Source organism: Ictidomys tridecemlineatus, chromosome 8, assembly GCF_052094955.1.
Source record: "Ictidomys tridecemlineatus isolate mIctTri1 chromosome 8, mIctTri1.hap1, whole genome shotgun sequence".
NCBI classification, from domain to species: Eukaryota; Metazoa; Chordata; class Mammalia; order Rodentia; family Sciuridae; genus Ictidomys; species Ictidomys tridecemlineatus.
The window spans coordinates 29126738-29198826 of NC_135484.1; the positions used below are offsets into that span (position 1 = coordinate 29126738).

The 72089-nt window shown below is 40.9% G+C and overlaps 1 protein-coding gene and 2 long non-coding RNA genes across 4 annotated transcripts in view; 2 read left to right on the forward strand and 1 right to left on the reverse strand.

The window, feature by feature from the left end:
- Positions 1-6855: 6855 nt before the first annotated feature.
- On the forward strand, positions 6856-24789 carry Aldh8a1 (aldehyde dehydrogenase 8 family member A1). Its single transcript, XM_013360511.4, has 7 exons — positions 6856-7075; positions 10515-10662; positions 11948-12103; positions 13696-13845; positions 19098-19354; positions 22165-22326; positions 23659-24789. Exons 1-7 carry the CDS (start codon positions 6950-6952, stop codon positions 24109-24111), a joined length of 1452 nt encoding a protein of 483 aa, XP_013215965.1. The 5' UTR covers positions 6856-6949; the 3' UTR covers positions 24112-24789.
- Positions 24790-44672: 19883 nt separating this feature from the next.
- On the forward strand, positions 44673-45958 carry LOC144365848 (uncharacterized). Its single transcript, XR_013424579.1, has 2 exons — positions 44673-44781; positions 45832-45958. It is a non-coding gene; the product is annotated as an uncharacterized LOC144365848 (long non-coding RNA).
- Positions 45959-69153: 23195 nt separating this feature from the next.
- The window catches only part of LOC120889326 (uncharacterized), a 6367-nt gene continuing 3431 nt past the window's right edge, over positions 69154-72089 (reverse strand). The window contains exon 2 of one of the 2 annotated variants that reach the window (XR_013424827.1): positions 69154-70488. This is a non-coding gene — a long non-coding RNA (uncharacterized LOC120889326). Of the gene's footprint in view, positions 70526-72089 lie in introns of both variants that reach the window. The other variant, XR_013424826.1, reaches the window with a different exon arrangement.

The following is a 72089-nucleotide window of genomic DNA, read 5'->3' on the forward strand; positions in this document are numbered from 1 at the left end:
AGTAAACCTATTCCAAACATGGTAAATAAAAAGAAATCCACATCTAAACACATTGTAGTGAAACCACAGAATACCAAAGACAAGGATCCTAAAACTCATCAGAGAGCAAAGTCAGATCTACATAGAGACAGGGAATTAACCAAACCAGAAAATGGAAATAGCAAACTATCTCCAAAAGATTAAAGAAAGTCTGTGCTAACCTATAAGAGAGTTTGGTTAATTATGGAATCTTGAAAAAACAAAAAGCAACACCTTCCACCCATTTGAATCCCTGGAACTAATGTACATACTATATATATATACACACACACACACACACACTCACACACACAATATAATGTGTCTGAAATGTACATGTTTTATATATACATGTATGTCATATGTGTGTGTGTGTGTGTGTGTGTGTATAAAGTAGGTAGTTGGTTACATGAGAAATTTATTATTCTGGAGACTCTAGAGTCCAAGATTGGGGTGCAGGCAGATTCAGTGTCTGGAGGGCTCCCATCCTCCCATGGCTAAAGGTGCCATAGAAGAAGGGTCCAAGAGACACCATTGCTTTCTCAAGTTCTTTATAAAAAGACCATTAATTCCATGCATGAGGGAAGAACTTTTATGGCCTAATCACCCAAGGGCCCCACTTCTAATACTATTAAATTGAGGATTAAATTTCAACATAAATTTTGAAGGGACACAAAAATCCAAACCATAGCACCCTGTCTGGAAAAGAAGGCTTCCTGACTCCCAAGGCCAGGCCACCCAATGAGGAGGTTACATTATGCTGAGATTTTAAATACTGTTAAATTTAGATTTATCTAATTTCCCTTCTTATTCCTCATTTGTTCATAGCTTTCTATATCTGAGCTTCCTAAGTTACTCTGCTTAAGATGAAAATAAATGTGCTGATGTGTGAACTTTGGATATTACATTTACAAGTCTGATTATTTGGCAATTTAAATACTTTGATCAAAGGAAGAGAATATGCCAGGAATGGCTCAAGAAGCTGGGTTTTCTGATAGTTACTTCTCATAGTATGTAAATAAATTGGATTTTTTTTTGTTAAATATCATTAGTCTCATGAGTTTTGCTAAGGACCTATTAATGCATTGACAAAATCAGGCCACAAAGCCCATAAGCCAGATGTCAAACCAAAGTAATTTTAACAAAATATATTCATGCTATGGAATCTCTATGGCATCCTATGGGTGAATGAATGTACACTGACATTTTCATCTAAGAAATTTTACCTGTTCTTACAACATGTATTTCCTTAACACCTTATAAAATTTTCATTTTAAATATGGAAACATTCTTAGTGATGAATAAAACCTTATTATCAACAGCATGATGTTCACAGTACCAGTGTAATAAAAGTAGAATAAAAGAACAATTGTGGTGTTTAAAAGACACTTAAATAACTGCTAATAGGAGAAAAAAATTAAGATATTTAGAACAAGATGGAAATGAGACTACTACAATACTTGTAGACCTTCAGAAAGCTGTATACTGATGAAAATTCCCTCTGTTTTGGCAGCTCGGAAGCTTATATCCAATTGCCTCTGCTCAAAACTGTTCAGTGTCTTAGGCATTTTAGAAACTGTCTTTATCCCCATTTCTGATTTGCAAGCCCTTATTTTCCATTCTTTCCAAAATATATTTTCCCACCACCTCAACCTATTGTAATTTGTATATTTTTTATTTATGTGTATTCTCAAATAATTTGTGGAAAGCACAGAATACAAGTCTGCAGAGTAAAAAAATAAAAATAGATGTATGTGTAATGCATATTCATGTCATTATATGTAACATGTATTATGTGTATATATAAGTATATAATGTATTGCATGTGTATAGGTGTATGTTTGTATAATATTTATATATCAAAGGATAATCTTAAATATTTTTATTATCCACATACTGAAAAATTAGCTAACTAATCATTTCATTGTAAAAACCTAGAAAAGAAACAAAACCACTCACCTCAGGAAAATATATCCATGGTTCCATACTAATATAAAAAAATAAAGACAGGGGAGAAGAGGCAGGTGTCCCTTGGAAAAGCATTCCAAATAGTTCTTGGTAGACATTCTGCCCTTATGGAAGTGGAACTTTACCCCTCTCTCTGAAGTGTGGCCTTAGCATGGTGATTTCTTTCCCAAGAGTGCAGTATGGGAAAGGATTGAAAAGGCAAAATAATTTTATAGTGGAGAAACCTAACTACTACCTCAGCCAATGATCAAAGTTAACATCAACAGCAATAAGACATGTTGCTTTTAGGGACTGGTGTATGTAATTATATGGGGTGGAAATGACACTTTACCTCTGTGGTCTTCCTCTCAAGAACTCGTAGCAGCATCTAACCATGAGAAAAACCTCAAGCAAATTCCAGAAGGTCTTCCTACAAAATTTTCAACTAATACTTGTCAAACCTGTGATGGTCATCAAACCAGGGAAGTCTGAGAAACTCATTGCCGAGAGGAGCCAATGTAACATGGCATCATGAATGAGATCCTGCAACAGAAAGATATTAGGATAAGACTAAGGAAACAGGAGTTACGAATGTTGGTTAAAGTAATGTATTACTACTGGTTCATCAATTGTGGCAAACTAACTACATTAATTTAAGACACTAATAATGAGAAATGAGGTGCAGGGTTTCTGTAAATACAAACTTTTTAAAGGTCTATACATATGCATTCTTTAATTTTTATTATGTAATACTTGATATAAGTGAAATAAATATATAATTCATATGTAGATTAAGAATAGTAAAAAAAAAAATCCATGAATTCATTTCTCTACTAATGAATTAGAACATTATTAACAAGTACCATTGAAGTTACCCAAATCCATCACTCTGCCTTTCCCCACCCATGACCATGGTTCTTAATTAGAGTTTAACATTTCCTTTTATTTTTTTAAAAATTTACATATATATATATATTTGTGGTATGAGTATGTGCATATGATATGATTCCACTTTTTCTATTAAAGATTTTTGGAAAATATTAAGCAAATGGTTGGGAAAGTTTCAATGCCTAGGCCCAGATACAGGGTTTCATTACTCTTTAGGGGAAACAGAAAAGAGCTTAGGGAGAAGGCCTAGAGGGCTCCAAGCAGGTCAGAGGTCAGGAATGAGGACTGGGGTCAGAGGACATGGCCAGGCTCTCCCTGGGGCCTGATGTTGCATCCTGCACATCTGATTTTTTCTCCCACCATTGGCTGAGTCCTGACTGCAGAGTAAGGCCTGTGATTGACCTGAAGGTGGGATCAAATAGTTTTGTTACGGTCAGAAAAATGCTGAAAGGACAGAGGGACATATAAGGTAAATATAGAAAACAAAAGAGCAGATGCCACTAGTATGTTTCTGCCCAGATCCAGGCCTGCTCCTGGCGAGGCATTCCAAGAAGCATCAAACAATTTTCAAAAGCCCTGTGTCTGATTTCTGACCCTCTTCTGCAGTGAAGTGGCGGAAGACAGCCAGGAAAAGCTCCTTTCTGCAAAGAGTTGTCCCTTAAGCCCCTGATTAGAATTTTGTGGCTCATTAAGAAATACATAAAAAGATAAACACTCTGCTTAATCAACATTATTCTGAGTTTCTCCAGTCATATAATATGATTTTTTTCTCCTTAATAGCTTGGGTGAGATGAAGCTAAGTTGAATGGTTTGGGGAAGGGGACTCTGATGCTCTATTTTTGAGCATGAAGTGCTTGAGATAAACTTCTAAGAGACTCTGAAGGAGCCAAGAGGGCATCAGGAGCTGGCAGTGGGAGACTCAGGAGGGGGGCTACAGAATCTGTAATGTCACTGACCATCTCATCTCCAGGCCCTCTTCTCGGTCATTTGTAGTGGAGATCCAGGCCTGGCACCTGCAAACCATATTTCTCACATCCATCAATGGTGGCTTATGCCAATGGGAGGCCCTAGAAAGAGCCTGAGGGAAGAAGAGGATGGAGAGACCACCTCTGGCTCAAGCCCCCGTGGGTGTCCCTCTAGCCACAGCTGATGTTCCTATTCCAGCCTCCAGCTACAGCCACAAGTAGGCCTTCAGGAGGCAGCACCAGCTGAGGGCAGGGACAGGTGCTTTCCTTCAAGCTTCTGTGTTCTGGCAGCTGTTTCTTCCTTTTTGTCTCCAGTCTAGAGAATGGCAACTGTTTTTTGTAGCTGCTAATAGCTGGGTGACCTCAACAGCCCTTCCAGCCCCCTTACATCTGCGCAAACACTTCCTTGTATTCAACACTGAAAAACCTACTGAAGTTTCTGGGTTCTGAAGGGCCCCTGATGATTTATTTATCCCTCATCTTGTATATTTATTTAGATATGACTAAGAGTCAGAAAAGGGTTTCCAAAAAAGTAAAGCACTATGATAAAAAATCATTAACAAGAGATATAAGAAAAGAAAGAGTAACCCAGAAAAGGAACTATTCAGAACTTTAAGCTGAGAAAAAAATAATGTTCATCTTTATACTGCTTTCCTTTTTTCTACTGTGAAAGGGGAGCCCTTCCCAAGAATATAATTATATAAAATAAAATGAGCTATATTTCCAAAGTTTCTGCAGGGGTTTTGCGCTGCAACAAGAAAAGTTCAAGAAGTGAATCTTTTGTTCAGCAAAGAAAGCATCATAGATAGTTTTTAGAGACCCAGAGAAGCCTGCAGCTTAGCTGCATAGGGATAGGTTGCCTATTGCTTTGTATCAATGATTAGCAAGAATTTTATAGGATATCTAGAAAGACAAATAAAGATGGAAGTAGATTTTACTCGTTTCAGCTCCTATGATATTATGACTTTAATTCCTCCCCCTATACTCATGTTAATGACCCTGTATGATTAATTATCTATGATTGAGCATGTCTTAACTCTTCAAGTAAAATCTAAGTTTCCTAGGGGCACATTTAGGCCCCATAATTTTGGGGTTATTTTGCCCAGGAAAAATGTCCTGAACATCCCAAGAACTCAATAAACATCTTGTGGATAATGAGAGAGAGAGAGAGAGAGAGAGAGAGAGAGAGAGAGAGAGAGAGAGAGAGAGAGAGAGAGAGATTGAAGATATTGAAGCAGGCGGGGCCTGAGGAGGTACACAGCCAGCCAATGTCTTCTTCTGATAATGAACCTTAGAATATTGACTAGGGTTCACAGAACACGCTATGGGGACACTCTATGGGGACTTGCCAGGGTCAATATTCCACTAAATTATAACTATAAAAGTAACATGTTAACATGAGTTCATCATAAATATTCAAGCAATTAAAAATATTTAGAGTAAAAAGCCTCCTTAATCTCCTCAACTATATAGGCATCTAAAGAGACTGTACCATTCATGTTATTCACTACTTGTCTTTTTCTCACATACATAAAATATATTTATTTTCATACACATATTACATTGCTCTGTTGTACAAGCTGGCCTCAAACTCCTGGGCTCAAGGGAGTCTCTTCCTCAGATTCCCAAGTAGCTGAAATTTCAAGGGTGCACCAGTGTGTCCAACAACAACACACCCTTCTAATGGCTAAGTAACATTCCTTATTATGGATCAAACAATTATAATATTCTACTACTGATAGATAGATTTCAATTTTTTAATTACCATAAGAAATAATGTCTAACAATTTATCTACTTGTCCATGAGCAAGTTATTCCATAGCGCATTTCCATGAAGGGAAATGGCTAGACTAAAAGCAGACACAGCTCTGGGGTTGTGGTTCAGTGGTAGAGTGGTTTTCCCGTGCGTGTGTGAGGCACTGGGTTCAATCCTCAGCACCACATAAAAATAAATAAATAAAATAAAGGTATTGTGTCCACCTACAACTAATATTAAAAAAAGAAAAAAGCAGACACATTTGCACGTTGACACTGGCAATGTGCCCCACGCTCCTTGCGGTGTTCTGTGAACCCCAATCAAAGGCAATGCCTGTGCTTCTCCACACACAACACACAATGGATGTCAACCTTTAAAAACCCTCAAGTCTTATGATCCAGCAGGACACCTCTTTGTAGTTCACCTTCCTTGATTATCAATGAGGCTGAGCATCCACTGATACACTGGTTAGCCAATCACATTCCCTTTGCTGTGAATTGTTTGTTTATATGTTACGCTCACCTTTTCTGGTGAGCTGGTCATTTCTCTTAATCAGTTTGTAGAATTGGACACGAATTTTTGCTATGTGTCTCATACACTTTGGGGCTTGCATATTCATTTCCATGGCACATCTGGTGTTGCTGCAGCCCTGGTTTTGGGGTGGAGAGAGAGCTTTTCAGAGAGAAAGGCAGCCAAAAATGGAAAACACAAAGTAAAACAAAAACAAAACAACAACAGCAAAAAAACCCAGACCTGATGAGCAATGGAAAGAGGGTGTGTGTCTTTACTCACCTCCGTGGGGATGAGAGCAGTGAGTTAAGAGCGCATGATTTGAAGATCAGCATTCCATGGTTCACTCCTTGCTAACTATGTGACCTATCATCTCTTCCTCTCTGAAGAAACTCCGTTTCCTTGTCTAAAAGAGGGGAAATAATGATATTAATTCATGTCATGGAGGATTATTGTGTGGAATAAGTGAGGAAAATCATGAAAAGGACTTGCTTTATGTTTTGGCACTTAATGAGCAACAAACCATTTACCCTGTGAAACTAATAAAATCATACACACAGATGCCTTTGAGTGATTTTAAGGGCAATGATCATGGAAGTTGATGTTAGTATGTTAGCTTTAGTTGGTGTGTAATCCATTTCTCATCTCGGACTGGAGGTCTGAGGGGTATTTGAGAGTTGTCTTAGTTTGGAGGCTGGAATGTTCTCTGAGGGTGTCAGGTCTCCTCCCACTTTCCTGATTGGCCAATGTGGATATTGGGACTGGAAAAGGAGAGAACAGCTCAGCACTGGGGGCAAAGTTGGGGACAACTCAGGGAACAATTGTGAAGGGAAAGGCAGCAGCACTTCTTCTCTGTTCTGGAACAATGGAACTTTTGATGCTGGAAAACTTCATAGATGGGAAATTTTTACCTTGTCACTCCTATATAGATTCTTATGATCCATCCACAGGAGAAGTGTACTGCAAAGTGCCAGATAGTGGGAAAGAAGAGGTGAGTCTGTTCCCTTAGAGAAAATGGAAATGTATTTAATGAATTGGCAAATTATGAATTACTTCATTTGCTAAAAGAGAAGGAGGTTGGAGGAAAGTATAGAATTGTGAGGCAGAAGGAAGACACTAAGGTTTCTCTTGTAACAGGACATGTCTGAGACTCAAGCAAATTTCAGGTTACTACATTCAGAATAAAGTGATTTTTCTAGCCAACCTAATAACTCTATGTTCAGTTGTTACTTATTTTATTTTATTTTTTTGTAATTTTCAGACATCTCCTTACGGGCATATGGTATGAAGTGTACTGTAGCAACTGTTATTAAAATTCATCCTTTCTCTACCAAGTGTTACCTAAATTTATGAGTAAATCTGAGGATTTCTAAAAAAAAAGTGTCAGTTCACTAAAATAGAGCAGCAACATTAATTATTCCTCATATCTTCAAATAACTAGGATAATTCAATAATTGAATAATGAAACTCAAAATCAAATTCTCATATACTTTTGGAGTTAGATTTAGCATTTTAAAAGTATTTGACTTTTTATTTAAAAAAAAAACTTTTAAACTCTGAACTTAGTGGCATAGACTGACTTTCTTTCCCTTCACTCCCCCTTTTTTCCTTCCTCCCTTCCTTTACTCTGTCTTTCTTTTCTTTGGCTGATGAATTTATTTTACTTTGGGAAATTTATAAAATATTTGAGACATGTTAGAGTAGTTTTCAGTTACTGCACTGAGAATGTAAATATGTCTGCGGTGGTAAACATGACTGGTGTATGTTTAGTCTTTTAATGCATAATATATTATAATTTCTTTTTAAGACACAAAACCTAGATTATTTAAAATATAATTATGACCTTCATCTATAAAAATAGGTTGTATGCAGATTTCTTTGAAGAACTCAGTTATTTTTTTCTGTGAAAATTTCAAGTCTGTCTTGCATTAACAAAACCTTTAGACTTGTGGATTAATGTTGGCAAATATTGGCTAATTTGTTGGTTAAACTATAATCTGCAATTTTGTTTGTTTTAAAGGACCCAAGATAGCTGTGGGAAATCTGGTCTTGACTTTTCCACTCCTTCTTGTTTCACAGTGTTTTCCAAAGTGAAGTTAAAAATGACAAATATGCCAAATTCAGGTTGAATATTTTCTGCAGTTTACGGTTCGTACCTTTTCAGAAAATAGATCAAAACTGAAAATAGTAGCTGCTACTACAGTAATAAATATTTTTTTATTTCCATGAATGCAACTCACAAGTATTCTATCTGATCCCATAAATCCCATTTTATTTTCCTGGCTTAAAAGAAAAAAAAAAGAAAAAGGTCACTGTATAAATTACATGATAAATTTCTCCAAATAGTTGCTCACAGCAAATCCTGCCAGTGCCCAGGGGTTCCTCAATCAGCTTTAGTTACGTGCTTTGCCTTCACCAAGCTGCCTTACCAGGATTGTCCCAAGGGTCGAGTTGTAACAACCTAGAAATTAGTTATCTGTTATTGTCCTTATGTTCTGAGGACAGAGTGCTGACACTTTGGTGTCTGGTGCCTAGGTCAATGGGTGTGTGCTGGTGTGCATGCTCAGACACACACATACATATACTTATTGTTGCTCATTTGTGTTATGGCATTGCAGCCGGAAGCACAGACCAGAGTCAAACTGCCTAGGTGCAAACACCCGTTCCATGGCTTGCTGCCTGTGACCTTGACTTACAGCTGAGCCTCTTTGTGCCTCATTCTTCCCATTCATGAAATGGGGATAGTAATGATTCGTAGTGTTGTTCTGAGGATGAGATGGACTAATCAATGTAAAGCCCTCAGTGCTTGGCCCTTTCTAAGTATTAGCTTACAGTAATATTATTGTATATGGTAGATTAATATGCCGTCTATATTGTACAAACATAAATCAAGTGACATAAGACAGTTTGGAAAACATGAATAGACTTGAATTTTCTAAATGTTACATATCAGAATTGTACATGATCTACTGTAGGAATGGAGCCCCTCTGGTTGGCTGGCAGTAGATTCTCCATGACTGCAGATTGAGGTGAAGGTCACCAAAAAGTCCACCTCCCTTCCTTCATCCTGCCTGCAGGTCCACATTAGAGATTCAGTTTTGGGGGTGAGGCTGCCATCCTCAGACAAATTTCTGCTGACGATGAGAATCTTAATCTTCAATGATTGTGGTTGCTGTGCTGGGTATGGAACCCAGGGCCGCACACATGCTAGATGGACACTCAACCACTGAGCTAAACCCCCTTAATAATCTCATGCCTTACTTCAGCTCAGCTGAAAGTAACTTTTTTCCATGAGGGAACATTGGTGGGGTTCTTCATGAGAGGGCTAGATCAGGAGTCTGGATGGTCAGATCACATGGCCCAAGAAAGGCGCTCCTGACAGTCTGAAGCCTGTGAAGAAGGATTCTGAGGCTGAGCTGGGCCCAGTGGTGGGAGAAAGGTGTAAGTGACTGTTTATCATGCACAAGCAGAGGAGAGCCGTGACACATGGACTACAGATTTGCCATGTCTGGAAGAGGCATTGATTAGACATTCCCTGAATGGGAAGAAAGGCAGAAGCAGGAAAGCACTCCAGATTCATTTTGCCTGAGTCACATTTTGGTCATGAGTTGGCCCTGCCCATACCTCCTCATGTTGCTTCTTTGGGGATGTAGCTTCAAAACTAGAGATCTAAGATTTCTGTTCAACCCTAGATCCCCTCCTTTCCAACAGATACCCACCCCTTCCATTGCACACTGGGCTTTGGGCAGGGCCAGTGGTTATGCCATAACAAGTCAGTTTCTGGTTTGGGGAACCAAAAAGATCTGTATTTGTATCCTGATATGCATTTATTAGCTGTGTCACTTCTGGCAAGTTAAATGAGCTTTCTGTGCCTCACTTCCTCATCTGTAAAATGGGCATAAAATACTCAAGATAAAGAGGCTAACTGAAATAATTGGTATATTTAGTCATAATCCTTTAGTTATAAAATCATTCAATAAATGACTAACATAGGATTAGCCATTCCAAGGGCCAATGACATTCCAAGGATAGGATTTCATACAAAACTTTAGATTTTATACAATGTTAGAACTGGATTAAGAGCTTTAGAGATTCCATACATCTAAAGTAAGTTTCCTCTCCTATTCAATATTCATAAAGGTCTGTTCTTTGGAAAATGATTGACATTGCATATCTGTTGAGATTTGAACAGCTTCTTTCTGATTAGCTGACTGCCACATTCTAGCTCCTTTGGTTGAGATGGAGGGGGTTTTGCTTTGTTTTTGTGGTTTCTATTTGCTGGTGGCATAAACAGCTGTGTCGCCTACATGTGGTAGCCCAGCACTGGCACATTTTGGATAAAAGGGAGCTGTGGGTTCTGGATTCCTCCAGTCCCTCAGGAGCAACAGCTTTAGGCTGACCTTCCTCCCTCTTCTGTTTGCTCCTCAAAGATCGAGGTCGCAGTGGAGGCGGCCAGAAAGGCCTTTCCCAGCTGGTCATCCCGCAGCCCCCAGGAGCGCTCCCAGGTCCTGAACCGACTGGCAGACTTGCTGGAGCAGTCCCTTGAGGAGTTGGCCCAGGCAGAATCTAAAGACCAAGGTGAGAGCCATTTCTTTCTAACAGAGCTGTGGTTTGAGTGTAGAGGTCTTGTACTAAATGCTTAGAAGAACAGCAATATGTTACCCAATATTGACCATTAGTACCCTTCTTCCAGTGTGTGAGGTGGTCTCTTGACACTTAAATGTAATTGATGGAATTCAGGACTCTTTGTCATTATTCATATTGACCCTCCTGCGGTGCCAGGCAGGTGCTTTCTTACAGCAATGGCAGAGGTGGAGGCAAAACCATCCAAGGCTGTGGAAAGTCATGGCTTCCCAGCTGGCTGCTCCTGCCCCATTCACAGCAGTCATGAGACTGAACCCAAGGTCAAGGTGCAAAGAATTATACTCTGTTCCTTTGGTGGAACAAAATGCAAAGGTCCATAGCAAAGGGCATGGATATGGGGACAGATGAGGAACTAGGGCTGATCACTCAATCTTCCTCCCATTCTGAGAGTTTCAAAGCAAAGATCATTTGAAGAGCAGTGGCACGGTCAAGTTATGTAGAAAGTGCTCTGATCTTATAACACAATCTCCCAATTTTTCTCCTTCCTTGAATAAATGTTTGTAAATTTCTGCAACACTGTCTATTAGGAAGAGCCAAAAACTTTTAAAAAATGTATGCATGCCATAAATTAGCATAGAGTTAGGAAGCAGCCTGGGGGCAAGCCCTTGGAAAGAAAATGTTTGCTCTCCACCTTTCTTGGTGGCAGAGTTTCTTTGCCTCACTGGAGGGCACTCAGGGGCAATCCAGGCAAGATCATGCTTCTCCTTCCACTCCATCCAGGAATGGGGACATGTGACAGGTGAGCAAGCGTCACACAGCATCTATGGCTGGGATGTTCCTGCTAATCCTTCAGATTAGGGGGACATTTAATAGAACTCACGTGTTTGTATGTGATGTGCAAACACAGCTATCTCAATACCCATTATTTCAACCCCTTCACAGCACTTACAAAGCCTGGTGATTTTGGACTGGCAAGAGCTTGTGTGGGTGAAGTGTTTGCATCTGACAAATTCACAATGAGAGCTACAAAATGTTCAGTCCACAAAGCAAAGATGATCTGAGTCAACTCTGCCCCCGCCCCTGCTGATATTATAACCTCATACCTAATAATTTCATAGTTTTACCCATCCATGGTCAAGGAATGCCTCCCCAGGGCTGGAAGGAACTGTGACTAGTCCAGTGTGAATTGGGATATGGTGTGGTGACGGTTGATGGACACCTCTGTCCATGTCTACTCACTCCACTTAGAACACACTTGGAAGTGCTTTCTTCCCTACAGGGAAAACCCTGACGATGGCAAGAACTATAGACATTCCCCGGTCTGTGCAGAACTTCCGGTTCTTCGCTTCCTCCATCCTGCACCACACGACAGAGAGCACACAGATGGATCACCTGGGCTGTCTGCACTACACAGTGCGGACTCCGGTGGGAATCGGTAGGTGCTGGTGGGAAAAGCAAATGTCATGATCATGCACAGAGGTGCTCAGAAAATTCTGTAGAATTAATCTCAAGGAATGGACTAAGGAAAAGGAAGGAGCCAATTTCTCCCTTTTTACTGAAAATTTGTTGACCTCAAAAATCTATTTCTAATTTATTCTCTTTGTGTCAAATTCCCTACAAATTCCTGGAACATTATTTTTGAAAATTGCACATTTGAACATTATTTTTGAAAAAAAAAAATATATATATATATATATATATTTTTTTTTTTTTTTTGCCACCAATAATTAAACAACAACAACCAACCAAACAACCCAAAGAGTGCACCCGGGATAGTAGTTTATCCTTACATATGTTTTAATAACATATATGAATTAAATAAATCATAGGTATAGGATACTTAGAATAATGACTACACCTATGAACTTGTTTAATTAATAATCATTGGCTGAGAATGCTCTACTTCCTCCACTCAGTTCTTTGCCTCCTGTCCTTTGAAGAAACATCTAAATGTCTGCAATGACTAGACATATCCAGTAGATGGCAATGTTTCCCCTGAAAAGAAACCATATTTTATTAGTTAACATGAATATAAAAGAAAAGAAAATGAGACATTTTATTGTTTTGATTCTTCGAACTTTTTGGAAATAACATTTTTAAGGCATTATGGAGAGCCATAACTGCTTTCTAAGAAGAATGATAAAGTATTTTGCTGAAACAATATTTTGTTATACCCTGAAGAACAGATTTTTTTTCTCCCGCTGGGAAATTTAATACTGTAAAATATACATTTACTTTCATAACACAGGTTTTAGGGCAGAGTTTAAAATGAAGTGAATCCATTTCCTTAGTCATGTTAGAGGCTTTATATTTGTTGAGTGTTGTGGTTAAGAACCTGGATAGTTTCAGAATACCGCATGGAGATACACTCTAGAAGTTGGTATATTACTTATTCAGGAAATCTATTGGGTCAGGATACAGGTGAGAATCTAGAGAGAATTTTTATTTAAGAATATTCTAAACAGCTTAGATGGTTTTCATGATCTATGCATGAAAGTTGATTGGCTTTACTGACAGGAGGGCCCCTACCAGGACCATCTAGAACCGTTTTGATCCTACTTTACAAATAATTCTAAGAAAACTTGAGGTATTATGTGTCAATCCACAACATATTGGAAATAGAGGTGAATAAACTTGTTAAAATAAATAGCAGCTGAACAGCTTAGTAATGAGAAGGGAGAAATTTTTTAAAAAAGTAAAGCCCAGTTTATAAATCTCAAAATGCATTACATTCTGAAACTGTTAAGCAGTAGATTGATTACAGCCTTGTGGCCTTGGGGCTTACACTGTTGTTCATAATTATAATTGTGAGCCATCAAGAAATGGGAAAACTGTTTTGAAAGGCACAATTGCGTGTAATAAATTTTAGATTGATTTACTTGAATTTACCTATAAATAAGCCAAGTCTAGGGTTTTTAAGAGTAAATAAGTTTCATGCAGCATGAAGGAGTTCTCAGTAACCTTATCCGGCCAACCTGCCACTGAAGGGCATGTCAGCATAGAAGTGCTTCTGCTCTTGTCCTTTAGCGGGTCTGATTAGTCCTTGGAATTTGCCCCTCTACTTGCTGACCTGGAAGATAGCTCCGGCCATCGCTGCTGGGAACACTGTGATAGCAAAGCCCAGTGAGCTAACTTCAGTGACTGCGTGGATGTTATGCAAGTTCCTGAATAAAGCAGGTAAATAGGTGTTGGGGGGAAAATTTAGGGGAGGTGCAGAGTTATATTACATACAGATCTCCCACTTGGCAACAATATCCAGTCCAAAGACATCTATGGGATTTGTCTCCCTGATCCTTTTCTGAGAAATCCTCTTTATCCACAGCAGGGCATTCTCACACTGTTCCCTCTATTCAACTGCTACTGCAGAATAGACCCACCTCACAGGGTGGTGTCTTGCAGTGCAAGAGCATAAAACAGTAAACAGTATTGCAAACTTAAAGAGTCCTGATCTAATCAAATACATCAGCTCAATGCAGAGTATCTTCAATGGTCAATTTAAATCTTAGGTTTAAGCCACAAGTTAATCTTGGTGAAAAGGAGAAGATTGCAAGGTATTCCTATAAGTTGTACACAATACCTCATAGACACAGCCATTCTCAAAGGATTTGAATATAAATCCTTTGGCTTTCCTTGATTTGGGATCAATAATCAGAAGGTGAGAGGCCACAGCCTATCAGGCTCGCACATTTGCTCCTTGTGTTAGTCAGTTTTTCATTAGTGTGATTCAAATACCTGTCAGGAACAATTTAGAGAAAGAAAGAATTGGGCTCACAGTTTCAGAGACTGACTCCATTGCTCTAGGCCAGAGGTGAGACAGAACATCATGGTGGAAGGGTTTGGTGAAGGAAAGCTGCGCAGTTTATGGCAGCCTGGAAGGAGAGAGGGAGGGACAGTGTGCATGTGTGAGAGGCCAGGGACAAGTTATAATTCCTCAGAGTTTACCCGCTGTGACCTACTCTTCCAGCCATGCTCCACCTGCCTAGAGTTACTACCCAGGAATCTATTCAAATTCTTCATCCATTTGGTGGATTATTATCAAATGGATGAATCCTTTGATGAGATTATAACTCTTACAACCATTTACTTCTCAACGTTCATGCGTTGCCTAATATATGAAGTTTTAGGAGCCATTAATGATCCAACCATAATATTTTACCCCTGACCCTCCGAATCTTATGCTCATCTCACAGTGCAAACTGTATTCACCCCTTGCCTTCTTTCTTCTGATAGTTTAATGGCCACATTCAGAGTGCAGTCCTGGATTTGTTCTAGGTGCAACTCCACACAGACAGTCTGATACTGAACTGGGGTTTGGAGGTCACGGGCAGGAAGCCCTGCAGGTAACCTGTGAGAAGGCCCCTTGCTATTAGGTCTCTGGGCTCATGTCCACCACAGTCAGGGTGGAATGATGTCTGGGAGCTGGGGACAGACTGCCATCCTTCTGGGTATGTCAGCTTCTGCGGTGTCACTGACTTACAGCACACAGAAAAGGTACCGCTGGGCTCTCCCATATTTATAGAATGGGCAGTGGGTACAAGCCTGTCCTCTCTTCCTTCTGGATATCTTTTCTCTTGCAACAAAGACATACACATTAGGATCCAGTGAAATTTAGTCATTTCTCTAGGATTCTAATGATAGGTTAATACTGAACCTGTTTAGATCAGGGCACTGGGCCAAAAGACCCTAGTATTGCTACAGAGGAATGAGGTCTCCCAACCCAAGTCTTTGGGGGTAATGTCCATGGAAGCCCTGGTCCTCTGGGGGGAGTATATGACTCTAATGTACCTACCTCTCCAATGTCCCAGAATGTATCAGTCTTTCCTTACAAAAGTGACCACCGTTCTAATCCCATCCTTTGCAAAACTGAGTCTTTGGTAAATGCAAACTTATGGGATATTTCTTCTCAGCTCGGTGACTGCAGCTTCCTAGAAGGGTTCAGGATCAGCTTTCTGTTGCTATAACAAATACCTGAGATGAATCATCCTAAAAAGAAGAAAGGTTTATTTTGGCTCACAGTTTTGGAGCTTCATAGTCAGCTGGCTCCATTGCTTTTGGGCCTGTGATGAGACGGTACATTATGGTGGGAGCACATGGTGGAAGAAACAGCTCACCTCATGGTAAGCAGGAGGTCCCCATATTCCCTTCTAGGGCACCCCTGTAGTGACCTAACTTCCTCCCACCAGCCCTGCCTCTTAAAATTTACACCACCTCCCAGCAGTACCACAGACTGGAGCCCAACCCTTCAACATGTGGGCCTTTGGGGACATTCCTAATCCAAACTGTGGCAGGGACTTCCCTCTCCTTTGATCTCTTGGAGGAGGGGATGTGAAGCCCTGTTTTCCTGTGCACTCTCCTGAAACCACACACCTGGATCTGTGATGCGTTTTCTTTCCTCACCACTTTCCACAGAACCTGGACTGCACGAGGTTTTCTGCTTTCCATTTCCCTCTATTTTCCCAGCTTGGATCTTGCTTGTGAGCAAACAGTCCTGTAAAGCCAAGGCAGCTCTTCTCCCTCCCCGCTGGGCTACCTTTGCCAAGCTTTTCTCCCCTGAAAAATTCAGAGAGGAGTTGCCCAAATCTCACCTTTCTGAAGCCCTCGGTTTCTCCACTGGGATTTGGAGGACGTGTGAATCACAGCCAGGAAATCCTACTGAAGAGCAATGCAGGAGGGACTTTTAAGAGTGCGAGGGGGGAAGTGAAAACGAACTGCTAACATATTCTGTATTTTAAAGAGCTAACTCCTCTAGTCCCTGGTGTAGAACTATAAGTAGGTACCTCTTTGGGAATCTGGAATATTCTTTTTTTTTTTTTTTTTGGTGGTACCAAATGTTTGCCCTCATTCTTGGAGAGTCTCCTGGGGGTTTGTGGCCTTTTCCACTGTTCTTCTTGCCCCTAGCTCTATTTAAATTTTAAATACTTCTCCCTGCCAGGCACTAGCAGTCGAGAGGGGTCATTCTTGTCTGTTCCTGTGTTCCCAACTTGCCTACTAGCTGCCTCGCCTGATTTTTGCTGAATATCTGTTTGCCAATTTAACCAACTGCTTTCCTTCTCTTAGAATTGGAATCTTTTAAGGGTCAACAGGCAAATATCTGTAAAAAATTTCACTAATGTCTGGATCAAATGGCAAAATGGTCCTGAGAAATCATGGCCAGCAGATACCTCTTTACATCTGAACCTGGGTGCCACAGCAGCAGAATCAAAGGTTAACATTGCTTGTGGAAGGCCATTGGGCTGCCGGAATGAGCTCACTCTCCTGTGGTGAGAAATATGTGGTGTTCCTGTGTTCCTCTCATCCTCTGTTAAATGCTGCTTCACACAGGAGAAGTGATTCAAGCCATTTTTTCTTTCAGGATGTATTAACAGTCCCCCTTCCTCTCCCACTCCCCCATCCAGCCACACACATGCCCCATATTGGATGGAGAGGCCTGACCCCATCTAGGAAATGAGGGAAACTTGTCCTTGTTTTCTCCCCATCAGTTGCTCTCCTTCCAGACTCTTTGCCCCCACCTGGAGCCCAGGGGCTTTCACGTGGTACCAGGCACACCTCTGGTGATGACCTGGGATCCGGAAATGACCTGAGCTAGATTCCACAGATGCACACACTGAGGAGAAGTGGGGGGCTGAGAGAAGGGAGGTTCTGACAGATACTCCATGGCACTGAAACTTCTTACCTTAGGGTCTTCTGTGGACGGACCTCCATTGTCCCCTAAAGGTAATCCAGCTTAGGCAGTGGCCCTGTGGGAGAGTATTCTTCATGATAACTGATTGTCACTGTGAAATTCTTATTTATACATTAAGCGCAGATTCTTGAAGTGTTGCTAGGAATTCCAGAGAGGGTTTCTATTGAGGAGAGAATGCTTTACCTGGGGCAAGGGAAGGAGACAAGGAGCAGGCAGCTCCAAAAGCTCTATGATGGAGGACTTCTGCACTTTACTATGTTCTCCTAAAGAAATGGATTAAACTCAGCTACCTCCCCGCAGACCCTAAGAACTTCGAGACATGATGTGATTGTATGTGAGTTCTCTTCTGCACACACATCTTCCTGTATTCGCAAGCCATTTCTAATTTGGATACTGGACTCTAAGCTTTCATTCACTCATTCATTTATTTAACAATTATTTATTAACCTGCTTTGGACAGTTTTGGTATTTACTCTTTATTAAATCTTACTTTGTCTCAATTTTCTCACCTGTAAAGTGAGGGTAATAATACCAAGTGCCTTATAGGGCTTCTGTGAGTTCTAAAAATGGTATAGTAGTCCCCCTTTATCAGTGGAGAATAGGTTCCAAGACCCCCAGTGAATGCCTGAAACTACGCCTAATATTGGAATATATATACACACACACACACACACACACACACACACACACACACACACACACACATACACTAAGTTTTCCCCTATACAGACACATCTTTGATAAAGTTTAATTTACAAATTAGGCACAGAAAGAGATAAACAATAACTAGTAAGAAAAGTAGAACAATTATAACAACATACTATGATAAAAGGTACATGAGTATGGTCTCTTTCCCTCTTGAAATAGTAAAGACAAATGTTAATATTTTTAGAGAGTCACTCTGAGTGGGTTATTGAAACCACAGATAATAAATCCACAGATAAGGGGGTGATTACTATAAATCACTAACAACAATGGCTGGCCCACACTAAGCACCCAATTAATTGAGTCCTTATTGGTGATAGTCCTATGTGACCAACTGGGAATACAACAAAGAATAGAAACCACATGTCATTTCTGCCCTTCGTGAGCACACCTTCTGGTGGTGGACAGGCATATATAGGTTAATCCAGAAAACACATAAACATATACATGTAGAATTAGGACAATAGGATCTGGAGATAGAAAATATTGGAGCATCTATTTTGGGGTGCTCTTGGTACTTGTAAGTTGGTTTTAGAGTGCAGTGGCTCTATTCATAATCATGGGGCACAGGACATCCAACTCAAACCTCACCCTGGGAAACTTCCCCTACTTCCCTGGCCAAGGTAGTCAATCTTCTTTGCAGATTTACACATCCCTCTACTTAACATTTTCCCCCTGCATTTTAACTCCTAAATACCACATTGGAGCAGGGCACTGAGCCCCCACTGGAATTGACCTGCCTGAGAATATATGTGCATCTGGAGTGCTTAAAGTGTAGTCACTACTGTGGGATGCATTTCCTAGGATGTGAACCTATGAGCACCAGAGAAATCCCACCTAATGGGTTCTATAAGCAGAAGCGACTCTGTAGTCCTTGCTTTGCTATTAAACTGGAGGTAGCCATAAAAGCTCTGAGTGTTGTAAAACCTATCAAGTGCTTCTCCCATTCAAGCTATTGTAAGTTCAAGGAGAGTCTTTGTGTAACCTTAAGTCCTCAACACACAGAGGAGAATTACTATCACTGATACTGTTTCCCATCCAGGTGTTCCACCAGGTGTGGTCAATATTGTGTTTGGAACAGGGCCCAAGGTAGGTGAGGCCCTGGTGACCCACCCAGAGGTGCCCTTGATCTCCTTTACTGGGAGTCAACCCACAGCTGAGCGGATCACCCAGCTGAGTGCTCCCTTCTGTAAGAAGCTCTCCCTGGAGCTGGGGGGCAAGAATCCTGCCATCATTTTTGAGGATGCCAATCTAGAGGACTGTATTCCAGCAACTGTCAGATCCAGCTTTGCCAACCAGGTATGTGCTCTGGGTATTCCCCACCCCATGGCCCTGTCAACCTGAATCTGTTTTATCACAGTGCAAATCCCAGGAGTGAATGGGTAAATCCAGTCACTTCCATGAAAGGGGGATCAGTACACTGATATTCCAGTGTCTATCAGCTTCTGTTCATTAAGCTCCTATTGTTGTTTATATAATTTTTATCATGTACCACACATGGGCAGAATGACTGAGTTTGCTGTTTCAGCCTCCTCCATTTTGTAAGTCACGCATTTGCACTATCTCCTCTTGCTGCTCACATGTCCTATTTCTAGTGGACCTTATTCTCCCCAAAAGTATTTTAAATGCATTCACATACTGTTACCATTGCCTGTAATGTCATAGAGAGCTTCAGGCCATCTTGCATCTCCCAGAAATTACATAACAATGGTTTTGCAGGCTCTGTAGTGTTACATTCTTCAAGGTCATGGTACACCAAAGGATTAAGAATGCTAGATCAGATCAACTGTACAACAGCTTCATGAAGATGGAAGCAGTACCTGTCTCTGTGCAATAGTTTTAGTATCAATGTCTGCATAGTTCCTAGCAGATATGTGCTATTACAGAATGGTTTGCTCCAAGAGATAGTTTTATTTTAGTAGCGAATAAAGGCTTACACAAAACAGTTAGAACTTCAGAGCAGTAGGATGAGACAGATTTGCATTTTCCTAACTGGAGAAACATTGGATGTTGCATAATCATTTGAACCTCTATTTCTAAACCTGTAGAATAATTTGAGCTATAACAATCCCTTCTGATAGGATTTTGCAAATGTAAAGTGAAAAACATAATAATAATAATAATAATAATAATAATTATTATTATTATTATTATTTTACTATTATTATTTTGATGTCACTTGGGATTGAGCCCAGGGTACTGTGCATGCTAGGCAAGCACCCTTCCACTCAGCTACACCCCAACACTATAGAATTTTATTTTAAAAATGATTATAATGGTAATTATTTGATTTACCATAATTCCTAGAGAAAATGACTAGAAACACAGAGAAATTTGAGATCAATAGAAAAGGCCTTTTTTTGATACAACTGATTTAATCATTAAAATCAGAAAATATCAAATGGATAATTGAATTCAGTGTTTTGATGATTTCCAGATAACAAAAGAGAGACAAATTCCAAGGATTTAGAGTTGAGGTGAGGAAGGAAGTCACGTTCTCTGTATTAAAGTAAATGTGCACTGAGCCTGGAGGTGTAGACTTCTGGCTGCTCAGGTACTAGAATCATGCAAGGGTTTGAGTGTGCCCAAAGAAACTTTGTCTTGGAGTGTTTTAAAGTATCAGTGGGAGAAGGATCAGGGCCAGTCCAAAGCAACAAATGGATTTTAGGAACAAATAAAAAAAAAAAAAAAGTAGCTTATTTCACTTTAGCTAAGTGATGAGTCTCATGGAAGACATACTTCCTTCTTAATTAAACATATTTGTCTTATTGGGGGAAGATGTCTGTACAAACTTGGGCATATATTTCTTAACTGTAAAATAAGAATGCCAACACATCAGAGTTATTAAGGAACGAGTATCCTTGGCAAATGGCAGAGACTCTATAGATAGTATCATCCTTTTTTCATTTCCTCTGAAGTCATCCTCCCAGGGATTTCAGTATTCCCTTGCTTTCCTGGCATTGAGTAACGGGAAACTTGGTAAAACTCTCAAGTCTCTTTATCACACCCTCCTTCCTCATAGGGCACAGGGCACTTGTGCAGATGAACCTGTCTGGTGTTGGTCATTGCCCAAACCAGATAAGCAGATGGTTCTGATTTATCCTGTTTGCAGAAAGAATTGGTCATTTTAAAACATTAACTGTTTAATTCATTTAATAAACCTTTTTACAAATACCAAGGTAATTAGAAGCAGTCTGTTTCCTAGGGTGAAAATAGTTATTTATGCATTTATGTCCTGTCTTTAAGATATAACCTTCAACCTATAACTTCTCTAGTGCATCCATGCCTGTCTCCTATACTTTTAGGGTTCCAAACCCCTGTAAGAATCTTAAACTCACTAGATTCCTATCACTTCTCTCTGTCTCCATTGGTGCCTCTCTGGTCCAAGCTACCTCCACTCATCTGCACTTTGAAATAGTCTTATAAATCTGCTCTCTGTTTCTACTCTGATTTCCTTCTTTTCTATTTTCTACACAGTTATCAGAATCATAGCTTTAAAACGTAAATCTGATTATATCACTCTTCTGCATAAAACCTTCAATTTTCATGATACTGAGACTAAAATGTAAGCTCTATATGAGCGCGTGAGGGTGCACCACATTGCCTTGTTCACTTCCCATTCCTGCCTCCACTCCCAGCCTCACCCCACACTTCTTCTTGCCCCACTCCCACACCCGCTCCTTCCTGCAGCAGATCCTCCATGCTTACTGCTGGAATTCCTCCTCCAGATCTTTGCTCATCCAGCTCCTTAATGTCGATAAAAAGCACGTTTTCCAAATGTCTCTTCTTTGCATTGCCTTCCAGAATGCCCTTTAGTAAAATAGTTGTCTCCTCCTCCATCAGCTTTTCTTCCCCTCCTCTGCCTAATTTTCATTTATTTTTTTTGATCACTACCTGAAGCTTTGCTGTGTATTGAAAGTGTTCATTTGTGGTTTTGTCTGTCTTCCTACAAGACTACGTGTTCCACATGGTGGGGACTTGGTCTTGTTCACCACTGGATCCCATTGTCTAGACTAGTGCCTGATACATGACAGGCACTAGAAAGTGATGGGGGATCTACCATGAAGGAGAAGGCCCTACAGTCTTGTCATTGTTCACATTCTTGACAGGGTGAAATCTGTCTCTGCACCAGCAGGATCTTTGTTCAGAGGAGCATCTATAATGAATTTTTAAAGAGGTTTGTAGAAGCTAGCAGAAAGTGGAAGGTCGGCATTCCTTCTGATCCATCAGCCAGCATGGGTGCTCTGATAAGTAAAGCACATTTGGAGAAAGTAAGTACACCTCTGTCATGTAAGTTACAGAAAGTTTTTGGAAGAGAAGCTCAGCACAAGCATCACACACATCGGCCTTAGAGATACTGTAATTACTTCTGGAAAATCATGGGCTATGGGAAGTTATCTCTGGACATAGGTTCTAGAAACTTTATATATATATATATTTTTTTTTTGAGAGAGAGAATTTTAATATTTATTTTTTAGTTTTTGGCGGACACAACATCTTTGTTTGTATGTGGTGCTGAGGATCGAACCCTGGCTGCATGCATGCCAGGCGAGCACGGTACAGCTTGAGCCACATCCCCAGCCCTAGAAACTGTACATTTGAATATGCAAATGGAGTTCCTTGACTAGAATGGAAGCCCCATGGCCAGGTTTATTCACTGTTGTGTCCTCAAAGCCCAGAAAAATACCTAGAACAAAGAAGGTGCATAGTATTAGTTGGGAAAATGATTAAATTGCACCATATTGTGTGTTTCAGTTATGATATATGTTCCAAAAATCAAGTCACTCATTTTCCTTGAATACTTTTAGATTCTTGTCTTAAACTACCTGGTATTGGGTCCAAAGATGCACAGGTCCTGGCCATCTTTCCTGCCAGCATGGTTCAGCATCAAGATTCTGAAAAGAAACAAAGCTCATGAACCAAGCCTCTTTTAAGCCTCTTTTCAAGAAAGCGCATCTGTCATTATCTTGTAGTCACTGGGTTAATTTATTACACACTTTGATTTCCATTGTAGTTAGCTGTACTATATTAATTACCCAGATGTAGTTTCAGAGTATAATCAGTAATGAAACTAGAAATTATTTTTCTTCAAAGCTCAGCTATTGAAGGACATTCTGGCCTATCAATCTTACAAATCACTCACTTCTCATTTATAATGGACATCTCCCCCCCAAAAAAAAGGGATAAAATATTCTTTCATGTATTTAACTATAGAATACACCAGAGTATGAATTTAACTTTACTTTTTATTAGCTTCATAAACAATGTATTCTCTCTGAGGCTCAAATATAACATCAGCAAATAGGGGTAATAAAGATAGTTGCTAGAGTTTTGAGAGAATCAAGTGAGGGTGTAGGCAAAGTACGAATCTGAGTGTCTGACACTTAGATATTAAATACATTCCTTCCTTCCCCAGTGCATGATGGCTGAATGCCTATATGATGGCTGCCCTAAGGTTTAGCAGCTGAGTGACAAGAAAACCCTAGACTTTCTTAGCCATGATCTTATACTGCTTTCTGATGATTAGGAAATATTTTTTTTTCTATTGACTTGTGTGAAGCTAAATAATGAGAATTTGCTAACTATGTTTGTTACCTGCCCAGGTCAGAAGTTACATCAAGAAGGCTCGTGCTGAAGGGGCCCAAATCCTGTGTGGCGAGGGGGTAGATAGGTTGAGCCTGCCCCCCAGGAATCAGGCAGGCTACTTCATGCTTCCCACGGTGATAACAGACATTAAGGATGAGTCCTGCTGTATGAAGGAAGAGATATTTGGTCCAGTGACGTGTGTTGTCCCTTTTGATAGCGAAGAGGAAGTGATTAGAAGGGCCAACAGTGTTAAATACGGGCTGGCGGCTACGGTATGGTCAGGCCACGTGGGGCGCATCCACCGGGTGGCTCAGAAGCTGCAGTCGGGCTTGGTCTGGACCAACTGCTGGCTGATCAGAGAGCTGAACCTGCCTTTTGGGGGGATGAAGTATTCTGGGATAGGAAGGGAGGGAGCCAAGGACTCTCATGACTTCTTTACTGAAATCAAAACCATCACAGTTAAGTACTGAACTTCGCCCATGGGGAAGCTGCTGTCGTCACTGCCTTGGGCAGAGACCCTGCTGTCCAGTGTGATGAAGGAAGTGCAGGTGTCCATCGCAGCACATCCTGACGGCAGGAGGCTCTCTCTAGCTTACCTTGGAAGGCTCGCGAGATGCTACCTATTTTCAATGTGGACTCAGAAGAGAATACTTCTGAATAGGAAGTCACAACAAGGAGGCCACACGATCATCATGTCATGCCTTTCATAGTATTTTTTTCATCATCTAGATTGAATTCTTGGAATCCTCAGTAATCAGATATTTTCATTTACAAATATGGAGTAAAAAATCCGCAAAGCTGAAGAGAAACAACTCAGCATAATTCCCTGCCTTTAAGGGGACTGTGGAGATGTTCTCCTGGTCCATTAGCTACCTGTGTGGCTAAGTGATAACTGGATACTCCTCATTATGTGTGGGGGTGTCGAATGTTTCTGCACTTTGTTAGAGGAGGTCTATGTGGTAGGTTGGGCTAAATATATCTATACAGGGACAAAGAACAATAAAATTGCTACCACTTTTAGAGGAAGCTTGGAACAAGAAGAGAAAACTAATCCATTTCCACTGTCAAGTCTATCAATTGTTAATAAGGCTGATCATTTACTAATTCTAAAAGAAACAATAAAATATTATCAATTTTAGTAAAAGGAATGGCATTCACCTTGACTTGTCCATTATCCCTCCTTATGTCCATCCTATTAGAAGTATGGATTCTTCTACTAATAAAACTATTTCTAGTTGCTTATTTTTATGGATCCCCAAATGATTCAAGGAGAAAACTGAAGTTTAGCCATTAAATAGCACACTCAAGTTCATACAAATGATATGGGGTAGAGGTGGGCCGGATCCTCAGTCTCTGAAACTAATGATCTCTGAACACCTCCCACCTGTCTTGGGTCCTGCTCCAGAGGGAGCCAATTATTGATGATTCAGGGCACTGATCACGCTGGGTCCTTCTCCAAGTCTCCCTCTTGTTTCGCTTCTTCCCTCTTGCCCAGCTCCATTTGGCATGAGCAAGGGACCCGCCACAGGGGCCATGCCACCCAGGACTTCCTGGAGCCCAGCGTCTTCCTCACTGGCAGAAGCAATCTATTTGCAGTCTGACCCCACAACGGGACAGGAATGTCAAAGGCCCTGGGTTGTGTTATTATCCCCACAAGTCTCAAAGTATAGCACCTGGCACACAGAAGGTACTCAAAACTAATTCCAGGAGGGGAGTAAGGTATTCCTTGTGCTCTGGGGTATTTGTTGCATTAGTTGTGTCTGGATGGGTGACTGTGGATAACTGTAGGGGGAAGACTATGCTTTATAACTTTGCTTGGGATTTAGGCATTTTGACTTGTTTACAAGTGCTGAGAAATCAGTCAGCTTATTTAAGATCAAGTGATGGTGTGAATTATACCTGTTCTTAGCTTTTAACTTCCCTCCCTTCTCCTTCCCTCACCACCTCTCTTCTTCTTTTTCTTCTTCTTTTTAAAAAAATCTTTATTTTATGTGTTTATTTTTATGTGGTGCTGAGGATCAAAGCCAGGGCCTCGTACATGCTAAGCAAGCACTCTACTGCTGAGCCACAACCCCAGCCCACCACCTCTCTTCTTAACCTTGATTACTTTAGTCCAGGATCAATTCTGAGCATCAGCAAGAGGAGTTTCAGCAACTTCAGTCTCATCTTTGCTCTTATTTGTGGTCTGGCCAAAGTCATCCTTATTCCTGAGACTCAAATCACATCTTTTTTTTTTTTTAAATTTCTTTCTTTTTCTTTCATACATGACAATAGTGGAAGGCATTACATTCATAATGCATTCCACTATTCACAGCACAATTTTTCATAACTCTGTATATGAATTGTAATGCAAAAAAATTCAAATCACATCTTAATTCCATATTCTGGCAGCTGACTCTCCTTGTTCCCTGTGTCTGAATACCTGCCTCCCACCCTGCTTGCTTTCTGCCCGAGAGGCGGCTCTCAGGACCTGAGCCAGTTCTGCTCTCGTCAGTTCTTGTCCTGGCTCTGGATTCAGCCTGTGGATGGTTTGCTTCTTGCTGACATTCTGGATGCCTTTTTCCTGCCTCTGTATCTCTTTGAATTTAGCAGCTCCTGAGATAATTAGGGACCCCCATAAGGACAAAAACAGATGCATTCCTGGGTCTTGGCGCATAGCCTGACAAGCCACTAAAAGGTCCCAACTTAACTTATAGTTTGTTGAACACCAAATGTGCCTCATTTATCCATCCTCAAAGAGTGTATCAGCTTTAAAGATTGGTGCATTGTTAGAGCCAGGTGCCCTCAGCATCACTTTTTCAAAGCTAAAAGGGTAATTCTGTTGAGGAGATCTCAAAATGGCAGATACCCAGGGCCTTTAACTTGCTACCTGTTCTTTCACTTAACTCAGTCTTATCTCAGGGCTGGGATGCTTAAGTTCCAGTGCCCGCTCAGGTTGAAGTGCATATAAAGCCAATTAACATGCCAAGCCCCAGTCCACCCCTTCAGGTGGTGGCACTTCTTTCTTTTATTCAAGGGAACCCATCTGACACTTCCTTGTCAGAGTGGCGTCTCCCTCCCAAGCTGAGGCCCCAAGTAAAGACTGCCTATGTCAGTATTCACATGACTTAATATCATTTTTATCATCATTAGGTCCAACATCACTTCCGGACCCCTGGTCAGTCTAATGTATGTTTGACCAAATGCTGTTCCTCTACTCTGACACTAAGCCAGCTGACAGTGGTTATAACCATTGCTTATGTAGTTTTCTCTCCTCACTTGAGCATTTCCAGTGGGTAAGTTCAGATCCAAGCTTTTTTCCTCTCCCACTTCCCCATACTTTCTGAGGTCCTCACAGCAACTGGTCTGTGTTGCATATGACAGAATCTCATTGGAGTGAATTATCAGTGGCTATGGGGCTGCCACACCTCCATCATGCTGCATTTAGAACTGATAATGAAAAAAAGGCAGAGGGGGTGATTTACAAGGGGTTATGTTTTATAAATGAGGTTTCATCCAAAAGTTCATCGTGAGACAATTTAAGACTGTTCAGAAGTGAAGCAATTAGATTATGAGGAATGTAATCTAATCTGGATTAATCCACTTATATGGATTAACTGGGTGGTAATTATAGGCAGGCAAGGTATGGCTGGAGGAGGTGGGTCACTGGGAGTGTGCTCTTGGTTTTATATTTTGTCCCTGGTGAGCAGAGCTCTCTTTTTGCTTCCTGGTTGCCATGTCCTGAGCTGCTTTCCTCTGCCACACCCTTCCAACATGAGGCTCTATCTTACCTCGGGCCCAGAGCAATGGAGTCAGCTGATCAGAGACTGAATATCTGAGTCAAAATAAATTTTCCTTTCTTTTTAAGTTGTTCTTACAAGGTATTTTGGTCACAGAAAGGAAAAGCTGACTAAAACACAAGGATTGAAATTCTATTTGTAAACTTTTATTTCTAAACTAGGTTATGTGCACATGGGGGTTGACTATATTATTTCATATGTCAGAAACATTTTTATACCTAAAGGGAAAGTAGGAGCACACTGAGAAGCAAGCAAGGGAGATGCTGAGCAGAGGGGAGATGTCTCTTCCTGGTAGAGCCCCGGAGCTCCCATCCTTGATCCTTGGAAGCATGAAGAATGGAGGGCAGGCACTGATGGGAAGGGGACAAGGATGTCTAAGGAGCAGAGCTTCTCAGACATTGATGTGCTTCTGAATCACCAGGGTTTCTGTTAAAATACAGATTCAGTGTCCCTAAGTCTAAGGTGAGGCCTAGGGAACTAGGAATATCAAGGAATTAGAAGACACTTTGCAAAATCCCTGGCCCCAGTGTTTCTTTCTCACTTTCCAGGCCTCAGGAGAGCAGGCTGCAGCATTTGACTCCCCCAAGCCCCCCACCCCCCACCCAGGCAAAGGAAGGGCTCAAGACATCAGAGTGAAACATATTCTGGGAAGGGGTCTACTGTGGTTACTGGCACAAAGTTTGAGCTGGCTCACTTTCCATGAGACTCAGAAGGAGGGAGAGAAAGGCAATGATCCCTCAGGACCCACCAGGGATGGGTTTCAGGATTCTTCCTGCCTCCAACAGGTGCCAAAATCCATGGAGCCCAACATATTGTAAACACTCTGTAAACAGTTGTTGCACCGTATTGTTTAGACAAGAATAAGAGTCTGTGCATGTGTTATGGTTTGGATATGGGATAATAATGCTAGACATGAAGAGACTAGACTGTGGGGCTGTAACTGAACCAGTTCATCTTAGTTTGAATGGCCTAACTTGGTGGTAACTGTAAGCAGACCTGGGAAGGTAGGTCACTGGGAGAGTGCGCTGAAAAGGTACATCTTCCTGTGGCTTTGTTCCCCAATTTCTATTTCCTGGCTGCCATGAAGTGAGCAGTTTTCCTCCACCATGCCCTTCCACCATTCTGAAATAAATAAGAAAAGAGAGTGAAACGTATACTAAAAGATAATTTCCCTAAACTAAATAAACAGACTTTTCAGAGGGAAAATACTCAGAAATATTCTGTTAACACTTTAAAGTTCTGACAGAAAAGCTTGCAGAGTAAATGAATAGGTTGCCTATGAAAATAAGCATAAGATTGTCACCACACTTTTAAAATTCATAATATTGATGCTAGAAAGCAGAGGAGCAAGTCTCCAAAGTTCTCACAAAAAATTTACTTTGAACCTAAATTCTATAGCCAGTCACATGACATGAATAAAGACAAAATAAGATATTTAGTGACTCTGGAAGTTTCTCCCTGTCTGTCCTTCCTGGTATGACTCGAGCATGCCAGGCAGCAAAGGAAAACGTGAGTGCAACGAACAGAAGAACTGCCTGAGGAATGAAATCACATGAAATTTTAAGTTGTTGGATGTGAAAAAGGCCTATAAATGTGTCCCACTCTCCAGAAGATGGGGAGGGGAGTGTTTAGCTGAATGAGAGAGGGAAACTTTTACTTTCATTTATCAATGGCTATTTTTATTGATTTATTTTTATATTTTAACATTTTGTGATCATTTTTGATAAATAATGATATAAATATTTAGACACCTTCTGATTCATACTTTTTCTCAGGAGTGGGAATTGGGAGTTTTTGTTCCCTTTTATTTAAGGCTGTTCCAGCTCTAGCTCTCCAACCCCAGCCTCTTTAAGAGGTCCGATGTCACCTGATGTCTTGGGAGTCCCAGTGCAATTGGAAAGAATACTTCCCTGCAGAGACACCCTGGGAAACCTGCCCAGGGTAGACCAAAGGAGGACAAATCCCCCTAGTGCCCCAGTGCTGCCGGTCTCTGAGCAGGAGGATGGGGGGTCAGAGCCTGCACCCTGCTGCTCTCCACAGCTACCCCTTCCCTCCTGCTTGGCACAGGGAGGACGGGGGATGCTCTAGCATCACTTACTTGCCTTCAGGCCATCCATATTGGATATTCCCTTATGCTTAAACCCAGACTTTAAAAAGAAAACTCCAAGCCCTTGGTCCTTTTTAACTTTGGAGCTGTTTTTCTCCTGGGAATTTCTGGCATTCTTTGCTTGGGCTCTTTGCCGCTGACTGTTACCAAAATAATAATGGGTGGATTCACACCTGGGATGCCCCAGGATCAAACATCACACTTCAGATCTGCTGGTGAGAGTTTCTGGGTGTAGTTTAGGGAGTTGTTGTTGGGCATCTAAAACTAGCTTTCTCATCATGGGAATTTTATTTTTATTTTTTTTGTGGTGCTGGGCCCCACACATACTGGGCAAGTTCTCTACCACTGCTTGAACACTCTACACCTCCAATACTAAAATTAGCCTTCCGGAGTGCATCTTGGCATACGTCAGTCTAATAGTCCTGAACATTCATATTGTCAGTCTCTGTGGCCAAGCTTGGCAGTGCCTGAACAGTGCTGACTCACCCAAGAGCTTTTGCAAACCATCGTCATCACTACTCTGAGGCTTCTGCCAAACGGATGATAGGCGGTGCTTCTGGGAAGAATCATATTTCTGATTGCAGCTTGCCATTCATCAAGTGGTGAGAATTTGCCTAATTGCATCCATTGGCCTAGAATGTGCCATCTCTGCACATTTGCTTACTGCTTTCCCATCCCACAACTTATTCCACTCCTCCTCCATGTTCCTCCATCCAGTCTTTTCTCTTGGAGGTATCATTACTCTCCAGCCTCATCTTATAATTGCAGTTAATTCCAGTGGGATGCAACAATTTCCAACAAAGCATTGAAAAAATAGTCCTTGAAGGACTGGCTATATTAAGTTACTGAATCATAACATAGTAGATTGCTAGGGATCTTGAGATCACTCTGTGAAGCTCTCTCCCCTCTCCCAGATGGACAAATGTGGCACAGAGAGGTTTGTTAGCTTGCCAAAGATCTTACAGCAGTAAGTCCTCCTAGGTGGCACTGGGACACAGAATGTACAGAACACCCAGAAACATGCAATCATCAAAGAAATAGAGGTCTTCTAAGGACAGTGAAAAAGTAATTGCAATTTCTGATAAGTACTTTGGAGTTTCCCACCCATATGCAGTAAGCAGCTGGCCTCTATCTCCATTGAGGACAAGATAAGGAGGGAAAAATGTTCTTAATTACAGCTGTTGGGATTGAATTTATATATGAAACAAGAAGAGCTTTATATTAATAGGGAAGGGAGTTAATGGGAGAGGGAAACTTTTATTTTCATTTGTATCAATGGTTATTTTTATATTTTAAGCTCAGACATAGTGAATAACATAAGAGAGTTGAGACCCATTTTCTGTAGGTCTGTAAGGTTGGGTAATGTCAGCAGCTGGGTAGAGAGCAGTCTCTGATTCTGTGAAATTTGTGTGACAGTCGGAGAGCTGAGTTGGCCCTACGGTGCTGAGTTGGCACCTCCGGGTGCCGATGCCTGTGTGTGTGGAACAGGTTCCTTCCTGGGGCATAGGGCGTCTTGCTTTGGCATCACATGCATTCAGAGTTCATATACAGGATCACAAGGATCACCCCTGGGAAGTACCAGCAGGACCTCATGAATTTCTAAGTAGGAGAAATCTGATTTCCATGCCTCATCCTTGAGCAATCAAAGCCAGTGAGGATCACTGAGAGAGGTAAAAATTTGAATATCAGCATATTTACCTCTTCAGGGGGATTTTTGAACGATTTCTCTGATTTGAAGTTCAAGCAAAATATATGCTTCTGAAGTCCTTTTGGCATTGATTTTCAGTACCTTGGAGCGACTGCACTCTCCAGCTTAAATCATGATAAATCACCAGAAAGAGGTTCTGAGGGGTTATTTATACTCTGAGTTCTTGGGGCCATGGGCTGGGTCTTGGGTCTGTGCTCAGGCTGAGTTCCACCGTGAGGATGGAAGCCATACTGTCCCTCCTGTCCCTGTGGAAGCGATACTAAAATGCTGACTGAAGCACAGACTCTGAACCGTGACCTGACCTCTCCCGCCCCTTTCTCTGGGATCCCAAATGAAGGGAGAGAGAGTTCACATCTCCTGGACAATGTTTGCTGAAAATGTTCTGCAACGTTTCCCCAGGATGTATTTAGTGCATCCTAATCTTGAGAGAGGCCAACTCCCTGAACTTTAAGGTCAGGAATAATTAGACAAGAAAATCCCTTCTCTGGATTTCATGTAACTGTCAAAAATGGTGAATAGCGGAAACGCTGCTTCAGGTCAGCCTCCCCGCTCCCCTGAACCCTTGCACTATATTGTTTATAGAAAGAATGTGACCTCCCTGTGGCTTGATAAGGTGAGTGTTGCTATTTCTGCTTTTATTTCTTTATGAATTCCTGTCATAGGCAGAAGTCTGGAGAGATGGCTGCAGACACCTTAAATAAACCCAGTGATGACTGGGGATTGTTAACTCACCCTCTCATTCTCCTTTCTTTTGCTGCACAAAATGCCCTTTTTTTTTTTTTCTTGATAAACATGTTTTGGAAAAATGATTTAAGCTTTTGTGGCAATAAATAGCTTTTTATGTCCTATTCTTGTTGCCTTAGAGGTCAACCTTACAGAAAGCACCATTTCATTTCCACTTTCTACAGGATCTTAAGGCGGCCTCCTCCTCCTCCTCCTCCTCTTCCTCCTCCTCCTCCTCCTCCTCCTCCTCCTCCTCTTTCTCCTCCTCTTCCTCCTCCTCCTTCTCCTGGTCCTCTTTCTTTTCATTTGATTTCTTCTTTTTTTAGATGATTTCTCTATTTTGAAACACATACAAATATCATATCTGTGCTTCCCATACACTATTCCATTCTCCCTAGAGTGCAAGGTCTCTGATGATGGGGGTTGCTTTTCATATTACATCCATGCCTGGAGTGCTGTTTGTCTACGGATCTGGGTTCAGTGCCTTAGACAGAGTAGAGGCTACACAAAAGTTTGCTGCATAAGTAAATAAAACTCTAACTCACTATATGAACTGTCTTGTGTCCTGGAGACATAGCTTGTTTATGATAAGGCTGGATCACGTTTTGATCATTACTTCAGTTTTCACTGACTTCTGATAAAACCCATACATCCCACAAGTAGGAATAGAGAGGTCAGATGTTCTGGCTCAAAAGACAATGCAAAATCTGATTCTCAATGCTTATTACTTGGTAAACAGTTGGGGCCCAAATTCTGGGGAAAGAAGCCAGAGTCCTCTGGCCACTGTTCAGAGATACAGGGCCTGGCCCAGCATATTGTTCAAGTAAATTATGTTCAGAGAGTTCACTAAATGTAACTCTTCCCTTAGCAGTATGCCTGAGGCCAACTCCCCATTGGTGGCTGACAGGCTTTGGTGACATCGCCCTATCTTATAGCTCCTTAGAAGAATCACTGCATTTCTGTAATGTTCTTCAAATTGTATGTCTGGAGCTTAATTGAGGAAACATGCACACTACTTTATAGATGAAAACTTAGGAGGGAGAGTAGGTACCAATAAATCATTTTAATAAGAAAGAAGTTGAATTGGGTGGACGGACTAATATTTTGTAGGAATTTTAAATCAGGAATTTAATGACGCAAGTGATTTTTTATTAAACTTATTAAAGTGATGAATTCATCTCTTATGAAATGAAATCTCCCAGTAAAAACATCTGAATACTTAATGAGGAGATAATCCTGTGCCAGGAAAGTCTCTAGGGCCAAGGCTCAGGTATGCACCTATAAGGATTTTAAACTTCTAAAACCCTTGAAGCCATTTCTTCTTTTTTTTCTTTTAATCCTCTCATAGTTCAGGTGTAGGCATCCCCCAAAAGCTCAGTGTGAGACAATGCAAGAAAGTCTAGAGATGAAATGATTGGGTTATACAAGTTTTAATCTGTACATTAATCCCCTGATAGGGATTAACTTGGTAGTAACAGGTAGGCAGGTAGGGTGTGGCTGGAGGAGATGGGTACCTGGGGTGTGTGCCTTTGGGGTTTATATTTTGTCCATGTTGAGCAGAGCTCTCTCTCTTTGCTTTCAGGTGCCATAATTCCAGCTGCCTTCTTCAGTTACAATCCTCCACCATGATGCTTTGCCTCAACTTGTACCTGAAGGAATGTAGCCGGCTGTCTATGGACTGGGACCTCTGATGTGGTGAGCCCCCAAATAAACTTTTCCTCCTTAAAATTGTTCTTGTCAGATTCTTTTGTCACAGTAGCAAAAAATATGACCAAAACAAGGCCTGTGTTTATTCTATCATCATGAAAAGTGTCCAGTTTTGAGTTTGATCTATGCCTGAGAAACAAAAAGTAGGTGAACATGGCTTTTGTCTTACTTCTTAGGGGAGGAAAAACTTTACCTGTACCCACTTAGGATCTATTATTGAGCCCTGTGAATGAAGCTGACCAAGGAAAAATGAACATGAAGGAGGCATACAGAATGTATTTTTAATTTAATATGCACGGTGGTTCCACAAAAGAAGTGAAAATCCTAAGAAGCAGTTAGACTTGGGGGCTTATTGACCATTTTAACAAAGGACAATAAATTGTGAAGAAGTGAACAAAAGAAAGAGGGCTTGGTGGTTAATGTGGGAAAATAAATATATGAGGGAAGTAATGGTAGATAAGGGTTATTTAGTAAGTTTTTTTCATATAGACTCAGCTCCGTGCCTTTTCTGTCTCTATTGATGAGTAGTTTTTCTATTCCCAGCATGTGATGCTTTTAGGCAGAAAAAGGGAGGGCAGAGGGCTCTTTCTGTATCTGGTTTTTCTTCATTGCTTTCATCTCAAAATAATCCTCATGCCAAGAAGCATATTTTGTGATGGCATATTTTGATATCCTTCATTTCATGTATCTCCCACCTCACAAAGAAAAAAGAACCACTAAAATTTCTAAGTGAAGAAATATTTGGAATGTTATGCTTGGGTGAACATATTCTGGGAGAAAAACATACCTGGTTAGAGGAGAGTGATGTGGGTGCCTTGAGTAAAGTGAGGTTTCTCCGCCTCAAGTACTCAGAGAGCAGGGCATGACCCAGGATCAGACACAAATGCTAATACAAATTCTGCATGTTATGGGTTCCAGGCTCATTCTAGAATCGGAATGAAGCAGGTGAGTCCCACTGTGTAGAGCCATCCATTTTTAGAAGCTCTATGTCAGTCAATGTTTTATTACTATAATTAACACCTTAAGATTATTCAATTTAAAAAAAGGAATGGCAGGCTGGGGCTGGGGCTCAGTGGCAGAGCACTTGCCTTGCACATGTGAGGCACTGGGTTCAATCCTCAGCACCACATAAAATAAACAACAAACAAAGATATTGTGTCCATGAATAACTAAAAAAAAAAAAAAGGAATAGCTTAGTTTGGCTTACAGTTTTTGAGATTTTAATCCATGGTTGGTTGACTCTATTGCTTTTGGGTCTCTGGAAGGCATAAAGGCCGGAGCACATACTGGAACAAGTTGTTCAGCTCCTGATAGCCATGAAATGAAAGAGAAGGAGGAAGAGGAGGGACTAGGGCCCCCAAATCCCTTTCAAATATATGCCTCAATGATTGGCAGACCTCCCACTAGGCCCCACCTCATGAAGGCTTCACCATCTTTAAGTAACATCAGGGGCTAAGCACCTAGCCTTTAATACATGGGCCTTTGCTGGACATTGCAAATCCAAAGTACCACAGCCTATGGAAAAGGAATTGAACTAACCCACAAGAACTCTGCACACCTAACTCTTGGTAGCCTATCATAAGAAAGTGCACAGAGCTCAGGTCGTAAGTGCAGAATAAGAGTGAACACTGTTCCATTTTCTATGAAAGTGGGTATTTTTCTCAATAATCTTTTCAGTAATAGCTTAGAACAAAGACTTCACCTAGTGTTTTATTTTCAACACATTATCCTTTCAATATTCAATGGGAATATTCTAGGCCCCCATCGTCCTTTTAGGATCATACAACAGACACAGAAGGAAAGTAGACTCGATTTACAGAGTTTCTAAGTGAGGGAGACAGAAAACAATGACTAAAGAATGAAAGCAAAATTAAACAATAGACACTCACACACACAAACAGAACAGAAAAAAATGGTGGCGATTATCACAACTTGGTATTTCCCTCATGAGAAAATGTTAGGAAGCTCTGAAAAAACCATAGGTTTGGGTTGACTGGTAGCAGGAGGAGATTCTAAGAAAGGAAACGAGTTCCTGAGCATGCATGATTGTGATTATTCTGCCCTTTTCTAGAGGTTGATTCATCCTTTGGGAACTGACGAGTTTACTGGCATTTGCCAAAGAGGGAATCTTCAAAGCAGCCATATCTTTTATCTCTTCACCCAGCCTGAGGCAATTGCTAGTGAATTAATTGTGTCCAGTGTAGATGTCTTTGAAGAAGCCAAGCCCTCTGTGGCAGGATAACTCAGCATGCGTTTTGGTCTTATCAATCTCTGCTCAATTCAGGGTCCTCCATCATTTTCTCTGGTTCTGTGAGCCTCTGTCTTATTTGAGGACCATCCTTGTCTTCTCTGGAGCTATTTGTTTCACAGTGAATCACACAGTCTTACTTCCTTTCTTCCAGGAACTTCTGATCTCCAGTTAACTTTTGGTTGGCCCATTAGCTATTTATTTTTGAGCCCAGAGTTTCCCAATTTCCTCCCTCATTTTTATTTTTGACTTGACTTTTAACTGAATATAGCTTTACTGGATTAAATAGTCATCCTTGAAGATATATATTTTGAAGATCAAACTCTTTTCATTGCATCTTGAGTTCTTTATAGCTTATTTACAAACTGTTCTACTTCTGTGGCAGGTTTATATTAAATACATCAGACTAAGATTTTGAAGGGCTAATTCTGCTCTCCCTACCACATGCCATCTCTGAAACTATGAGTATATCTAAACTGGTTGGGTTTAGGCGGTCACCATGACTATGTCCTATTTGATCTTTAAACCTACTTGGTTCTTGAGGTGATTTCTCTGCCTTTACTATGGATAGAATATATTAATGCTGAGGGTTGCCTGGGAGTGCAGGCCACCTTGGAGGTGAATCAACAAGGTTTTGATAGTGCCAGAGGTCTGGCAAGTGACTTGAAGCTAATAGGAAAGCAGAATCCTGAGATGGACTCTCAAGATCCCAGTCCTCCTCCTAACATTAAGGAACTGCATTCATGTGTCAACTGCTCAGAAAGCTGTGGCCACGATTGCATTCAGAGCTTCATTGTTTTCTGAGTTAACTTGTTTGCCCACTCTGGTGACCTCTACCCACCAAAGTTGAAAAGACAGAAGTCAGTCCTTTTAAACTTTATTAAACTCTCTTTGTAGACCCAGGCAGAAGGCCAGCAGTCAAAAGTTTGCTGGAGTGTTTGTTACCTTGGTGTAGGCACCTAATCTGGGGTGGGTGGGGGGAGTTCTCCTTACTTTCTTCCCTTCTTTTTTAGTTTATTTTTTTGAGGGGGGGTTTGCACAGTGATTTTATTAGTATGCAGATCTCTGGATTTTTTAATATCAGGATCATTAAATATTCCACCCCTCACACTGCCCGCCAACTCGGAGGTATTTCTTAGATACCGTCGGAACAGCCTGTACTCAGAGCTCAGATCATAGGCTCCCCAGAGATCTGCACATGCATTTGTGTCACTGAGTATTGCTAAATAAGATGAAGTGTTCAGATTATGGGGATTTGTATTAGGTTACCCATTCTGAGACATCATGTGAGGTAGCGTGACAGCTAATGTTCCCTGGCATATTTTCCTAGCTCGGGCTTTCTGCAACCTCTGATGTTTTAAAAGAAATGGCTGAGTGGTTTTGTTTTAGTTGAGTGGCAGGGAATGGGGATACATTAGGAGACACCCCTCTTATCTTCTTTTCAAATGGTGCCAAAGATCAGGTACAGGGAAAAAGTCAGCCTGGCTGGTTGTCCTGACTATTGACCTGGCACATGGGTCAACCCATGCAGTAATGACCTTCCTGGTAGAGAGGATTGCTAACAGGGCTGGGCAAATATGGACTCCCTATTAGCTAGAGGGTTCCCTGCCCAGGGCTTCTCAGTCTCAGGGAGAACCCATGCTTTTCACTTTCCTTCTGCCTCCCCGGGGCAGGAGAGCCCTGGGCTGGGAGAGCTGTGCTGTTGAGAATTGAGCAGAGAAACCCTGCAGCCATCTGCAGCCTGACCCCATGGGAATTCTGGTCAGCTTCAAGGAGGGGAAGTTGGGAGATCTGGTCAGATCTATTTGTGCTTCCTGATCTCATCATCATGGCTCTGGGCCATTTGGCTTGGGGTCCATGGTCTCTGTCAATCTGTAGGCAGTTTAAGTTTCATCAGGCTGAACATGACTTCATTACAGAATATTTCTTGACCAGCCAAGGAAATGTCAGACTGAGGACATCAGGGCTTCTCAGGTAATGAAAATAAAAACCCTCTCTATCACAAATTACTTTTTACATCTGAAGAGGAGCTCACAAATCCCAGTTAACAGAGCTGCTAGTCAAAGGATTTAGATGGAGTATGAAAGAGCCATGGACAGGCTGCAAGGCTGCTGTCTTACAGCCTGGTTCTAGCATGACTGGACTATGGCCTGGTTAACTGCATTAACTGGTTAATGCAGAATCTGGGACTTCTCTAAAACCTAATACTTCTTGGCCTTAAAGTTCCAGGACTCTGCACTGGATGTTCCCAAAGGGCTGAGGCAGGTCCTCAAGGACCAGACATCCAGCAGAGTTGTGACAGTAAGTGATAGCATAATTTTGGTGTGACCACTGGAAGTAGCTGGAGTCAGAAGGGCACCTCCTGTCTTACTAGGGATAGGACATTAAAATGGTAAAGAAGCAGGAGAGGTTCCTAAACTCTACCAAGCAGTAAGGCCTTTGGAAATCTGGTGGGGACCGCTGGGCTCTGATGGAATTCAGAGCAGGCACTGATTTCCAGCAGGGAGATAAGAAAAACCAGGCAGAGCCCAGCCCCTGTTTGGAATACCAGGAAGGTTCCCAAAAGAGCTGTCACAGAGCCTGGGATCAGAGTCTCACCTTAGCCATCTGATTATTAGAGCTGAGGCACCAAATCAGGGTTAAGTTATCCACTATCAATAAAGAGCCAGAAGCTCTTTTAATCCCCCACTTCTCCACCAAGGTGCGGCCCCACTGGGCTGAACCTGTAGGTGAAGATCAAGTGGATGGTATGTGTGCAGAGAAAGGGAAGGAAATGGGGCAAGAAATGGACTGCAGAATCTGGGACTTCTCTGAAACTGAATAATTCTTGGCCTTAAATTTCTGTTGTGAGTGCAATGTTAGGTATATCAAAACAGTTTCAGAAAGAAAATCTACATGAAAACTGTTAGGTAAATTAAAATGAAAGTACTGAAATTTCAGGAGACAGAGAGGCTGAGGCAACTTTTATTATAGAGCTTTTGCCTATTTCATGTTCTGCAAAAACCCTACCTCCCCCACAGCACCCAATCTCCTACTAGTCCATTTAGGGAAATTCTACTAAAACTCATGTCAATCACCGTCTCCCAGAGAAACCTTTCCTGCATCCCTGACCAGGTGACAACCTCCTTCAAAGCTTCTCAGAACACTCAACAGATGTAGAATTTCACATATTCTTGCCTGAGTAATAATTGCCATTGGTTTCTGGTAATAGCAGGAGTACTTCATGAGGATGGCTGGCCTATGTGCCCTGCTTGCTGCTGGGTCCTTAGAACCTAGTCCAGAGCCCGGTATATTTTAGGTATTCAGTCTTTGTTGAATGAATGAATATTTTAAGAGACAGAATTTTTTTTTAAGGAGAAATCAGAAAGGTGACTGTCAGCATTGGTTTTGTAGAGCTCTTAGGAAAATAGATAATTGTAGAAACATGCTTCAAAGATTGCCAGGAAATTTAGGGAGGACAGAATGAAAGGTGTAACAAATCCCAGGAATACAGAGAATTAAGTCTGTGTATGTTTGGCCCAGATTTGACATTAAAATAAGCAAAAGTGAATATAGGTAGGTTCTTAAGGAAATTCAAATTCATCTACAGGGCAAACAGATAGCACTATATATCAAATCTATTTTCCTCTCTTCCAACCCCCTGTATGCTGCATCCATTCCCCACAACAGATGAACAAAATGCAATCCATATATACAATGGGATATTATTCATCCTTAGAAAGGACTGAAATTCTGACAGTGCTACAACACAGATGAGCCTTGGAAAAATCATGCCAACTGAAAACTTCAAATGCAAAAGGTCAAATGTATGATTCCACTTACCTGAATTTCCCAGAGTAGTCAAATTCCTAGAGAGAGAAGTAAAAAGGAGTGACCAAGGGCTGGGAGAAGAGGGGAATGGGAGCTATTGCTTAATGGGAACAGCATTCCAGTTTGGGATGAGGAGAAGTTCTGGAGATGGACAGTGGTGAGGGTAGCACAACAACATGAATGCACTTACTGCCTCTGAGCTGTTTACCTCAAAATGATAAATTTTTATGTGAGATATAACAATAAAATGAAAATTAATAGTGCAGGGCAGGCAAAACCAATCAGTGTCAAGGCAAGCAAGTCCCCAAACCTCCCTGAATTTCTTTTTCTCACTTGAGGATAGTAACTCTGGTCCCATGACCTACTTCATGGGAATTGGGTTATTCTGAGAAGTCATTTGTTAAACTTTAAGCATTCTATACAAACGGGAACCGTTAGTGCCTGAGGGAGTGGAAAAGCCCCTTGTCCTTCCATATTACAGTGGCCTGGGGGATTGGTGGACACTAACTATCACTTTCTTATGTTAGTATCCTGGAGGTGGCTGTTCAAGCAGATGGAAAGGGTTAGAATAAAAATAAGAGCAACTATCCTGAATTGCTCTCCCAAGCTGCTAGTCCATTAAGATTTTAAAGCCCTCGGTGGAAGGCTCAGACATACCCATTCAGTGGAGCAGCTGGCTTTTCTAACTGTCTCTGAATGGCCTGCCAACAATGGAGCTATAAATTACCATCCATAAAAGCCAATAAGGGTGCCTGTTGGATATATATGACTGACATCTGGTATAGGGTTTGGGCAAATAAAATAATGATTGGTTCCTGGCAAATTCCCAAAGGTTTCAGTTTTAGAAACCAAGGGTCTATTTCTACGCTGACTATTTGCTAACATAAGATGCAAGATGGAGGGTTAAGATGATTTCATTACAAAATTGCTCTACTTCTGTCTCCTGCCTAGATTACAACCTTCAAAGAGGGTCCCTTATTGAGATATGGTTTGCTTAGGCTCTGAGGATATTGGAAGCATATAGCTTTATGAGTTTTGAGTCGAGTTCTCTGGTCACTCCCCTGTGAGGGCAGATGACTTTTCCCTCTTGGCTTTGGGCAGGGAGGCCAGTTCCGCTACCTGCTGAAGCAAGAGACTGGGGCTCTAACTGTAGCGCTTCACTAGCAGAAACATTTCTCTTTCCTAAGTGCCCAGGTGCCTTAATGCCTTCTCACTGTTGTGTCTTTAACGGTTTGATCCTCAAGATTTTATTTCTTCCTTTTGACTTTGACTATATTATGTAACTTTTACATATCACATCTGTATCTGTACACACTCAGATGTCCCCTCCTTCCAGTGATTTCCCATTTTCTGTTTCAACACTGATAGTCTTCAGTTGTTCTGTACTTTTAATTTTTATTGTAGTAAAATAAACATTCAATAACTTTTGCCACTTTGATCATTGCTAAGTGTACAGTTTAGTGACATTAAGTATACTCATACATATATAAGATGTTTTAAAACTAGTGTTTCTAACCATTCTATATGTTGGGAGTGGAAGGGGTGTATTCTGTACTTATTCAATCTTCCATCTCGGCTGGGAATAGAGCTAGGAATTGGTATTAAGTTCTGATTAGTGTTCAGCCATTCTGGGAGCCACAGGGCCATGATGGCACTACTTTAATGGAGCTTGGTGTGTCCTCCATGGGCTGGTGATTCCTGATACCACAGTGGCCAGCTTGTGACCATTTGGAGACTCAATGCAGCCTTTCAGGAGAAGAGGGCAGATCCCAATCTTGACCTAGGACTTGTCTTTTGAAGGCATTGAAATTACTGCATTATGTTGATTTAAAGTGACTCATTTCCATGCATTCAGTAAAAGACAGACCAGGGTTAGGTTGAGGATTATGGGAAAGAGACATGATACAGGAAAAAATGAATGAGTCAGAAAGAGGAGCAGAGAGAGAAGAATAAGAATGAAGACAAGGGAAAAGGAGGCTCAGCACAAGATGGGATGGTACAAGATGGAGAGAAGAACAAGAGGGGAAAGGAGAGGGGAGGGAGCCATGGGAGCAGGGCCTGCTCCCTTCTGCCCAGCTTTCCCCTGGAGAGGTAACTCCCACTACAGCGGTCAACTGCGGGCAGCAGCAAGCCTCCATCTGTGGGGGACCAACCTTACACGTGACTGAGTCACACTCCCCGGCTGGGTGCTGAGGTGCTCAGTTGCAAAATGTGGCAGAGCTTTCCCCACCCTTCTTGGTTTCGAGGGTCGATGTCTCGTGCATGGGTGTGTCTTGCTACAGCCCCGTAGGTGAAGCTATGCTCACCTGTTCCTTTGCAATATAACCCCTTGCCCTGTTTAGGATAGAATCTTCCATGGAAGTGCCTTGTATGTGTGTCCCCTTCTCTTACTGTGCCCTTGGGTGTGGCCTACCCAGGTGTCAGTCAACCTGCGGACAGTGGACATCATGAAGATAGACTCAGCCCCCTGAAACCTGACCCCTTGCCTCATTTGAACAGCTTCTCCTCAATAAAAGGGGTCAGCGCGTGCTCTCGCTCTCTCTCTTCCTGCGGACCCTTAAGGTCAGAGGAGCCGTCACAGCGACCCCAAAGACAAAGGTATTTGTGTCTCTTGTGTGGTTATTTTGCGCAGCCCAGTCATCCCAGTTTACCTGGAGTGACCCCTGAGCCTTTTAGTCTCGAGAGCAGAAACCCGGCATCCATCCTGGTGACATCTGGCTGAGGCGCTGTGGGGAATGTCCTCTCCAGTCCCCTGTCTTCACTTGTCAGACTCTTTCTAAGTCAGGCTCAGATGCTGGAGCCTGCCACCCAAGGCCTGAGGGAAGTTCATTTTCAGTGAACACACCACCCAGGAAAGCAAGCAGTTGTTATTTTTCACAATTTCTGGGTACTGACTTTAGAGCAAGCTTGCTACAACCATTTTTATTTTTGTTTTTTGAGTGGGCAGCCCAATTCCAGCACCTCTGGAGAGGTGTGGGGGCTGGTTGGGGAAACTTTTCAACCAGTTCAATTTTCATGTAGCAGGGAACAGCAGTAGCATTCCAACATGCCAGTGTTTCTAAGGAAAGGGTTTTGACACAGTTCTGGAGTGTTCTTGAAGATGTGAGGAAGCGATCTATCTGACCTGCATTCAGACAACCTGCCCTGCGGATTTTGCCCCAGCACACAGAATTAATGTGGAGCCGGTGCGTTGCGAGATTGATGGATTCCAATTAGATCTCTCTTTAAACTACAAGTTTTGGAGTGTGTGGTGCTATTTAGAAACTTCTAGAATCCTATTCTATTTATAAATTTCTTTTAGAACCATAAGATTCAAAGACCGAGAGGCACTTTAGAAAGGCTGTGATGAAAAGAGCGCTTTCCGGTTCCAGCTCTGAAACCCAATTGTTCGAGACCTTGAATAAACCACGTCACTTCTCTGTGCCGAACTCTCCTCTTCTTATAAAAGAAAATGCCTGAACTGACTATGAAGTTACTTCAGTTCTCACATTCCTTTATTCCCAGGGAGGAACAGAGGCTCTGAGTGGTTAAGTTCCTGGCCAGGGCTGCACCTGTCAGGGTCAGGCCCACCAGACCCTGTCTCCCTACTCTTCTCACAGTACTTGCCTACATACTCTGGGGTGCAGTGCTGTTCAGCTCCCATGGGCCCAGAGGACCAGTGCTGATCCACGTTGACTCTAGAAAGTTAGCTGAGATGGGGTCCCTTTCTTGGTGGGAAATGGACCTAATTCTCAGAACTCACCACATTTTTTTCCTGGTACATTTTTGCTGAGGGGACCAATGTCTCAGCCACAGAGTAAGTCCCTCTTGCCTCAGAAGGAATGAGGGGGAAAGTTTTCTAATCTGAATACCAACACTTTTCAAGTCAATAAGATGACTCGCTCACCTGCAGCTCCAGGCTGTTCCACTTCTCCCTTTGGCTTAGACTTCTAGATGCTGGTGACTTAATCCGAACAGTGGACCCATCTCATCAGACCTTGAACTCACTGGAGACCTGGCCTCACCTGATTGCCCCTCCTCCTTCTATGTTTTCCACATCCATTGTCACAGTTCCTAGCACTAGCATTAATCCAGCAGCCCAAGCAGGATACATCTAGGCCATCCTTTATCCCCTTTCCTGGCCATCCCCTGGACTGGTCCCTGTGTTAATTTCCTAGGACTGCTGCAACCAAGTCCCACAAATGGAGAGGATTAAAATGACTGACATTTATTTTTGTGTTTTAGAGGCCATAAATGCAAAACCAAGATGCCTCTGGAAGCCTAGGGCAAGGTCAATCTGTGCCTTTCTCTTAGGTTTTGGTAATCTTGGTGGCCCTTGGGTTTTAGATACATACTCTGAAACATCATATGTGATATTTTCCCTTTGTGTCTGTGTTATTTCTCCTTTTTATAAAGACAGAAGTCATATTGTATTTATGGCCCTAAATGGAGTATCTGCAGAGGCACCATTTGCAAATAAGGTCACATTCAGAGCTACAAGGGAACAGAACTTCACCATATCTTTTTGAGGGACACAGCTTGATCCATGACAACCCGGATCCCATTAATTCTATCTGTTAGCTCCCTCTCAAGTCTGTCTCTCTCTCTACCCTTGCTGCTATTATCTGTTCAAATCCTTCTCTGGATTTATTTAGTCTCCCCATTTTCTCCTCCTGCCTCTGTACTGATGTTGGGGAATTTATCTCCCAAAAGCCTTAAATCATGCAATTTTAAAACAATTTCATACTAGAAGTAAGTTATTGGTGGAAAAGGCACTTGTCTTTAAAATTTTGATAGATACTGCCAATTGTCCTCTAAAGAGCTATTTAATTCTGTAGTCCTACATAAAATGTACAAGAATGCATTTTTCTGCATATTTTTTTTTTGCCAATAAGAGATTTTATCTGCCTTTTAAAACTTTTGCCAACTCCTCAAATACTGGTGTTTCCTGTTCCACTTGTATTTTCCTAGTCACCAGGGACTCAGACCATGCACCAGTTCCATGCTGAATGGCAGTGCTGCCTGATCCTGCTGCTGCCTCTCCTTCTACAGGCAGCTTCTGTGCCTCAGAGCCTCCAGGTGAGCTGCAGAAGCCTGTTCTTCAGCTCCAGTAGGAAGGCACACATTGCAGGCTCTTTTGCAAAGTGCCACCACGGACTAGGCATGTAGCTCCACATGGACTGGGGGATTAGAAGTGGGATCCTCAGTCTGCTAAAGTGCTGTCCCTTGTGCCTGCATCTTACTACCTGGATGGTTCTCTTGTTCCTTCATGAGCCTGATCTTCTGCTTCTAGAGCTAGGTGGCTGGTGGGGAGAGGTAGAAGGACCAGTTTGGCAACTTTTTAATGAGGCGAAAAGGTTTCTGGGCCACTCCTTGGCACCACATTAAGAACATGTGTCTTTGTTGACACCACTGGCTTTAGTTTGGGGGCTATCTCCATGATTTCAAGACAAAAGGACATGGAGGCAGTGTTGGCGTCAGGTGTAGAAAAGACATCTGCAAGGGCTCTGTCCTGACTGAGGGGTGGAGCCCCTGTGACTTCCTTTCCCTGGAAATGTTTAGCATGGGCCATTTTTAGTCTGGACTTTATACAGTTTTATATCACTTAAAATTTTAAAACAAACATTCACTAATTTTATACATACAGAAACTTCAAACATTTGTAATTGATTTGGGGGGATCCCCTTTACTAGGTGGGAGAAAGCAAAAGTATCAAAGCATTGTTTTTCCAAGAGGAAAGGCTAAATTATAAATCATTATCGGAATGTATGGCTCTCTGTACACCTTTGGAACAGAGGTTACTACATGATTTTTCTTTCTGAAGACCCACAAAAGCAAGTACCAAAGGCAGAAAGGAAGGGAAGGGAAGGAAGGAAGGAAGGAAGGAAGGAAGGAAGGAAGGAAGGAAGGAAGGAAGGAAGGGAGGGAGGGAGGGAGGGAGGGAGGGAGGGAGGGAGGAAGGGAGGGAAGGTGAACAAGGAGGAAAGGGGGGATGCTGGGAAAAGCAGCCAGGCTGCCTGAACTGACTAGTCAATGACACTGGGAACCCTGAGGACTGTGAAAGGCTAGCTGGGCTGTCATCTTCTCTTTATACAAAAGAGTTCATTGTTATTTAATTTTATCTTTCAGCAAAGATCCCATTGCAGTCTCTCTTGCTCATCGGATTGCTGCCTCCAAGACCTCTGAGCTGTCTTCCTCTTAGGAGATGACTCAGAGATCTCTACAAGTCTTTCAATTAAATTTTGTGTCCAAGGGCTATTTGTATCCAAGAGATTTGATTGTGTTTCTAGAGTTGGTGAAATGCCTGCAAGTGGGTTGACTCCAACTATGTTGACTCTGACCTGAAATGCAAGCCTGTTTTCCTGGCTGATTCTTGATTTCTAAACTTGAGTTTGAGCCTGGGATCCAGGAAAGCTGAAGGTGAGCCAGTGCTTGCTTCTCAGAGAATTTACCTGAATTCTGTATTAAAAAGCCAAGTGCTCATGAGAGCAGAATGACATAACAATATAAAAAGTCAGTAGAAAAATTATCCAACATCCTTAACTATATATTTATTTACAATGTGCACATTTTTTTTCACTGATCAAATTGACAAGAATTTAAAAATAAAAAGGAAAGAAACAATTACTAAGAAGTCACTCATATATTGCTGCTAGAGGTTAAGCAGAACAAAATTCTTGAAGTATAATTTTTTTGATTTGTTGATATATGTGCATGAATTTAAACCAACAAGAATGCTATTAACAGTTTATTTCAGAAGATCTGCTAAAAATGCACAATGATTTAGTTCCATGGCTTTAAGAGTAACGGAAACCTGGATATGAACCATATATCCAACAAAGGGAATATAATTGAAAATTGGGGTTTATCCATAAATAAGTGCTCCTTAGCCAATCAAATGGACATGGGAGATCATTCCCATTCCAACTATGTGTCACAGATCCCCAGGTTGGGGGAGGGTCTCATGCAAGGATCTTGAGGGGGCTCCAAGCCTCTTGGCTGCCCCTCTCCAGCCAGAGTGTGGACACTCTGTGGGCGGTCACTGCCAGATGGGGATACTTCAATGGAAGAAAAGGTGCTGATGGTGAAGTACAAAAAGAAAAAAGGCAACAAGCAGTATGACCAGGTTAAATTTACTCGGTGTGTACTCTATTTGTAGTGTGTGTGGTGTATGTGTGTGTGTGTGTGTGTGTGTGGTGTATATGTGTGTGTATGGTGTGTGTTGTGTGTATGTGGTACATGGTGTGTTGGTATGTGTGTGTGTGGTATGTATATGTGATGTGTGGGTATGTGTGTGTGCATGTGTGTGTGTGTGCATGTGTGTGTGCCATGTGAGTGGTGTAATGTGTTTGGGGTGATTTTGTTCTTTCCACCTGAGTTTTCCCTTCCTGAAGCATTTTTCCTCCCCTGTGAGGCAGTGCACATGCAGAGCATAACAGCAGGGATCCCAAGATGGAACTCAAAATGGAAAAAGGAGAGAGAGAGGGGGAGGGAAAAGGAGAGAGAGGGAGGACATACTTTAAAGCATGATAATATAATAAATAACAAGAAAGTTTTGCTAAGGTGTATCCAGTCTGACAGACTGAAAGATCCCTTTTTATTGCCTTTTTTTGTTTTGTAAGTATTTCCTTCAATCAAAATGGGTCAGAACTAGGACTGGGGATAACTCTATGGTAGTGTTTGCCTAGCATGCACTAGGCCCTGGGTTTGACACATGTGCACATGTGTACAAATTGGTCAGGAATACACGTCCCTCACTCCCTCAGGTCCTGAAGCATTAACTAGCCAGTCTGACGAGCCAGCCATGAATCCAGTTGGCATGCTTCCATGAAGTTCTGGGGTTGGGGGGAGACACAAGCCCAGAGTACCTCTTATGGGTTTTCTGGAACTAATGCCCACTAATGTCAATGCTGGTGAAGGAAATTTAAATCTAGGTATAATACAGGATCCATTAAAGATTAGTCTGGGGTGATTTGCTCCTCAAATGCCTTTGTGTCCTCATATTCAAAATCTGCCTGCCTGTGACAGATGCCCATGTCTACTTGGAACTTCACGCAGACTGATGATGTTTCTTAAGAATGCTGGAAAATTCCCAGAGACCAAAACTGATTTAAAAACTGTTATCAAAGCATATTTGCCCATCATATAATTCATCCTTTCAAGGATTTTTTTTTTTTTTTTTTTTTTTTTTTTTTTTTTTTAGTAAAGTTACCAAGCTATGCAAGCATCACCATAAATCTGTCTTTGGCCATTTTCATTACCTAATACGATCCCCCAGGCACATTTACTATTAATCTCCATTGTCCCCTACCTCTGGCAACCTCTAATCTGATTTCTGTCTTTATAGCTTTACCTTTCCTGGATATTTTATATAAATAGAATCACATAAAATTTCACATGTGGTCGCTATGGTCTGGCTTCTTTTACTGACTATAAATCCAGGTCACGGCACAGAGCTGTAGCTTGTTCCTTGTTTCTCGCAGATTCACATTCAGTTGCATGGAAACACAAGTAGATTGACTCTTAAGTATACTTTACTTGTATAATTTCTGTTATGGTTTCAATAAATGTCCCCCCCACCCCCACCCCAAAGGTCCATTTGTTAAAGATTTGGTCTCTAATGAGGTCTACTGGGGGATCTTTGGGTCACTGGGGCGCACCCTTGTGGTGGATAATGGGAAACTGCTCTCCTCCCTTCCCCTCCTTTTTGCTTCTGAGACCATGATGTGAGGGGCTTTGCTGGGCCACATTCTCCCTCCATCATGTGCCCCTAAGTCAAAGGCCTAAAGGCAACAGGACAAACTGATTGTGGACTGGAACCTCTGAAATTTGGAATCAAAATAAATCTTTCCTCTCTATAAATTAATTGCCTCATGTTATTTGTTATAGTGATGGAAAACCTACTAATGCAATTTCCATAAAGCATACACACAAAAGACAACCAACCTACTGAAATTTTAGCTATATCCCCCCAAATTATGTACTTTCCTTGTGGGAATAGAACATTCATTTTATAACACATCAATAACTGGAGCTTTCTCTTTAAAAATAAATATTCATTGATCTCATGTCAATTGCTGTTGTAGATTTCGGTGATGTGATTATGGATAAGGCATGATTATTGCTCTAAACAGACTCAAATTCTTATGGGGTTATAGATAACATAAAGGGAAGAACTAAAATGCTGTGTACTGGTGGACTATTAAAATAGCCAGACCTAAAATTCTCAATTGGAATACTCATTTAGGGATCTCTTAAATTCCTAGTCTAGATTTACAACAAATATCAAATTGCTCCATTGAATGGGAAAACAAATCATTCTTAGGTATGCACGATTTTGATGACCTTGAATGAAGTCACACAAACATATGCTTATGCAATTATACCAGGTACAAGGAATGTGTGATGGTCACTTCCCTTTGTTGACCCATTATCCCAAGTCTCCCTCTTTGCTATCAGGACCCATGCTTGTTTGGGTAACAGCAGAAGAATGGCTCATGATTGTTCTAAATTCATGATAACTTTATAATTCACCATTTCTAACACGGGCCAATTACATGATGGGCTAAGAAGTCAGCAATTGGTCTAGGAATGATTATGTGGGCCAGTTTTAGTCAATAAAATGCCAGGGTCATTGCTAGGTGATGCTCTTGACACTATTAGAAGGTACTGGAGCCTGTACAAATGAGGCCTTTTGCTTTCCTGATGTGAGAGGCACAGATACAACTGGTATGGAGTTTGCCCCATTTCCCTTCCCCTTGTTCTTGCAACATGCCTAGGGTGGTAGTTGTGAAAGGCATGTTGAGACCAAGAGACAAAAGCCGAGAAGATGAAAGCAGCTTGTTAAGATGATGGGTCTGAGAAGATGGCAGGAAACTTGGTGCTCAATGGCATCACGGAGTGACACTGTGAACCCAGGGCCACCTGCTTTTAGACGTCTTTTATGTGAGGAAAATTTATTTGTTTAGGATTTTGTGCTCAGACTTTTCTGATACTTGCTGCCCAAAGCATTCCTAAGTGATATAGTATGCTTATTGAATTCTTGGCTGTTTGGAAACTGAGATAAAGGGCAAATACATTTGCTCAAAGAATGAAAACTTTGAAACACATTCATTGATTTATCCATCCACCAAATATTTATTAAATACACACCAGGTAGGAGGTCCAATGCTAGATCTGGGATGAAATGATATCAAAAGGAGAAAACTCTATAGGGAGTAACATAAAAATATGTCCCTTTTAGGTTTAGCACCATCAAGGCCAGAAAGCATAGAAGTGTAATGACCTTGTTTACTAGAGTTGTCTAATAAGAGTGCTTGTATTAAGTCTAGCATGGACCTAAACTAAGTACCACCTCAAGGCTACGCTGTATGAACCAAAACAGGGAGAAGTTATCTTGTTTAATGCTTTGATCTTTAGAGAGCTTCTAGAGCTCAGGATTGACTCTTCATTTTTAAAAAGTCACTGACAATATAAAACATCTAGAATGATTGCAGTGATCTAACCTTAGGGGACAAATGAATGTTGGAAAGTGTTGGGAAGAGGTCTGCCTCTGACTGTTTGCCTATCTCTGGATGGTCCACTGACCTTACATCAATAGACTCCACACTGAAGCTGGAAGGCTATTTATAAAGATGTTGCACAAATTTTTACTTTCCTGAGAGGGAGATGATTTTTAAGTTACTTTCTGCCTAATTCTCTATAATGACAAAAATTAAATAATAAACAGTTAATTAATTCATTATGCATTATTTACAACGTATAATGCCTGACCAATCTTTCCCAACTCCTATTCTTCTGGAAATATCTTAGGTCTTTAACACATTGTCGTTGCTTTCTCTCAGGCTTTGGGTCAGAGTCCTTCTCTTTTCTGGCTCCTTTTTTCCTCCTTATATATGGGCACTCTTTTGGTTTAAAAGAATTATTTTAAATAATTTAATTTTTCAGAATTATTTCAATTTAGTATGTGTTGATTGACAGAAACATATATCAGAGCAGCTTCCATTTTTGCTTTTACAAACATATTGTGACCTTAAATTCCTTCTTTTAATCTATCTTCTACACATTCATCCTTCACATCTTGTAATCATTTCATCCTGCTTCAGATTGCCAGGTGAGAATTCTTGAAACTCGGGTCTTATCATTTCATTTTCCTTCCCAGAAATCCTCAATGCTTTTTGATTGCTTACAGGAATTAGCTCAAACTCCTTATCCTTGCATTTACAGAATCATCTAATCCTGTCTCAATTTCCCTTTCCTGCCTTATCTCAAACTATTCTCTTAAAAAATCCCACTCAGGTTAAAGTGATCTTCCTGGTGTTTTCTTAAGCACATTTCACCTTCTTATCAAAAGCATTTAGCATTTTTTTTCTGCCTCCACTTCCCCCCATCATTCCTGAACATCATAAAAATCCTTGTCACTTTGCCAGATGCAGTTCTATAAAACCCTCTCTGGCCCCCAGCCTGGAATACCAGTTCTCAAAGTCGTTAATGTCCAGAATGCTCTCAGTCATATTTTATTTGCTGACTGGCATGATCATTTGCTGTTTATAATTGCTATTTTCTATGTATATTTTCATGTTGAGTTTCTGAAGTGAGAGATCAGGAGCATGTCTTACATTTTCCATCAAGTCTTCAGTATGTCAAATACCCTGTTTAGTGGAACTCAACAAGTACATGATTTCCCCATGCGGCTGAATTCTAGAGATAGAAGGAGACTTGGAGGTCTGGTGTGTTGATGAAGAGGTCGATTGATTAACAGTATCTGAACTAAAGGACACTAGACCTGTGAGTCTAACTATGTATTGTAAACGACAGACCTGGACTAAGTGGCTTTTATCAGTACATACCACTAAGACTGATTTATGAAGATGTATAGCAGGAATGAATAGTGTGGCGGGCAAATCAATCTAAAACATGGCTAAAATTAACCTGTGGGAAAATCTTTCCACTGTCTAGTGGACTTGTCAAAGTTTAAAAGCTCAGTTTCTGATGAAGACTAATGCTCCTGATTCTCAGCTCAGTCAAACCTCAGGCTGGTGATTTTTCATCACTTACCACAAGCAGCATCACCTCATCCCAGCAGGTGGCGCTGTTTCTCCGCAAAATGTTTTTGGAAGGTCACCAGCCTTTCTGGCTCTCATTTGCTTTGTTCCTGCTAAGGCTTGACCCAGAAAACAACTTCAGTCTTTTACACTAGGGGAAATAGGACATTTATTATATATTCCTTGATAGACAAGAATTTCAAAGGGGCAAAATTTATTTTCTACTTTTATTTTGGCCTTTCTGACCTTGGGAGACTTAGTTTTTTTCTAGTATTCCTGAGCCCTTCCTCACATCAAGAGTGTCTCTCAGATATTATCCTCTGAGAGGACCCGATTAGGTATCTATTCCTGCCCCCCCCACTCTCTGTAGGTGAGCGCTTGTAGATGGGACCCCTCGTCAAGGTCATTCGTAAAGTAAAAGGCAGAGCTAGGTCTAACTCCCATTGCCTTCCCTGTCCCATCCTGTCTTGGCCTTGACCTTGCCACTTAGAATCAGGTGTGGGTGCCACTAACTGTGACGTGACAAAAACCAACATTGGTCTCAATCTGAGAAGAGGTCAGGAGAAGTTCTAAAATAGGAGAGCTTTGTGGACACCATTTGTGTGTGTGTGTGTGTGTGTGTGTGTGTGTGTGTGTGTGTAGAATGGAGATTTTGTAGAAATTATTTTTATCTCATTCTCTTTTGCAGTATTGGATCCATGTAAGTCCTCAACAAGTATTTATTGAATGAGTGAAAGATGGAATGAAATAAAGAAAGGAAAGAACAAAGGAAAGGCTGAATTGTTCCTGTTCCCATACCTCCAACTCCTTTCATATGTTGAGATACACTTCCCCAGTGTTTCAGAATGTGATAGGGCCTTTAAAGAGATGATCAAGTTCAAATGAGACTGTTAGAGTGTGCCCCAATCCAATCTGACTGGTATCTTTACAAGAAGAGGAGATTAGGACACAGAGAGACATCAGGGTATGTGTGCACAGAGGGTCCACTGTAAAAGGAGGGGGCAAAGGATGGATGTCACAAAGTCGTGTTGGGGGGCCCCAGAAGAAACCAACCTGGACGACACCTTGAATTTTGACTTCCAGCCCCTCAAACTGGGAGAAAGTAAAAGTCTGCTATTTAAACTACTTGGTCTGTGGTATTTTGTTTTGGCAGCCTGAGAAAATTAATACAGGAGGGAAGAAAGAAAGCAAGGAGAAATAGAAGGGAAAGAAGAGATGAAAGGAAGACAGGAGGGCAAGAAAGAAATCAAACAAGAGAAGAGAGAGAAAGAGAGAGGGAAAGAGCAGCCCCAGTGACTTTATCGACTAATTATTGGAGACATCTGGCAGATCCTGAGATGATTCAAGGTGATTTTGAGCAGTGCTAGATATTTCTAGGACTGACTGGCCAATTGAAGTGCTTTATTTGCTCTTATATCATTACTATTTTGACTCAGGCAATAAATTAAACAGTGAATTTGGTGGCTTGTGATTCTGGGTGAGGATAAGTCTTCACCTGCCACTTGTGTGGAACCCGGCAGCTGCCAACAGACATGACGCAGGAACCTGCGTTCCCTCCTCTGACATCATGGAAACCAGCCATTCAGGAGGCAGAGGAGCAGGCAAGATTCTTGGGAACAAGTCCACGTTTACAGTCAGAACATTCCAGGAAATCCAGACACAAGGGTTTATTCGATTCATGTCAAGAATGAGAATGATCATTCTAAGTGGGAGCAGTGTGAAGAGGCCGGAGCTTGGGCAGGAAGCCTCTCCTGCTTCTGACTCAAGCGTGAATTATTCACATTTCTTTCTTGTAATATGTTTGATCCTAGAGGCAAAGCCTAAATGCCCTGAGTTGTATTTCTCTGGTTTTCCTTCAGAATCGGTGCCTCCACGGGGGCAGTGCTGATGCTATGGATCTCACTCAACCTAATCACATATCAAAAGTCACCTGCTTTGTGTCCCATTCCCTCATGACCCCAAGAACTGACCAAACACATGATGTGAACTGAAGTGACAAAGCTTGTCTTAGAGAACACATTGGATTTTTAACACGGGACTCCAAAAACTCAATGCTTAAGTTCAGGAGTTAAATCCATTCCACCGGTGGAGAGTTCTGGTATTTTCCATGTTGTGAGGGAAGTAAATTTGAATCTCTTCAGTGCTCTGTTTGTGTTGCCTGCCAATCATTCCATTAGGAAACAGTATCTTCTTGTCAAGAAATTGGGAGGTCATGTAAGAAAATCCTTCATTTAGCAAACAAAACAAAACAAAACAAAAAACTGGTACTATGTATCAGGCTGTATGTAATTAGGAACTGAGGCCTGAGACCATGGAGGGCAGGCCTGATAGGTCTATTCTGTGCCTTCAGGGACGACAGAGTGCTGAGTGCTAGAAAGAGCAGCAGTGGCTAGGGAGAGATGGGGGTGAATTTCAGGGTTATCAAAGGTGGACTGCTGGAAACAGTAGCTTTCCAGTGTTAACAGAGAGGGAGAGGACAACTCCCAAACTTATTTGGGAAAACAGGTGAGTAGAATAAAGTGTAGCTATGAGGGGAACCCCAGTGTGTTTGCTTGTGTAGGAAAATGTGAGTGTGTTGGGGGATGGCTATGGTGTCTTTCCTGTTTAAGGGACTAATTGTTTTGAGACAAAGAAAGGTAAACTTACTCAAGAGTCTTCATTAATTCCAATCACATTCTTTAACAATCAAATTCCAGTGATTAAATGGTCAGCCTTGGTTTTCTGTTCACTCTCTATAAGGTCCAAGATGTACAATAGCTCTTAGGACTAAGGCTATATGTGTAAGGACCACAAGGACAGCTGAGCACACACACTCACCTTGGTACCTGCAATGTAATTATCAGTTGGATCATTTTATTTAATTCTTCTCTGGAGGGTGCTTTTTCTAGTGAAGGCCTTTGCCAAAAGATAAGACATAAGACAATATGAACACAAACATAGGACAATATGAAATATGAGACAAGTCTTGAGGGACCTTCCTCAACCATCCTCATCACTGAAAAGTCAGCCTGTGGCTCACACACACAATCAGACCCTGCGGTACTCGTGTGCAATTCCCTCACACCTCTCAGAGGCTAGATAATGAATCTCACTTCACTTACTTTGTCATCTATAAATATAGCATTTTAACAGGCCCTATGACATTCCAAACCACAGAGCTATCAGGACAGATGATGGGATACGCCAGAACTGGAAGATGTCTGAAATGTCTGTGAATGTGGTCAGATTGTTCCATCCAGCTCGGTTCCACCTTCTCTGTGTTATGCATTTAAGAACCATACATTTCTTAATAGATCTAAGTTTTAAAAAATGAATAGGAAAACTGATTTTTCAATGATAACAAAGAAGTCAAACACCCAGGATCCTGCCCCCTTTTTAGAGCCTATGTCTTTTGACAAACAATGCAACACATTGCTCAGAAGGAATTTATAATTAACAATGGATATTTATAGAGGAATCATACTCAGAAACAATCTCGTGTCTTTGAGATGTGTGTGTGTGTGTGTGTGTGTGTGTGAATGTGTGTGTGTGTGTGTGTAAGACAAAGGCCTTCACTAGAAAAAGCACCCTCCAGAGAAGAATTAAATAAAATGATACAACTGATAATTACATTGCAGGTACCAAGGTGAGTGTGTTCTACATGTAACTTTCCTTCTGAGCCAGAAAGCGTATTTTGCTGGGATCCTGGGCGACTACCAGGCTGTCACATTTCAAGACATAAAGCTCACCCCCAAGGTAATGGAAGATCCAGAAAAGAAATTCTAAATATTGTGATTGTTTTGGGTCTTAGTGCTTTGGGGCTGCTACAACAAAATACCTTAGATGAGGTAATTTATAAGTAACAGAAGTTGATGGTTCATAGTTCTGGAGTCTGGGGAGTACAAAAGTCAAGGCTTCAGCAGACTCAGAGTCTGGTGATGGATGCTGTGTGCTCCCCAGATGGTGCCTTCCTGCTCCCAAGATGATGCCTTCCTGGAGGGGAGGAGAATCTCCCTCAAGGATCTTTTATAAAGACATGAATCCAGTTGAGGAGGGCAGCATGCTCATGACTTACTTACCTTCCAAAGGACCCAACTGAATACTACTGTATTTGGTATTAGGTGCCAACATAGGAATTTCAAAGGGAATACAAATATTCATCCTATAGCAAACTGTAAGACACGTTAATAGATTAAAATAAACATAAATACTGTAATTCTAGCTGCCTGGGAGGCTGAGACAAGAGGATCATGAGTTCAAAGCCAGCGTCAGCAACTTAGTAAGGACCTAAGCAACTCAGTGAGAAATAAAATACAAAAAATAGGGCTGGGGATGTGGTCCAGGGGTTAAAGCCCAAATACCAAAATAATAATAATAATAATAATAATAATAAAGAAAGAAAAAAAAAGAAAAAAGAAAAAGAAAAAAAACACAAGGCAAAAAAAAACAATAATAAAAACAAACATAAAGATAATAAATTAACAAAACCTCTGAATCACCATGTCAAGTGTCTTAAGGCCACTATGTGTTAGAGAGACCATGTTAGTGGAGTTAATGACTCTATTGTCTGCCGTGACATATTCCAGGGTTGGACTATGGCAGACATGAACAGCATCTTCAAAAGCCCAGTTCCTGGTAGAGCTACACTTGAACCAGGCCCACTCCCCGCACTGCTCCCCACATGTGTAAGGCCTAGGGTGGAGCAAAAATGCAGCTGACACAACTATGGTGTAAAATTGAAAAACAAAAACTTCTAATCAAGGAAACTGCTAGGCACAGTGTATTCTGTTCTCCTGCCATACCAGATATGTCATCATAATGACCTGGGAGGTCAACTTTGAATTTAGGAGTTTGGGCTCCTTGGAGTTTTATAGAATGTGGCAGGTCTGTGGTCTTCTCTTCTTACCTCACCCCCAGCGTGATCGCACATGGCATTTGATTGCCAACCTGCAATAGCTATACTTGGCTAGCCCCGGAGAGGATGAGCCAGGAAGGGAGATGCTGGATGTGGGGAATCCTGGGATTACTCTCTAAGAGCAGAAATGGTGAGGGATCTGGTAAACCTTTGCTTGGCCTCCTGCATTATTCTCCTTTTGAGGAGGGGCACAGCAGAAGTGCTAGGTCCTTCTTGTTGGGAAAGAACAGTGCTGGGCCTGTATCCTAATCCTGGCTTTGTGGTTAGGTATCTAGACAAATTATGACCCATCACTGGGATGCAATTTCTTCATGTTTAAATTCTAGGAAGTGGAAGAAATCTTGGTTCTTAGGGCTGGCTATGCCTTATACTCAGAGATATAATGCCTAGTTTATCATTGTTACTATTTAGGATGGGTTTCTGGGCTTCTGAAAGGGTCTTTAATGATCATTGAGTTGAATCCTTCATTATTTTAAGTGAGGAACCTGGTGATTAATGAAAGTCATGCAGTTAGCGAATGAAAAAGTGAGGCTTGAAACAGGTCAGACCTGTGGTCAGCACTGTTCCCTGCACCAAATGGCCTCTCTATCTTTTGTCCTTGCAGTCCATTTTGAGGAGAAAAGCCTCATGCTATGGAGTGATTCTTGCCAGAGCAAAGAGAAACTGTGTGTTGTGGTCTAGGCAGAGTCCAGTCATTAGCAAGATCTGGATTGTTTTTCTACATTTCATGCTTGTTATTCATATACCTGTTTTTGTTGTCATGGTAATAGAAAGTTTGTTGGGCCTGTTCTTTTAAGACTAGCAACAACCACAACAAGCTCTAAGGAAAGAGCACAAGACATTTGTATCCTGTATAATTTGGTTACACAGCACACAGAGAAGTCATAAAACACACTGATTCCAGACATTTCCAGATATGTCACCAGGTCTTAATGCTGAAGGGGACCTGAATGTGTCACCTCAAGTCATGCTATTTTGTCATAAGGATTATTTTGAACTGAAAGCAACTGAGAAACAGTAAACAAATCAGAGCTCCCTGCTCTCCCTTTTCTGCCTGAAAGCACAAAATGAATCTCCTTTTGTGAAGAGGTCTAGAAAGTGGAGAGGACTCACCCCTGGATATGGCACCAAATTGAGTCTGTGTGACAAATCTTACCAAATAACCTATCTTCCATTTAATATCTGGAAGTTTCTTCCAGATATTTACCTTCCCCATTTACTGCCTCTAGGAGCCAGACCCCTTTTCCTTTACCTTTTCACTTCTCCAAACCTATTGTCCTTTGTTAAAATGGTATATAACACCTAGGCCTTGCCTCCTTTTGAGGCTTTCACTTTTCTCTGAGTCCCTGTGTGCACACAAAATAAATCATCTGTTAATCTGTCTTTTGTCAGTTTAATTCATGAGTCCCAGCCTCTGAATCTTTGAGGGTAGAGGAAAGGCTTTTTTTCTCTCCTCTACAACATCAATGATCAATTCATTCTTAAATCAACATTATCCAAAATAGAGGATGATTGGCATCTAAAGGATCTAAGAACTCCTGTGGGAAAGATCCCCTGTTAGACTTCCAGCTACAGAAGTTATCTACTGCAGAGTGTGAGTACATATTATGGTCTTTCTCTGTTATTTCTCCCACAAATTCTTTAGTGAAATCGACAGTGATCTCAAATGCTTTGGGGTTAGCAGTGTGAATTAATGTTTTGGGGTGCATGTAAAGAGTTGCTGGAGTGTGGCAAAAGCCTACTTTATGGGGACAGCTGACAAGAAGGTTCCATGGACAATGCAGAGGTAAAAAGTGGGGGATAGGCCAAGTGCTGTGGGAGAGACTGAATGCAGGATGGAGAAGGCCAAGAAGGCTTCCGAGAAATCATAGCTCATTGAAACCTGGAGAGGTGAATAGGAGATATCCAGGTGTGCCCATTACTACTGACATGTAACAGGTAAACAAAAAGTGTAATGCCTTAAAATAACCATGTCATTCTGCTCACAATTTGGAGGTTCAGAAAATTGGAAAGGGCTTGGCTGGGAAATTCTTACTGTGGGGTGTTCCTAGACAGATGATGGCAGGGTGGCAGTGCATTAGCTTCTAAGGGCTGCTGTAAGTATAGAAAACTAGGTGGTTTTAAAGAGCAGAAGTGCATTTTCTTGGAGTCCTGCAGGCTAAGTGTTCAATGTCAACAGAACAATGCTCTTTCTGGTGGCTCTGAGGGATGCTCCTCCTTGCCTTTTCCTAGCTCCTGGTAGTTGCTGGCAATTCTTCACATTCCTTTGCTTCTAGATGCATCATCGCAGTCTCTGTCACCTTCATCATAGGGTCATCTCTCTGTATGTCTGGGTCCAGATCTCTCTTTCTCTTTCTAAGGATGTCAATCATTGGTTTCAGGCCCTCTCAATATATCCTGACTTTATCTTGATTGCATTTACAAAGACTATTCCTAAATCGTGTCACCTTCATAGGCATGAGATGGGTTAGGTTTTGAATATAGAGTTTTGGGGTGAGAGAGTCACAATTCAAACCACAACATGATCTGGGGTGGATATTCAACTTGGTTCCGATGTTTGGCAGTTGAGACCAGTTGTCTGGAGCTCAGCTGAGGCTGCCTCAGGGTGGTTGAATGTACACAGTGGTTGCCCAGTGTGGCAGTGTCCACTGCCCTTTCCCTCAAGTAAACATCTTAAGAGCTAGGATCCTTTCTGACCTCACCTCATAAATCATATAGCATTGTTTCCACCAACACTGAAGTTATCATAAAACTGCCAAGATTCCAAGTGAAAGGACATGGGCCACACCTCTCAAAGAATTTGCAGAGGTGTTTTGCAATTGCCACATGAAGCAAAGGGTTTGTGATAATTGTGCTAGAAATACACAAAACTAGAGAACTGGGCTCTTTGCAATTTGTGGACAATGATTTTTCTAAAAAGCTCCAAGGCTTTTATTTTATGTTAAAATGCTCAAAAAAAAAAAGAAAAAGAAAAAGAAAAAGAAAAAGACCTGTGTTTCCCTCTCCTCACTTTTTCCCTTTCCTTTCCTCCCTAACCCCTTCTTCCTTCCTTCTACCCTTCCTCCTTCTCTTTCTCTTTTCCTCCCCCCCCAAGACCTCCACAGCCTATAGTAGAAGCATTAATATCTCATAACAGAGAACCAAGCTTAGGCACTATATCTGTGTCCATCCATGATCCTAATTACTTATGATAAAAATATATACAGTATCTTATCCCATAAATTTATGAATTATTCTTCTCTAATATGTATGATAGCGCCAAAAAAACACACATATTTCAGACCAGGCAAACCTAATGACTGACTCATTACATTGCTTCAGTTTAAATGATAAAGATACATTAAAAAATCAGAGAAGTATACACATCAGATATTAATCACCTGAAGGTGCTGGCATTTTGGAGAGATTTAATTTTCTTTGTTTTTTTATAATCTATATTTTCCCAAAATTACCTTAATAGTCTCTTAATAACTTTGGAAGATAAATTATTAAAATTTCACAATTCCAATTTTACTTCAAAGTTAGAGGCAATACGTTAATTTAGTTTTTCAGTAACTCAAAAGTTATCGAAATTGGTACATGCCTCGTAAAAGTGCAAGTGGGTTTTTAAGATCAATGGAACATGGAGGGTGGGCTGGGGAGCTGGTTTAGTGTGTTCAGGAAAAGTCTCTTGAAAGAAATGATGTTTTTATTGAGTCTTAAGGAAAAAGTGTCCCTCAGTAAAAAGCAGATCCAAAGCATTTCAGGCAGGGATAGAAGCAAATTGCAATACCTTGGGAGTGGGAAAGTGTTCAGCTTGCCTCAGGATGAGGTGACCGCTCCTGTGGCTGGGAATAGGAATTGACTGGGAACATGGAAGGAGAAAGTGAGAAGCAGAAGGTACCCATTCACCTAGATTCTCTATGGCAGGGATGACAAGCTCTCTCTGTGAAAGGCCAGAGAGTGACTATTTTAGATTTTATGAGCCATATAGTTTCAAGGTAGTCAATTTATCTTTGTGCTGAGAAGCAGTCAGACAATATGTAAGTTAGTGAACATGGTTATATATTAATGCACTTTATTTCTTCATACTGTGACTTTAATTCCATGTAATTTTCAAGTATCATGAAAACTTCTTTTGAATTTTTTTAGTCATTTAAAAATGGAGAATTCATTCCTGTGCCACAGGCTATACCAAACCAGGCACTGGGCCAGGTTAAGCCCAGGTTCTGTAGCTTGTGAAGTCCTGCTCTAAAATCAGGATTGGAAGTAAAGATTTTTCCTGATAGCAGTAAGAATTTGTTGAAGGGTTTTAAGGTAGCTTGGGGAAGGCATTAGTTATTTATAAAGTTACTTTGGAGATTGTATGGAGAGAGAATGTGAAGGGTTGTGAATGACAGAGGTGCATTGGAGTTAGGAGCAGTGTCCAAGGGAAGAGTGAGGGTGTGCTAGATGAGGATGTTGGGAGGATCTACTGAGCAGAAGCAGCAGCTGCCTTGGTGTAGAAGGGAGCTAAGGACCCAGGACCCACCATGCATCTTTGCTGGGTCCTCCTGTCATCTCTTTATATGAAGCCAGATGTGAATCTTCCCATTCCAGCAAGCATCCCTCTTTCCAACTTTAAAGATACCTAGAATTCTTGCCATTCTAGTCCTGTATCTCAGTGTTTCCATTGTCTCCAGAAACCTCCTATTACCTGGGAGATATCCTCACAGATGAGAAAATCAAATTCCTTTTCATTTATAAATTGTAGGACAATACTTGAAAGCAGAAGGCATGGGCTGAAAGAATGACCCATTTTAAAGCGATGAAGTAAAAGAAGACCAGTGCATAAATGTCGTCCTTTGAGGAAAACATGGCATGGGTAGTAAGGGAGAAAAGACATTTATTGATTGAATTGTATTCCCATAAATTCATATGCTGAAGTCTAAATTCCTATTACCTCAGAAAGTGGATGTATTTGGAGACAGGATCTTTAAAGAGGTGAAAGTTGGGCTGGGGATGTGGCTCAAGCGGTAGCGCGCTCGCCTGGCATGCGTGCGGCCCAGGTTCAATCCTCAGCACCACATACAAACAACGATGTTGTGTCCGCCAATAACTAAAAAATAAATATTAAAAAATTCTCTCTCTCTCTCTCTCTCTCTCTCTCTCTCTCTCTCTCTCCCCCTCTATCACTCTCTCTTTAAAAAAAAAAATAAAAAAATAAAGAGGTGAAAGTTAAATTGAGACCATGAAGGTGGGTCCTAATCCAATGACTAATGCCCATGTAAGAATTGAAGATTCGAATACAGACAGGTTCCAAGGAAAAGTGCATAAAGAGACAGGGAGCAGAGTCCATTTTCTGCTATTATAACAAAATGCTCGAGATTCGTAACTTTATAAAGAAAATATGCTTATTAGTTTATTTAAGCTCAGAGTTGTAGAGGTTTAAGGGCATGGCTTCAGCTTGGCTCTGGTGATGGCTTCATGGCAGATATATCATTATAAGTTGGGAGACTGTGTTAGTAGAAGATATAACACGATGATGAGATAGGAGCCAGAGAGTGACTAGGGTCTCATAAGGAGAACTATGTTAACTCCTGATGACCTCACAGGGGACTCCACTTCTTAAAGGTCTTGTCCCCTCTTAACATTGCCACGCTGGAGACCAAGCTTCCAACCTGTAGACTCTTGGGGGACATATTTAAACTACATCCAAATCATGAACCAGCCAAGTAGGGAGGCTTAAAAACAACAACAACAACAACAACAACAACAAAAAAACCACCCCTTGGTCTTGGATTTCTGACTTCCAGAATTGTGAGGAAGGGAATTTTTTTTGTATAAGTTATCCACTCTGTGGCATTATGTCACGGCAGCCCCAGCCAAGTAACACCCTAACCAAAGGCATGAGTGGAGATCTGCTCATTGTGTGGAGATTCTTGGGGCCAGATTTGGTTGCTATGATAATTTTGCCGAGTATACTAGGGCTGGGACATGGTAACAACTTTGTGATATTAAAATGCTTTTTCTTTATCTTTGTGCCTGTCAAGGAAAAGCTCTTACCCTTTACTTTCTGGTTGGTTTGGCTCATGGGAGGTATTAGTAGAGGAGGAAGGTAAGCAGTGTAAGAGCTCCTGCATGCCTTGCCACCGTTCTGGAAGTTTCCCTCCCTGTGTCTAGAGCTCCTGGTGTTTGATTCCATGAACAGCCCCCTGCCCCATCTTTGTTCCTGCAGGCTTAGTGGGATGAAGATCTCCTGTCTCCTCTCTTGTTAGTTCCTGGATGCTTTATCATTCCTGTTGTTCCCCTCAATTCTTCCCACATCTTTCACCACCCTGTTGTCAGTTAAAACTTTGAGTTTAATTGTTGGGACTTTAACTGACACAGATTCAGGGCTCATAGCACATCTGCTTTCTTAAACTAGATGCTGAGAGCAACTATGTATTGTAGCACTTTGACGTCGTTTCTCCTTCTGCCTACTTGATGGACAGAGGATATAGAACAGGTACCCATTATTGGTCTCTAAGTGAACTCTTGTACCTTTGAGTCATTTGTGCATTCTTTAGCACTGAAGCTAGAGTGGCAAGGAGTGTGGAAGAAATTTCGTGTGGAAGCCGTAACAGAGGTATCTAAATCTATTCAGTGGCACTCTGGTAAATGTTTGAAAAGCAGCTCCGAGTTATGGCCTTTGCCATTTTCTGGTGTGCAAATATTTTGACCATGTTGATTTTAAGCCATCAGTGTCATGTTATTGAATATAAATTGGGAAGAGAGGCTACATAATAAATACCAGTTCTTAAAAGCTGATATGAGCAGGTTCCAGGATGGCACGGTTTATGTCCAGTTACAGATAGACTGAGATGCATGCATTTATACCGCAGTGGGAATTTAATAGGTTAAGCCATTAAAGTAAAGTGGTTTGTCAGGAAATATTATTGTGGGACAAAATGGGGTATTAATTCTTCTGCAGGTGAACATAAAAGGAAGCACAGGTGTGTTTGTGTTCTCAGTGGAGGGCCCGGATGCTGTTCAATCAGAAGCAGAGCAGAGGCTACCTTGTGATCCTAGAATTCTGTTTACCTGTCACAGGAGCTTTTGAAGGTGACTTACTAGTTGCAAATAAAGCTTCAGTTAGAGCTTGAAGCTTGTTTTCTCCTCTTTCAAATCAGTTGTATGTCTAACTAACAACAATGATACTTGGGTGAAAAAAACGATGGAAGAAAGATAGAATAAGCCTCATGGTTTTATTGATGTGCTCTGAATATATTTCTGAAATGGGGAAAGTCATGTTACTAAATCTTGGAATCTAGAACCCGAGAGGCTGTCTTGAATGCCTAAAAGATCAAAGTTGGAAGAGAGCAAAAGGTAGAAGTAGTAAACTATAGATATTCAAGTTGCGGTACTGATACCCCTTAATGTCGGCCATGATGAAAATAAAAGTAGGTTCCAAAAGTGGCCAGGGAAATTTGGGGATGGAAGGAATATCAGAAGTTATTATGGAAAGCTAGTTAAATTTGAAGTGAATATCAAACTTTCTGAAGTGAGATTAAGTGCTAACCAAGATCCCCTACATATTATATCTTTAATTGAAACTGCTAAAAATCCAACAGGGGCCTGGATAAACCATTGGGAACTTATTCTGATATTTTTAAACTTAAGTGAAAACCGAGTTTCTGTAACTACATGTTATATTAGACCCATTAGTAGAACTTGGTGGGGTGCTAGGAGTGATCAGCCCTGTGCAGCAATACAGAGACACGTTGTTTATAGGGGACTTAAAAACAGCAATAAAACTGACTACAAGTCAGTCTGGTTTTTATCATCAAATGTACTTGCAATTCTAAACTATGTCTGTGATGAAATATTTCTTGAAGAAAATCTGTTGTTGGTTTAAGCTCTAAACAATTTTCATGGTTACTACTATGTTTCAATAATGTATATATGAGTTTGTAGCTAGTATATATATATATATATATATATATATAATTATTATTATTATTACTTGTCCTTTAATAAACATTGTATTCTACATGGAAGTTAATTTGGAAAATTCCCAACCATCCGGTCACCCCCCTGTACATGTGAATTTAGCCTGTGTCTAGGGCAAGTTCATGACCATGTGGAGTTCAGGGTCATGCTGACAAGCGTGTTTCTCCAACTCTGGGATAACACACACATGCCTGCACTGAAATAGAGGATTTGAAATAAACAAGATAGTATAGAGGTTATGAAGATGAAGAAAATGAACTTGAGTTATGTCCATTCTTTTTCTTCTTCTCCTTCTTCTCCTCTTCCCCTGCCCCCCCATGATGATGATGATGATTCTTCTTCTTCTTCTTCTTCTTTTTTAGATTAAATTAAACAGTAAAATAGTGCTAGAGTAGGGTATAATGTTTTTGTTTGGTTAGTATAAATCTAATTCTCATAAGATAGAATTTTCTGAATTTAAGTCCCTTTTTAAGATAGAAAAGTATTCTTTTAAATTGTTAATTGTTTTAACTAAATAAAAAAATCAAGAAAATATAATATTAAATCAGTGGTATGATTTGGAAATCACCCACATTTTTAATTTTATAGATATTTTGGCTGAACTAAGATTACTTTTGTTAATTTTTATATAACTAATTGTACACATGAAATTCAATAAAAGAAGAGTTTAACTGCCTGCCCTTATTTTATGTTACTATTTATTTCATTTTATATTTTTACTAAAAGCAATTTTGTTATATAGAGGAGGGGGTGAAAAAGCTATGTTGTGGGTATGTGTGCTAGGTGAGAAATCTAAATAAATAGAGTAAGCACTGGTTATTTGAGGGATCCACAATAAATGTTTTTATATTGTCACCATTTGTCCCTGCTTTTTAATTACTATATTTTATACATTGTAATTAATACATCCAAGCTGGGTGCGGTGGTGCACACCTATAATTCCAGCAGCTCAGGAGGCTGAGGCAGGAGGATTGATAGTTCAAAGCCAGCCTCAGCAACTTAGTGAGACCCTAAACAACTCAGTGAGACCGTGTTTCTAAATAAAATACATAAAAGGGCTGGAGATGTGGCTCAGTGGTTAAGTGACCCTAAATTCAATCCCCATTACTAAAACAAAAAAAAAAAATTAACAAAAAACCCCCCAAAACAAAAAACAAATCATCCGTAGTAAGCATTACTATTCTACCCTAAAAAGTTATAGGTGTAGTAGTCTCTAACACAGAATAGAAATCTCTATTCATGGAAGCCAGCAGGAGTAGACTCAGGTGCACAATCTGGGTTTCTCTTCCTCTCACAGTGGTCACTGCAGGATCAGAGGCTGAAGGAAGGTCCCTGGAAAATTATCAACTCTTTGCTAAGGTAGTCAAAGGTGAGGCACAAGGAAGTGCAGAAGGTGTCCCCAGGCCAGTGGTGAACAGCACAGATGTGCACACACAGGCACACAAACACATTTTGGTAAGAGCATCTTTTTTCCTTTGGCAACATTATCACTCAGGGAACCCTGCCCATCTATAATTCACATCTGAGTGATGTGAGGAATCAGGCTATCTCATCACTGAAAATACTAATTGTAATCCATTCTATGATTCTCTGCAAAAATATAACACCCGGAGATGGAACTTGTCCTTGGAATCTTTTACCAGTAATCTTTTACCAGTAAAATGAAAATGTTGCTCCTATCATATTTGCCTCTTCAACCCCCTATCTTAAGTTTTTGAAAGAAAATCACTTTTCATATCCTGAGAGCAGGCAATTGTGCAATTATGTTCAGTTACTGGAAAAATGCTAGCCTGTATTCAAAAGCAGTTTTTATAGCAAAGAAAAAAAATTTCATATTCAGAAAAGCTTAAAATTGGGATTTAGTTTAAAATTCTTATTTGTCATTTCTTTGAGAAAAGATGAGATATGAAAGCAATACATTGACATCTCAGTACTAGTTGAGTCAGATTCCTTGAGTTTCTAACTTAATGTGCTTTAACTTAATCACACATGGAATCTGTTATTTTTTTCTGAAACTTAAGTCTATCAGAGGTTGACAGCATCTCTTGGTTGAAGAAGCTTAAGAAAAAGATTAAAAACAGTAATAAAAAAATTTAACTCCTTCATGCCAGATTATTTTTTAAAGCATGGAGTGGAAGATGGGAACATTATTTAAAAAAATATTTTTTGTAGTTGTAGATGAACAGAATGCCTTTATTTTATTTGTTTATTTTTATGTGGTGCTGAGTATTGAACCCAGTGCCCCTAGGCCATGCTAGGCAAGCAATTTGCCACCGAGCTACAGCCCAGCCCTGGGAACATTTTTCATACATTTCAAGAAGTGTAATTTCTATTTCTATACTCTTTTCTCAAGTAAACTTTGAATGCAAATTTAGAGTTCATGACCACAGTAAGTAATTCTTCTAAAAAGAGTTTTATTGTAGCCCAGTGCCTGAAAGATGGATACATTTTCTAAGCTAAAGCCAAACTATCTGACCACGGGTATGTTTGTCATGTCCAATTGATCAGATGTCTTCTTGCCTTCAATTTAGCTACTTCTTAGTATCTTTTATGCTACTAATGATACGGAGTAGAAAATTGCTCAGGGATTGGAAAAACCTGATATGGTGATTTAAGTGAGACTGAAAACTACTGTGGATGTTTCAAGGGGCATTTACTCCACAGGTTGGTATCTATGTTGGGAAAACAAACTCGAGAAATCAACCTGCATGTTCTTTTCTTCTTTGCGTGATCATACCTTGTTTGAGTGGGAGGTTTGGGGAAGTTATCAGAACTGTACTTGGGAACAAAGAAAGCAAATTCTTAATTTTCTAAGTTAAAAACTACAGATCCAAGGACAAGACAGGAAGAGCTCCATAGACTGTTGTGTCTGCCTGCCCAGTGTTTCTATTCCCTGCTATCTCCCTCAGGATGGAGAATTACCTCCTAAGCTGGGCTAGGAGTGAGAAAAGAATTTGGAAATAAGTGTGGGATGAGTAATTAATCAACTTTGTAATATTTCTTTCTATTTGAGAACCTGGAAATTGTGCATACATGTCCCTTGCCTGCTGGTTCAGGCCCCAGGCAGTATGGGCCTGTGTGGTTGCAAATTGTCTGCCACGTGTGATGCTGGTAGCAAGGGGAATCTTAAGCTGAACATGCTGACCAAGGTTCCTGGAGTCCCATAGTGTGTGAAGTGACATTTGGAAATTACTGAGGCACTAGATTGGCCCAGTAATTAGAGGGATCTTAGTTTTTTAGTATTTTTTTTTTAGTTGGAGTTGGACACAATACCTTTTTATTTATCTATTTATTTTTTCTTTCTTTCTTTTTTTTTTTGAGAGAGAGAATTTTAATATTTAGTTTTCGGCAGACACAACATCTTTGTATGTGGTGCTGAGGATCGAACGCATGCCCGGCGAGCACGTATGCCAGGCGAGCACGCTACCGCTTGAGCCACATCCCCAGCCCATCTATTTATTTTTTTTATGTGGTGCTGAGGATGAAAGCCAGCGCCTCACATATGCTAGGCTAGTGCTCTACCACTGAGCCTCAACTCCAGCCCCTAAATTCTTGATCTTTATGTTATGAAGTCTCTATAATAAGTGGCTGATAAGACCCGGATCAATCTGATCCATGAGACAGGCCTGTCTTCTGGTTCCTTCCTCAGGGCTTATCTAGTGCATGTATCTTCTAATGCCTCTGAGAGAAGTTACTGACCCCAGTGGTGGAGAAGCAGTCAAGAAAATGGAGTATGTTTATTTGTGATGTGTAATGAGCCCTCACTGAGCACAGTGTCAGGGGATTGCTGTTTATTTATCATAGAAATACCACTGCTATCTGAGGACCTTGTGGAAAGTTCATGGTGTTTTTGGCTGTTACCACACAATATTGCTGGTTTGCAAGAAAGTACAAGCTTACAACTCCTCACGTTACGCAATAACCAAACCCTAAATTTTCTCTATAATTTGTAGTTTTAAAATTTCAAATGGGAAATTTTGGCATTTGTGATTTTTTCCTTAGTATTTTTTTCCCATTAGTTTTCCACACATACAAATTAAAGAATAAAAATCAGTGGGATGCTCTGCCTAGATGGTAGTGTTCTGTGTCACTACCAATCATATCACTGTTACATACTTAAAGGTGATTAGTTGGACTGAAGAGCTGAATTTTTAGTTTAATTAACTGTAATTTTCATTTAAATGTCCACATATAACTAGAGTCTATCATAACTGGACAGTACAGAATTAAATTAATCTATTTTCCCCTCTAAAGTTTGTGTAGAAAATAATTCATTAAATAGCACAATTGCAGTAAAATCTGCATAAATTTTATTTGACATGGATTCCATTGCCCAGTCAACACTCTCTTTCTCTTGGTTTTATTCATTATAATTTTAGGTACTAGGGCTCTGACTCCTCAGTAATCTACGCATTCCTCAAGGCAAGCTGTTGTCAATTATACTATTTGTATCCTTCTTGCATCTTCCACAGAACTCTTTGGCCAAGAGTGGGCATCAAGAAATATTGGTTGAGTCATAATGTGACTATCAAGTAATGGCATCGATTTTATACAGGCACATAATAAGTAGTTGATCCTCTTTATTTGAAGATTCTGTTTGTGAATTCATCTTCTTGTGAAAATTTATTTTTAGCCCCCCCAAATCAATACCACATTGCTTTTGTGGTCAGCCATAGACGTGTAAGTTGGTGACAAATTTGAGTTGACTACTGTGCACATTCCCAGCTGAGGTCATGCAAGGTGATGCTCTGCTTCCTTCTTTCAGGTCTCACACATAAACAAGTGTCCTTTAAACAGTCTACATGATCTATTTAGCGCTACATTTTTCTCATTTTTGTGTTTTTTGATGATTCGGGGTTTTTAAAATAGCTCCAAGCAGAGTGCTAGTGCTTCTAGTGTTCCAAGGCCCAAGAAGGTTGTTTGGTGCCTTATGGAGAAATCACATGTGATAGGTCAGCTTCACTCAGTCATGGGTTACGGCACTGCTGCCTGTGAGTTCAATGTTAATGCATCAATAATATATATTCAGTAAGGGATCCTTAAACAGATACTCATATATATATATATATATATATATAAGGTTAAGTGTATTGATAGGTTAACAAAGATGTGACAAGAAGCTGGCAGGGGCCTAGCCCCATTTTCTCCTTAGGAGCAATGTTTCACTATTTGCGAAGATTTTTTAGAACATACGTGCCATGAATAATGAGAATCTACAGAATATGCACATGTATGCATAAGCACACACACACATGTGCGCACACACACACACACACACACACACATATATCCATACACACAAAATCTGGAGTCGGGGGTCTATGAAACAAGTCCATTACTTTACAAGCCCACCATTGTTGTGAGGCTGGGGAAGGACTGAGGCTGCTGGGTGACTGGTAATGACAATGAGGTGAGGGGATCCTAATGGATGACACGTCAGTTCCACTGATCTTGTTTGTATCTTCCTTTCTACTCCTTGGACTCTGGTCAAGTACACTTGTTTTTCTCCCTTTAGGCTCTGTGAGGATGAACAAGTAGAAAGACTGCCTGATAGTGGGTATCAAATGCAGAGGCCTGGCCCATAGTTCAGGTTCATCCCAGTGAGGTTTGGTGAGGTTTATAACAAGGCTCAACATGTCACTTCTCAATGGTATGATTTTTCCCAACACAGTGCCCATTATTTTACACTCCTTTAGGTGGAGGCAGGAGACAGGAGAAATAAAAGACTACTGCAGTCTTCCGTACGTGGGCAGCAAGGGCAGTAGAACTAATTACCTTGAAATTTTGCCATGTTGCCATTTTTAACATGTCCCCAAACATCTCATCTTTGAAAGGAATGAGAGCAAGAGTCATGACTGCCGTTAGCATGTGTGAATCCTTCAGCCATTGATTAAGATTCTGAGGATCAAAAGGAAGAAATGGAATCTGTAAGAAGCTGGAGGGAAACAGAAGAGGATGAAATAAACATTTTTTCCACCACAGTGTTAAGTAATCTAGTTTAAGCTCAAAAGACATTTGGATAGAAGTTTACTGTTCCTGAAGGAGAACAATTCGTTTTAACCAAATCAAGTCCCAGCCTTAGGTAAACCACACTTTAACACTGCCTTTTATTTAGACAAAGATAAGATTTATCAGGCCTGAAGAATTCCTAGAAACCAATCCATTCTCTTGATTTCAAGCATTTATACCAGGAAACTGGTACTTTCATCCCACAGCCTCTGTTTATCAGCACCAGTGTGAATGGTCATGTTTACTTGAGCAGCTTTGAAGTGAGCTGATTTCAGCATCCTGGTCTCCAATGTTAGGGGTAGTGAGACGTACCCTTAGCATTCATACGACTGGAAGCTGACAATCTGCTACAATTGTAAGCAGTTGGCATTTTATTCGTATTTACTAACCATATTTTATTTGTAGAGGGCAGATGCATATATCTTTTTTCCTTTGACTTGTTTTTATTTTAGGAAGGCATCTGGTACTTTGTTAAGTGTGGAAATGATTTCTAAAGTTAGTTGTCAAAGTTTGTTAGCAGCCCTCCTTCTCCTTTCTGATTCTTTCTCTCCCCCAACACTTCCAGGGCTGGGTAAGCATGGAGCCAAATATTCAGGTGGAGGATTGTGGGCCATTCAGCAAGACTTTCCTGGGTAGAGGCGAACTTACTACAAAGTGAGAGAAGCCTAAATTTCAGGGCTTACATACACATACTTTTTGCAAGAACACGAAATGCTTCCAAACAATATGTTTAAATATATTTTATGAATATGTATTTCTGTACATTTTGTAATTTCACTTTCTTGAAAAAAATCCACCCCCAAATAAAAATTCCATAAAACCTGGGTCCATTGCTGCCCCCATGGCTACTTGGGTGATCCTTAGACATATGTGACATTTTTCTTCCTGTAATGGAGGCAACCTCTTTTGGGTTTAAAGGCCGACAGATCCTACATTGTTTCTGTTGCACCATCCTCAGGAGCTGGCATAGGTTGACAGGTCTATCTTGCTCAGATAGGGACCTATAATGGTTATTGATAATGCTTTGTTTTCTCATATATTCGTGTTCTTCAGAGAAGCAGAAACAATAGGTTCAACGTGATTATAGAGGCTTTCAAGTTCAAAATCTGGAACACCCATGTCCCAGTTGAGTCTGACACCCAGCAGGCTGCTGTGGAACCAGGAAGAGTTGATGTCCCAGTTCAAATGCTGGCAGGAAAAAAGGAGAATTCTCTCATTCCTGGGGGAAAGTCAGCTTTCCCCTTTTTTGTTCTATTTATGCCTTTGATAGTAATGGGATAACAACCTTATGGAGGGCCATCTGCTTTTCTTAGTCTGCTGATTTTAATATTAACCCCATTATTATTAATATTAATCCCATCCAAAAAATTCTCTCATCAACACTCAGAATAATATTAAGCCAAATAACTGGGCACTTGATGGCTCAGTCAAGTTGGTACATAAAATTAATCATCACGTTAAATTAATTCAGTTAACTATTATTTTCGTGA

What these genes read in the sequence shown, in the direction of transcription:
- Aldh8a1 (XM_013360511.4), top strand. Translation starts at nt 6,950, where the DNA reads ATGGAACTTTTGATGCTGGAAAACTTCATAGATGGGAAATTTTTACCT. An exon ending in CAGATAGTGGGAAAGAAGAG is followed by an intron (nt 7,076 to 10,514) that starts GTGAGTCTGTTC and finishes TGCTCCTCAAAG; the next exon opens with ATCGAGGTCGCAGTGGAGGC. An exon ending in GATCCAGCTTTGCCAACCAG is followed by an intron (nt 19,355 to 22,164) that starts GTATGTGCTCTG and finishes CATTCTTGACAG; the next exon opens with GGTGAAATCTGTCTCTGCAC.